At 33.6% G+C, this 72,089-nt stretch overlaps 1 protein-coding gene across 2 annotated transcripts; it reads right to left on the reverse strand.

Moving 5' to 3' along the window:
• Nucleotides 1-7,221: 7,221 nt before the first annotated feature.
• Nucleotides 7,222-11,210, reverse strand: LOC131031050 (glucan endo-1,3-beta-glucosidase 8). 2 transcript variants are annotated; one of them, XM_057962067.2, is made up of 3 exons: nucleotides 10,971-11,210; nucleotides 10,499-10,836; nucleotides 7,222-8,523 (listed from the first exon to the last, which is right to left on the reverse strand). In XM_057962067.2, exons 2-3 carry the CDS (start codon nucleotides 10,831-10,833, stop codon nucleotides 7,407-7,409), a joined length of 1,452 nt encoding a protein of 483 aa, XP_057818050.1. In that variant the 5' UTR covers nucleotides 10,834-10,836; nucleotides 10,971-11,210; the 3' UTR covers nucleotides 7,222-7,406. The 2 variants fall into 2 exon arrangements, with proteins under 2 accessions (XP_057818050.1, XP_057818056.1); XM_057962073.2 differs by having other exon boundaries at nucleotides 10,965-11,210.
• Between the last annotated feature and the right edge of the window lie 60,879 nt (nucleotides 11,211-72,089).

Raw genomic sequence — 72,089 nt, forward strand, 5'->3', positions numbered from 1 at the left:
AAGGTAAGGCCTTTTATAACTTTCCAATTACAAATGAACGACTCCTATTGATTTAGAATCAAGGACCAAGATTGGAACATTAAAACACTAATTGGGGTTAGTTATAACTAATTCCTCTTCGACCAATAAGATCATTGCAATATTTTTGGATACATGTCCTATATTGAATACAAACCAATAAGAAAATTGGAGTTGTTACATTGAAGTTTGTACCTTTCACATGTTTAGTTGTCTTCTTGGGATGGTTGTACATTGAACTTGGACACCACTTCAACTACTTGCATGCCTTGTACACTTGATACCTCATTACGAGCAATATCTCTTGATACTCAACATCATCATGTGGCCTTTGACTAATTGTGATGGTTCATATTCCCAAATATCATCGTCTTCTAGCTTTGATGAACTCTTTTAAAACTATTTGCTTGAGTGTCATATCCCTCTTTCTCTATCTTGATAAAAACTTGCTACTATTGCTATTATATTTCATATCATTTTGTGATTATTATTAGAAGTGTTTTATTTATTAGAGGTTGAAACTATTTTTAATAAAAGGAATTAAATGATGGACACACACACACTTGAAAATCATGAATTCTATGAGCAAATTAATTTTTATGCAAAATTCCAATTGAGCACATGTCGTAGGAGAAAATGAGAAGCTTCTAGAAGTAGATTTCAAAATTCCACTTTCTTTCATGTAACCCCCACTTTGTCAGTAATTAATTTTGCATGGATCAATTTTTGAAAAAGAATCTTTAAAATGCATTAATTCTCTTGATAGTGGAAAATGATGCTTCTTTCTATATGATGTATGTTAACTTTCGAAAAGGGGGCTATGGCATTTTTGATGAAAAATAATTTCTTGAGTTCTTGAAAAAAAAAAAAAAACATGTTAGAAGTAGGAAGATTTTTGTAGACAATTGTATTGTAGGAGATTGTTTTTTTTTTTCAAGTTTTGAGGAGATCTTACCAAGATAGAAGGAAGGATTGAAGAAGGATACTTGGGAAGATTTAGAGGTGATTCAACATCAATCGACTAGATCCACGTTCCTTTCTTGTCTATTTCTTGTTTTGAAAAAAAAAATAAAAAATTTATGTACTTAAAAGAAAAAGAGAAAGAATTCTACTTGAATGGATTTTTCTATAGTGGATTTGTATAAGTTTTGATAGTGAAAATTTATATACAATAAGGAGATAAAAATTTGAAAATGAGAAACATCTTTAAAACGCTCCTATTTTCTTCACTTTGGATTCTATTCTTTTCGAGAATGAGATTTATTAGGAATATATGTATATTACTTTTCTTTTAAAAAAACAAAACAATAATAATAAAATAATAAAAAGAAATATTTAAGTAGATTAATCAAATAAGAAAATCTATTATCAATAGAGAAATGCAAGAAATCATCTCTTAATTAATTAGATAGATTAATCAAATAAGAAAATCTATTATGAATAGAAAAATGCATTTGATAGAAGTTCTTTTCAATGTTGCATACATAGATTTTTATTTTAGTGGAAAAAAATGAAAAACATCTTTTTTTTTTTTAACTTTTTGCTTTTCTAGAAATTTTAAGAAAAAGGATTAAAAAAAAGAGATTTTTGGGAATAGATTTAGCATCTATATGATATTTATTTCCAATGTGTTGAATAAACATTATTCACCTCTTATGAAGTCTACGTCTGATTATTTTTCCATGTGATTATTTTTAATTCTCTTGAATAGTAGTCCTCTTGAATAGTTTTTATTTCTCCAACGATTTATTCCTTGTGATTAATTTTAATCCTCTGTGAATAGTTTCCCTGTGCAAACTTATTTCTCCAAACTTCCCTGAGAAGTAATTATCTCTGTGTAAATTTATATTTAGGTTAACTTACAAAAAATAATTAGTTAATACTTTCTAATCTAAATTTTAGTTTGGTAAAAATTATATTTAGATTAATTTATAATCAGATTTATAATTTGGAATCATTGTTATCTAATACTTTCTAATTAAACTTTTAATTGGTAAAATTATATTTGTAGATTAATAATTTGGAATTAAATTTTAGTTGGGCTAGAAATTAGATTTATTATGATTAAAATTTAATTGGGTAAAATAATATTTGTAGATTAATTTAAAAGTAAGTTTTAATTTGGTAAAGTAATAGTTGTAGTAAATTTTAGAAGGTAAATATTATTCATTGATTAATTTAGGTAAAATTTCAGTTTGGTAAATTTACGAATTGGAATTTTTATTTAATTAAATTTTGGCTTGGTAAATTTATAGATTAATTTGTAACTAAATTATAATTTGGGGATTGTTGGGTTATATTAATTGGTAATTTCAATTCATTATGAATTATTAAACTTATAGTTATAAACATCAATTTAACTTAATTTAGTTTCAAATAGTCTAAAGTTTTAAAAGAACTTCTTTCCAAATAATCATGTTTAGAGTCTCCTTATCTAATTGTTTATTTCAAAGCAAATGATTTAATATTTTATTTAAAATTGCCCTCATTTAAGATTATTTGCTAACCTTTCATAAAAGTTACGCATTTATTTTTATCGTGCAAGTTACATATTTATTTCATCATGCAAGTTACATAATTGTTGTTATCATGCGATTTATATTTCAGAAGATAGATATGATAGCCCTTCTCAAATTGAATATTAATCTTCTAGAAGTAATACTGATTCTCCATTTTCATAGAATTAGTCATTTTTTTTCAATTTATAAGTCCTTGTAAATAATGTTTTGAATTTTCAAGTTGCAACAGGATAATGATTATTTAAGCTTTCAACAAAATAATAGTTTCTTTCATAAGTTGTTTTAAGACGAGTTATACTTAAGCTTTCTGAGTTATTTAGTTAGATAACTAAACAAAGAGGAGTTGGAAACAAAAACCTTAGCAACGTTCAGTATCTATGGTGCCTCTGGGTCACACTTACAGGTAATGTCATTGTGTTGAACTACTACACTTAATGCCTAATAAAGCTACAACAATGACGTCTGTGGCATCGTCCCTAAAAATTGTCGGGGAGTAATAAGGATCATATGGAAGTTAAAATCCAAGGGGCGGGTAATCCCCCTTGGATCAATAATCTAAGAAGATAAAGTTTAAATGAATTTACATCCACTCAGTTAAACCTTAGAAAACCCCATCAGGGTTGGTTGAGTGAGACGCTTTTTGGAATTTTATTTTATCTTGATGATTTTTTTTTCACACTTGATAGTGGGTCAAGGGTGACGCTTATGATAGGAAATATGACCTAGATATTTTTAGGCCACAAGTAATAGGCCATCTTGAGCCTTTTTCTTAGAGCTACCATCGTGGGTAGCAACTACAGACACCTAACATGGGTATATCCTATTTAGGGGGGGCTATTCCTCTTATGGGGGGGCTTCTTCTTTTGGGGGGATATCTATGCACATGGGTACCTAACATGGCTTCATTTGTTGGGACCCATATTTTCACCCACCTAAGCTATGCTTAAGGGGGGGTGTTAGTGTAGGTTTTTTATTTTCCTTATGTTAGGGGTATTTTATTAATCTTGCTTAGGTTATTAGGAGTGATTAATATGAGGACACGTGGAGAAATACTTTAGCTACATGTGTAACTCTCCACCTCACATGGGTAGTTGAGTTACACACCCTCTTTTGGCTTGTTGTGCCGCCTCTCATAACCACTATTTTGTCATTTCCTAAGTGGATTATGGGGTAGCTGGGTTTCTCACCCTCTTTTGGCCTTATATGCCAACTTTCTCAACTCCTTTCTTGTCTTCATGTAAGGAGGTTATGCCACATGTTTTAGCATTTACCAAGAAGGTAAAACCTACCACTTTTTATGGGGAATAGGAGTTAATGCACCCCTTGGATGTATATGCTATTATTTTTCTATATAATAAGCACTATACTCTCACCTTCACTAGTTCAGTGATAGCTTGGTGAGAGTCTTCTCCAAATTCTCTTCTGTCTCCTTTTTCTTTCATATCAGATTTATCTTCATTCAACTATTTTGATCTTCGATCATCTGTTGCTTGGAGAGTTGCATGTGATCTATGACCAACATTAGATCCTAGTTTGGTTCTCGCTTCTCGTAGAATCTAACACATTAATTATATACTTGATATTATTAAATAAATTAATAAAATAGATAATATATGATAAATGGTAAATGAATATTAATAAATTATAATGGTGCAAAATTAATGATTGATGTATGATGTTAGGATAGATCAATATTGATTATTAGGGGAGTAATTAGGGGAACATTTTAGTTTTTTACAATTTCTAGATAGAGGTAGATGAAATAATCGCCATCGGCTTATCTTTAGCTATTTGATTATATTTCACCCTATGGGTAAGTTTTCTTATTTTTTTCATATATTTATATGTTTTTATTTATTTATTTATATTGAATTTATTATTATTATTATTTCATACCTAAGTTGACTCAAAGTAACCCATGTTATCATTGTGCCTTCAAACATAGTTGAAAATGAGTAACAAGTGTGATTGGATAGATGCCTAGGTTATGCGGGTTAGGTGTTAGTGTTTAACAAGCCTTGATAAATCTAATTTAAGATGAATAAATGCTAATTTTCATCCTGCATATTTATATTAGGTTATATGAACCTACAATAAGAAAAATATTACTAACAAGGTCCTAACATAGAAGTCAATGTTACGATTTGTCTCTTTCTGTACAAACCACCAAACCCACCTCACCTTGCACCCTTGGTTACTTGTAATCAAACCAATTCCTTGCATAATTCCACCATTCGTATCATTAGTTTAGGTTAGTCAAAAAATATAATTAATACATTAAATTTAATAGATGACATGAAGATAATAATCATAACATTCATTAATACTAGCATCAAAGGTTCATAATTATCACACAAACATATGTCCACTTAACATGGTATGATCACAAATTTCACTCTTGGTCCAAATTACAATGGGGCTACGAGTTATGCAATAATATAGTAGGGTTTCCTAGGGGGATATGATACTTCGTAATAGTGAATGACACACATCCATTGACATATGCCACTAAAAAATTCATCATAGTAGGTGCTAATCTTAAATGTAACCTAACATTGTTCCTTCACTAACACCTTATGTTCTTTTTGCAACCAACCATTATTGTATATGGTTTAGGATGCAGCGTTTCCAATTTTGGATTTTCAACTATCTCTTCAATTACTAATTTATGTATACTACCACTACAACAACCTTACAACACACACCTCCTAATTTGCATATTGTTTAGAACAAATTTTTCCTCTATATTGGTTCATACTCATAATAATGTTTCAACAATGCTCTTCTTGTGGCAAGGAACACATTTTTTTTGGTTTATTTTTAGGGTTGTATGGTCTCTCAATTTTCTCATTAGCATGTGAAACTACCATTATTCATTCCATCCTCTTAGGGATTCTTCAACCTTGGTCACATTTAAATGCCTAGTGTTCTTCTCTACACCTAAAACATGTTTTCTTAAAGGGCCTCTCATAATCTCTACCACATCTTTCTTTGCCTCTTTGATATCCATCAATTCTATCATTGTGGTAAGAATTTATGCCATCTCTATCTTTGTGGTAAGAATCGTTGCCTCACACTTCCTTGTGGCATTAGCTATCACTCTTAGGATCTTCTACATATGGCATTCTATTGTTGTAGTGTGGCTTATCCTCTTGGAACCTCTAAATCCTCTTTGTCAATTGTGCCTATCTTTAAATCTATAGTTCATTTTTCTTTGTATAATTAGGGTCCATTGATATGCTTTCTCTATTGTCTAGATGTTTAACATACTCAACTCGTTCTAAATTGATTCCTTCAACCATTCATGTATCTCACTACTTTTTATTGTCCCTCATCATGGTGTTCTAACTAGATTGTTAGTGTAATGGTAGAATATGTATCTCCTAGCGCATTGTAGATATACACGTATTATGAAATATGATAGGATTTTCAATAATTGATTGATAATTGAAATGTAAATAAAAATTTGCAAGCAAGACAAACAAATAAAATAAAATATTTTTGATTGATACAAAATCATTACATCTTTAAAAAAGAAATGAAAACTATTAAAATATTTCATCATGAAATATCTACTTTCAAGAACATTTAGATAATTGCACAAAGAGCAAGAAGGGAACTCTTAAAAGAAAACTCTTCAAGAGATAAATTTTAAAAGAGTTATCATCAAAAATCAATAAAGAAAGAATAAGACTTATAAAAAAACGATAGCACTTGTGACTTGAGTTGAATACACCATGGTTGTAGGATATCTAATATTATTGGGTTCAAGGGACAATAAAGGATATAAATTATGATTATTCTTGATTTCAAATAAAAAAAATTTCGAAAATTTGTGATATCTTTTATTACTGCGATAAATGAAATTATTTATCAATGTGTGCTTGGTGAACAATTTGGTTGGAGTAAGATTAAAACGTATATGACAAAGTGTTTATGAAAATCAGGTTTATCAATCATCTACACTCAATAGTCAATCAGTCATTTTATATTTTGATCAAGCATTTAAGAAAACTACTAATAGATTGTTTAGATAATAAAAACAGAGCAGTACAATAAATGAAATTATTTATCAATGTATGCTTGGTGAACAATTTGGTTGGAGTAAGATTAAAACGTATATGACAAAGTGTTTATGAAAATCAGGTTTATCAAGCGTCTACACTCAATAGTCAATCAGTCATTTTATATTTTGATCAAGCATTTAAGAAAACTACTAATAGATTGTTTAGATAATAAAAACAGAGCAGTACAATTTCAGAAGAAGATTGAACAAGCTAATTTGTATTCATAATATATAACCACAAAAGCTGGAAATAAAAAGGTGTTCTTAAAGGACTTAAATCACTAGACAAATGTAAAGTTAGATTCATTCCAAAGAGCACGCCATATTACAGCAGTTATTTGAGTCTCTTTAAGAAATTTCAATAAAATATGCATTTTGTTAAGAGGAAAGTTTTACAGTAGTAAAAGAAAAGCTTGTTGGACAGATGAAAAGCATTTTTGTGACGAGTCTCTTATATAATTTCCATTCCAAAATGTGAAAAAAACGAGTTTCTCAAAATTGCCTAATTTATCCTTTTAATTGCTACAAATACTTCATAATCTTGGTGTTTTAGACATATTTAAAGTTCTAAAGCACCCCCATTTGACAAGCTGAGATAATATTTCACAGCAAAATTAATTGAGATTGAAAAATAAATTAATTTATAGAAATGGTCTAGCTTCTCTTTATTAATGTCATAACTGTGAACACTGAATTCTAAAAATTTGAATTCTCTCTTATCAGAGTTGGGTATAGGGGAAGGTAAATACAGAAGTGTGAAACAAAATTACATATGAAAGAATGATGTGATAGACTACAAGCCGCTATAAAAACAACAACAAAGCAGCTACCATGATTTGAGCAAAAACTGTGACCAGATTTGTCCTGTATTTGAGAGTCCTGTCTGCATGGCCAGATGCAATCATTATCTCAAATTTACAAGTACCTTGAGAGGGGTTTTTTGTGGTTATCTTGGCCAGATTAGAGAAAACACAAGCTGAACTCTGCTGATCATGCATCTGATAGTACATGTTAAATGCATATGAAGCATTGCCTTGAAGATCCAGACTATTACATGAGGATCCATACCCCAGAGAAGTGCAATCAGAATTGGTGCAAGCATAAGTTATGCTATCTGTGAGATTAGTTGTGTCCTTGACACCTGGATTAAGAACACACCACCTCTGAGGAAGATACTCCACATTTCTTGCACCAACCAGTCCCACATTCTGACCTTGACCTGATAGATCGAGCGGGTACTTAGGTTGCCCATCATACTGGAAAATGCCCCAATGCCTTTCAAAGTTTCCAGGCGCAATGCTCTTGGCATCTTCATCGAAAAGACTAAACAGATATGCTTCAATATTTCCCCTTCTCATGGGAGTTCCTTGGCCACTCATCAAGTGTTTTAGAAGCCCCTGATTGAACCTCTGTGCATACTCAGAATTGGCATTTTTATCACCATCAGTGGGCCAACCTATTTCTCCAACAACAATGGGCATGTTAGGGAAGCCCGCTTTTTTCAGAGACCATATCAGAGTATCAAGATTTGCATCAAACACATTAGTATACTGGAATGCCCCATCAGTCAGTGGTTGCCCATTACCATCAAGGAAGGCAAAATCAACAGGAAAATGCTCATTAGCATACAAACTTAGAAATGGGTAGATATTGACAGTAAAAGGTGCACCATTGTCATTCATGAACTTAACAATCTGTATCATGAGATCACGAACTTCCGGCCTGAAATCCCCACCTGATGGGACTGGGTTTGTATCAGGAGAATTGTACACATCTGCATTGAGGGGCACTGTTGCCTTGATTTCTTCTAAACCTGCATCCTTCAGAGCTCGCTGAACATTTTGAAGTGCAGGAAGAGTGACATTCAAAAAGGAGCCATTATAGCTCTCAAGGAATGGTTCATTTCCCACTGCAACATACCTGTATATATTTGGTCCGAGTAAAACAAATTAGTAGCCAGTCCCACAAATTTGACATTTGTGAATATTATAAATATCCAACACTCCCCATCACTCAGTTCTTCTAACCAGCAAAATAATACATAATACAAGCTTTCGTATTTGTTTTGCATTATATTAAATTTATTCTGCTTGGATAAAGGACTATTCTATTATTAATTTATTTTCACTGACAAGAAGGAACATTGACAGAGAAAAATCCAGAGTAAAATACATTGAATCAATATGATGAAGAGTGTTCAACATATACAGCCTAATATTAATTTATCAGTCAGCAGATGAAGCAATACAGTTCAAAAAAGTGTTACTATTTTAAAATTGTTAGTGTTGATGAAGACTATTTATAATTGAATGAAATGTATTTTTAGATTTAAAAAGTAACAAATCATGTGATGTCACATCAGTGTACCAATAAAACATGACTTAGTGCACAAATATTGGTCTCACTTTTTTTGGGACCTCTTTCAACACCTTGACAAAAAGCATGCTGATGTGGTCTCACATTTGATGAGGTGACCTTGAAACCTTAGTTATAAACAGGTGACTTGCCAAATAAGCTGCTGTAAAAAATTGAAAGTGATTTAAAATTTTTACATAAGATTTTGAGAAACATAAAATTAAAGTGTTGAACTACTGGATCCTCTCCCCTATATCCAAATATAAAGATCTCTAATTGTCTATTTTGCTGCAAAATATTAATTATAGATACATCATTAATTATAAATTTCACATACATGGACTCTGAAGTCATAACACTGTTCCCAGCCTTTTAGGTAGGTTCATGAACTCAAACATTTATGCGCAGCAGATTTCAGTACAGATTAACTATTTGACCCAATGTTTAAACTTCACAATATCATCTAGATATTGAATGCCACTGGCATCTGTACCACATCAGAGACTATTTGTAATATAATTTCTGGTCTAACACGGTGAGCAAGTCAAGGCTCAAGCTAAACATATATCTGAAACGTCATTGGCAGTGGTATTTTGGGTATTTTCTCTTCTGGGTCACACACATGAGGTTGCTTGTTTGGCATCTACCATATGGAGAAGACTGCCAGTGATAGACAAAAGACATCATTTGGAATACATATTAGGTGGTGAGGCACTCTCTCATGTCTCATTGATAGCCTTTAATGCCTCTGATGGAATATGGTTTTGGAGTACGAATAGTTTGTTAGGGCAAATATTGCACACTAGAGTAATCCCAATTGATAAGTTTCCCTTGAGAGACCACTTTAATTGCGCAATGTTTTATGCCATGTTTCCAGGTTTGAATAGTTTTGGAATGTGAAGCGAATGCACGTGATGGCATCTCAAGAACATGCAGCTAGTACATAGCCATTTAGACCATCCAGTGGCTAAAAGGAGGTTGAAGAGAGCCTTTAGGAACTCACAAACAAGGACACAGATTTAAAACTTCAGGATGGAAAATTCAAGTTGACATTATGATTTTATAATTTCCCTGAACAGGGGCGTGGAAGCAGACTCAAAATGCCAGAATTAAAAACACTACAAAGTGGCATCCAGAATCTAGTTGATTTTATATCTCTAACGTCCATCCTAATTCAATCAAGAACCTTTAATGGAAATCTATTCCTTTCAATCCAATGGACAGTGAAAATCTCTTGTATACCAAAAATACCAAAAATATAATAAGTTGAGTGGACGAAATTAAAGATATTAAATTTCACACAGTAAATAATAAAAATGACTTCTGAATATAATTATACAAAATTTCAGATCGTACTCTATAATCTATTATAGAATAATAAAAAACTAGCTAAACAATTCTTAAACACTAGAATTGAAAAGCTACTTGAACCAAACTATAAACTTTTCTCAATACCTCTTATATGCAAAGCTGACTTGTAATAAACCCATGAAAAGAATTCATACAAGAAGAGATGAAAGGAAATAAAGAATGAACTTACTTGATGTTAACTCCACCAGGAAAGGTGTATCTGCTAATATTGGTGGCAACCCACTTTTGAGCAGCGTCAGAATCGGAGGTGAGATTTAGCAGCATATCATTGGGAATGGCGACCATAACTTCAATATTGGTATGTGCCAGAGCCCTCATTGTCTCGGCATCTGCATCGAAGAGCTTCACTTTCTTGATGCCATTGTCCCTGAGAAGCTGCACCACAGTGTCAGGGGAAAGAGGGTGTGTGGAGAGCGTGCCCCAGTTCACTCCCAGTCCTTTAGCAACATCAACATTCCAAATCAAAACCAGCAAAGCCAACCACCACAGGCACACCATTGTCATTACCTGGAAACACAGAACCACCTTCAACACTAAAACAAATATGCATGATCCAGAGACTCTCAACAATGAAATGACATGGTCCCAGATAATTGCAGGGCTTCTAACTTCTATGAAGAAATGGCGCAGATTACAAGTACACTCTCAATTGCACAATTGCCAAGGTTCCACAGATGTGGGCGCCGTTAAGCCGTTCCAGTATCGATTCCACAGTTATAACGATTCGGTTATAATGAAGGCTGGTGACTCTGTTGCCTATACCAAACACATATATAGGTCGAAATGGTTATGAAGATCTTTTTGGATTTCCTTTCCTGCAAGTTAAGAAACGCATTAACAGTCGATGTTCCCCACCATGGTCGGCATTGAAAAACAGATTCCTCGACTCACCATGGAAATAGTGAATTTGTATAAATTGTCTAAATTTTAATTAAAAAAAAGTTCATTCAAAGCTTGCCGTGCATATTAACTGACATGTTTTATTCCAAAGTAATTTACATGGTGTGGGAATAAAATCCCTTTTACATAATGGAGGGAATAATATCCTTTTACATAAATCTAGGCTCATTAAATAATGTGAATATTATGAAAGTAGAAGTAACTTTGAGTAGAGATGTGAATTGATATGTTAAAAATATTTTTTAAATTTTTAGAAAAAATGTAATGAATAATTATTGTTGTTGTATAAAATTGATTATTGATATTTGAAAATTAATGTCTTAGATCTTTAGTTATCTTAAATTTTTTTAAAATTAATATTTTGATTCTTGTACAAAATTTGTGGATGTTTCTTTCTACCACTTTTTTTTTTTTTAATATTGTATTTTTTACTTTATATTAATTCAAAATTTATTAATGTAATAGATAAAATTATGAAAGATTGAACTTCTTCTTCTTCTTTTTTGATTTATGACAAATCTTTTCTTTTTTGAATTAAAAAAAGGATCTTTTCTCTTTTGAGTTTAGTATGAGATAAAGATTTAAGACTGCATGACAATTAAGTATTCAAGGTTTATTCTTCAAGGAAAATATAAGGTTCAATTGACTACAACATATAGTGACATCCAAATAAGGACATTGTCTTTCCTTCCCAAACATGTTATTCAAGAGTGGTCAATAAGTATGAAAGTGTTTATTCTTGACTCATATAATTGACATGCAATAAAAGTGGTGAAGGCATTCAACATGCCACAACAAAAAACCAATAAATAAAACTATTTCACAAAAATAATATGTTATATTGACAATGATGAGAGTGCAATGACTAACAATTATATATAAATAATTCTTATAACATAAATACACAATTATTTGTGGGTTTTCAAATGCAAAGAGAAATAAATAAATCAAAATAGTTTATCTTAACTCACCGATGAATATATCATAATCATTTTCATTTGCATGTGAATAATGTGTCATTTCTCTTTCAATGATAGGGAATTATTAGTTCCCGCTAGGATACTTTTTTTTTTTTTTATTGGTAATTGGCCGAAGCCTGAATAGCTTTTGACTGGAGCTATGAACCAGTGGGGACACCGTAGGGGCCCCCATATGTTTGATTAGATTGACCCAAAACCTTCCCCATCCTATGGAAGGCCAAGAGTCACAACTTAGAATTCAAGTTTAGATGTCCCTATTGGGAATTGAACTTGGGTCTCCACAGTGAGAACCCAGTGTTTTAACTAGTTAAGCTCAACCCCTTGGACCCTGCTAGGATACTATTGCATCCATGCTATTCTATTATTTAACTAGTTCAACCAATCATTTTAAAGAGTTAAATTTATGGACAAATATTCTATAGTTTGTTTTTAATTTTGTTTTCAATAATTTTAAAATATCAGTTTTTTATGTTCTTATTGGTTAGAATAAGCATAAAAAATTAAATTTTTTCAAAAAATACAGAATGACATTAAATGAACTAAGTACATTTTATAATAAATTCACTGCAGACATTGCCAAGTGGCCACGAATGGACTAAAGTGCACAAACTATTGTTTTATATTTTTTCACCATGGCCATTGTTTCATTAACATGATTGAGGATCATGTTAATGGCCATTGTATTGGCAGTGTACTATTTAACTGATACTTTAATTATTGTCATAAATATTCAACCTCCTAGGGTGATATTTTATTTATTTATCTAAAGGTGAGAAAATAGATTTTATGAAATATTTTAATCTATTAATTGCTGAGTTGGATTTGAACATTTAAGGAAGGAGCTACACAATCTTTATCCTGTAGTAAAAACATATTACTTGTTTTTAATGGAGAGATCATATTTTGATGGGAATATATAATAAAATAGAATATCAAACTAACTTACATTAGATTTATTTTATAAGAATTTAATTTTTTATTTTATTTTAGACTGCAGGAATCACCATTCTATAAACTGTCAATAGGGGGACCTCATCCCCACATTTCACTTGTTCAAACCCGTGAGCACAATGACCCAATGAAGACACAAGGCCTGCGAGCACAATGACCCAACAGGGGTTTGAATGTTGGTGGCCGCTTCACCAACGAAGTGTTTTAACCGCGACACTACATGTTCGAAGACTTACTTATCATGCAATTAGAATTAATAGATTGATGAATATAAAAATTATTTTAATTTTAAATATTTACTCAAAGTAGAGGTCAATTAATAATAATTTCTAATTTATTTATGGAATGCGATATAAAAGTATTTTAACAACTATTTTACTTATGCATGCTATACAATTAGAATTAAAAATTTGATGAATATAAAATTATTTTTAAATTCAATTATATAATAATTTTTAGTATTAATGATTGGGTTATATTTTATGATTATTATTAAATTTTTTAAAAAAAATCGATAAATATAAATATTTATTCACTTTTTATAAATTTTAAATTTTAAAATAATTAAAAATTTACTTTTTTACATTTTTAATAGGTTTTATTTTATTTTTGCCTTTTTAAGTTTGGTTTTATTTATAACTTTTAATGTAAGAGTTAATATTTTAGCATTAAGATTTTTAATATAGTTTAGTTTTATGTATGTTGTCATTTTTTTCATAATAACATATTGAATATATTTTTTAAAACTTTTGTCAAATTCTTTTTTTTTTGTTTTCTTTTAAATTTATGTCATAATAATATTGTTTTAATTCTAAGAAATTTTAATATTATTTGTTATTCACATTAAATCTAGCATAATATTGAACTAAGGCAATTTAGGTGGTATTTAGATTTTAAATATTTATTTCTTCCTCTTCACTTCCTTTTATGCAAATATCTAGAATGTCATTTGCAACTAACAACTCTCTCTCTCTCTCTCTCTCTCTCTCTCTCTCTCTCTCTCTCTCTCTCTCTCACACACACACACACACACACACACACACACACACACACACACACACACACACACCTCCCCCTTTCTTATTAAATGCCTCTTTCTATCTCTATTTCTCCATATCCCTCTTACTCTCCCCTTTTGGACATCTTTCCCTCTCTCTATATATTCATATATCTCTCTCGCCTCTTCTATCTTTCCCAAGTTATATGTATGTATGTATGTATGTACGTATCTTCGCCTCTCTCAATACCTCTTTCTACTACTTGTCTTTGTCTCCTTCTCCCTCTCTCACTCTTGCCCCCTCTATCTCAAACTATTGTTTTCTACTTTCTCTTTATCTATCAATCTTCTTATCTGTATCTCTCTATTTTTATCTTTAACTCTCCCTCTACCTCTCTCTATCTCTCTATCTATTTCTCTCTCTTTCTCCCCCCCTCTATCTTCATCTCTACTTTTATCTACTCTAAACTAATGGCAGGAACATGATGCTTTGCGTCTTTTGTTTGATACTTGACAAGGACTATGAGGCCATTATTGAGGATTTGATGATATAGTATTTATTACATTTGCTAATGACATAAATTCTTGAAATTATTTCATTCATTATTTAAAATATAATAACATTATATATTATCTATGAGTATGTAATAAATATAATGTATTTATTTTTATTCAAGTGGATTGTATAAATTGTGTTAATAATATATGTGCATATATAAGAATAATGTAAAAAAATATTTTGTGTAATATTATTATGATAATATAATCTACTATGTTAAATGATATACATATAAAGAGAAATTAAGAGTTTAGTTCAATGATATGAAGTTTAAGTCTTTACAAAATAAGCTCCCTTATAGTCTATTAAATGATATGTAACAATTTATAATTGTAAGATTTATGAAATGTTTCCCCCCCATAATTTTTTCTAAAAACTTTATTAGTAGTAAGATCTACATAACATCATATATATATATATATATATATATATATATATATATATATATATATATATATATATATATATATATATATATATATATATATATATATATATATATATATATATATATATATATTACTCATATATTATCATTGCACATAGCACTTATATATATTGTTTGAATATATCTATCTATTTAATATCAAGAAACTATTTTATTTCTTAATAATTATTTTATTTTAATATAAAATTATTTCATTTATTGAATGAACCTATAAATTTTGGTTCCTTTTAAAGAATTATTTTAATTTATTTGCATTGTTTTACTTTATATATCTTTTTGTATAGAAAAGCCACCATTCATTATTTTAATAATTCTTTTGTTTCATTTTTATTTAAAAAGTATAATAAATATTATATACTTTAGTTACTTTTTGATAGTTTTATTTGTAGGGATTAATTTATATTTTAAAAATTTAATGTCTTTATATATAAATTATAAATAAATATCAGCTCTCAATATTTTATATGTACATAATGACAACATGACATTCTATGTCTTAATAGCACTGTAGAATTCCTCACAACATAGTTATATAACATTATTATCATAATGTAATATAAATTATCATAATGTAATATAAATTAATATAAATCACGTAATGTATAACGCAATTTATATTAAATCTCATTCATGTGTGTGTGTATGTATACATATATGTATATATATGTATATATTTGTGTATGTATACATATATGTATATATATGTATATATATGTATATATTTATGTATGTATGTATGTATGTAGTATGTATGTATGTATGCATATGCTATATATATGTATATGTATGTATGCATATGTATATGTGTGTGTGTATGTGTGTCCAACTAAAAGAGAAATTTTATCTTATTGCCATTCCATTTATCATTCACCAAATCTAAAATATAAGATTTATGATAAATCAAAATATATTCATAAATCATGTTCTAAAAGTCAAACCCTAAATGATTGTTTTTTAACCAAACTTATTAAAATATATTTTGTAGAGGGAACAACAATCAAATGGAAGAAGGGATGACTATATGAAGAATTATAGGGAGGAAAAACTACTGTTATGGGGCAACATTCATTGTGGGTTGTGATCAATATAATGAGATTGTGCAACCCATTGTGGTATTGCCTCTCATGGTCATGCCCCTGCCCCCCCCCCTCTCTCTCTCTCTCTCTCACACACACACACACACACACACACACACACACACACACACACACACACACACACACACACACACACACACACACACACACACACACACACACACACACACACACACACACACACACACACACACACACACACACACACACACACACACACACACACACACACACAGGAATTAAAACCTACCCAATTAAGAACTCTTCATCTATATGGTAAAATGAAAGATTTGAAAAGGGGTATAGGTTCATCTACCACGTATAATTGAATAGGATCTATTGATAAATGTTATAATTATAATAGATCTAATATGTATGCAAGAATGTAGTGGCACAAACAAGGCATGTGAATCGTATGACTAAATGCCTTGAAGAAATGTAGTTATATGGAATACCATGGTTGTGAGCTATGGATATATTGAGTTTTTTTAATTTTATATTTTATAAAATTGAGTTTCATATATACATATTTTTAATTTTTTGCCCAATTTTTCAAGGGGCATCATAATATCCTCTCGCCATTTCAGTACAACAAGGCATGACCTACAACAAAATTTTCTAATTTTCTTTGAAACAACATGCATTGTCTCAAAGAGGGGCAAAATGTAAACACTAAAAATCATCATTTCGCTTGCGAAAACACTTTTCATTAATTATTCGTTTGCACTGGTTGAATGATCTTTATTGTAACTCATTCTTCTAATTCATCATTTCTTTGATCAATTTTTCAATTCATCATCTAACTACTCTAATTAATCATTATTCTTAGATTAAAAAACTATTTAATTATTTAATCCCTCTATTAACTATTCCTCTTAGATTAAATAATTCTTTAATTATTTAATCTATCATAATTTCTAGTTTCCTATATTTAAATAAATTAATATTTATTTAGTTATTCCTAACATGTGGGTGAGATAAATAAATTTTATTTATTTATTTACACTCCATTTTCTACTCTAACTTACCTAATTTCTAACTCTTCCATTTTCTATTTCCTTTTTCTCCACTTCTCACTCCTACTTGCCTATTTATCCTACCTTTGTCTCCACTAAACTCATCCTCTCATGTGATCTAGACTGTCCATTTCCTAAAATCCCAATTGATCTTGACCCTTCATTTGGTCCTCAAATGTCTATAAATGTTCATCAATCCTCTCATTCAAGCACAACCACATCTTTGATTTTCTTCTCATCATTTAAGCTTTTGAATTTGCTTTTATGCACACATAAATTTGAGAGCATTTTGAAGAAGGATAAGAAGGACAATGGAGGTTTGGCGAATTGGATGCATCATGGGTTTGGTTTGATTTTTTTTTATTTCATTGCATTTTAATTACATTTTCTTCATTGGTTGAGTAGGTTTTTGCATTAAAACTAATCATGGTTTCTCTAATGTTTCTTTGCATCTTTCCCTATTTCCTACACGATAGAATCTAGTAGCTAGAAACATGGATCATATTCAAGATGAAAATTTTAATGCAGATGGATACCTCTTCAAAGGAAACAATTATGCATTCAAGTTATCTTTACGAGAAAAAAATTATCATAGTGTTTCATAGTAGTGTCTTGGATGAACATTTTGGAAAGGATAAGACAATAGCCTTAATAGAAGATAAATACTATTGGTCAAAGATGAAAAGAGACATAAATAGGTATGTGGAAAAGTGTAGGATTTTTCAAGTGGCTAAAGGAAACTCACAAAATACAAGGTTATATATACCATTGCTAATACCCACATAACCATGGACAAATTTGAGCATGTACATTGTGTTGGGGCTACCAAACATGCGGTGAAGTAATGATTCTATTTTTGTGGTTGTTGATAGGTTCTCTAAGATGGCTCAAATCATTTCTTACAAGAAAACTAGTAATGCAATGAGGGTGGCATAATTATTTCTTATAGAAATTGTTAGATTGCATGTTGTTTTGAAAACTATTACCTCTAATAAGGATACTAAGTTCTTGAGTAATTTTTGGAGTACTTTATGGAAGAAGATGGGGAATAGTTTATAGTTCAACGATGCCTATCACTCTCAAACAAGTGGGAAAATAGAGGTAGCTAATTAGAGTTTGGGAAACCTATTAAGATGCATTATTGAAGAGAAGCCCAAACAATGTGATTTGATATTACCCAAAGCAGAATTTGCTTAATAGTTTAGTGAATAGATCAATAGGTAAATCACCATTTCAAGTTGTTTATGGTAGGAATCCGAAGGGTGTTATATATTTGGTACATCTACCACTTGTAGATAGAATCAGTGATGATGGGGAAACATTTGCAGAACACCTTCAACAGTTGCATAAAGTATTGAGACTAAAGTTGCAGGAAAGTAATGAGAGGTACAAAACTATAATAGATGTTGGTCGACAACATCGAGTATTCAATCATATTCAATGAAATTGATTTATTAATGGTTTATTTATGAAGAGAGTTTTCCTATAGGAACATACAACAAGTTGAAGTATAAGAAAATTGATCCTTGCGAGGTTCTCAAGAAAATCAATTACAATGCTAATGAGGTAGATTTACCAACTAATCTAGATATTTCTCCTATGTTTATTATTTTTTATTGATATGCTTTTTATGGTGAAGATCATGATGATGAAAATGAGGAGGAAGTGGATTGGAAACAAACAACTTTGAGTAGGAAAAGGGAAAAGATTGCACAAATTCTAGATAAGAAGACTATTCATACTCAATAAAGAAACTACAATAGATATTTGGTATAATGGGAAGGATTAGCACCAACTAAAAAATACATGGATTAAAAAGTGAGACTTGAAGAAGTTGGATCAAGTTGAGTGGTAGCAATTTGAGGACAACAACTTGCAAGAGTTGCATTATTTTCAACCATAGGAGAATGATGCAAGGAATTTCTAGAGGTCATAACTTCTAACTCAATTGTCTGTTCGAGCTAAAATTTTACGTGGAGAAGTGCCTCAAAGAGTTCAAAAATATCCCAGTCAAATATATTTGACTAAATCTTGACACTTTTCAAGGGTCAAATTCTTTTATATGAGACCTCAAATTGGGCTTTTAGTGTTTTAAAGATTTTTCAAAATTATAATTTTTAACTATCTTTTATTTCATGCATGTAATTAGCATAACGAGAAGAAAAATAGTGTCACTATAGTTAGCAAGTTTCATAGTCATACGGATTGCATGCAATATCAAAAAAATAGAAAATTTAAAATCTTGTAAAAATATGCCAAAAAGGTTAATTTTTGGATTGTTGTTATAAGAGGTTTGTTTTTTAGTGTAGAAGTAGAATGAAAGGAGAGTAATGAAAGATAGTTAATCTCATTTCTTGTGTTGTTCGTGTTTTCTTTATTTTGACATTAATAATGAATGTATTATAGTAAATTGGATACATCAATTGAGTAGGTACCATTGATGTGTGTTAAATGGTTATAGGTATAGAGTTTTCTCCACTTGGTTACACAGGTCTGAGTTATCTCCCCAATGGTGGTTATAGAAGAGATGTCACAATAGGTCATCCCCTTTTGCCATTCCTAGTCATACTCTACTCAAGTATGATATGTGATGTATTTGACCAGTATTGACTTGGATCTAATTTAGGAGTGACTCTCGAATCCCTATATGTTGTGAAATGTCAATGTATGCATGATTTAAATGATTTCTTATATTTTTCATTTTTCATAGAAATATTCTATGAGTTGCATATTTGTTTGATTAATCATATTTTATTTATGAAATCAGATTGAAGTAGAATGCTTAAATGATTTTTGAATTTTAAATTTTTTGGATGTCATGTTCACTTTTTTAAGGGAGAACATGACTTTCCTCGTAGATTTAATTTTGTGCATTTAGAAGTAGATTTAAATTATATATATATTTTTTGAAAAATGTTGTTTTGTGCTCTCACTCTTGGAAAATAAAATAAAATCATGCAATTGTGGATTTGACTTTAAAAGTGCATTTGTGGGCATAATTAGAACCAAAGGGTTTTTTAGAAATTTGAAATTTAAATTTTCAAGCTTTTCTTCAATGGTGGAATTGAGAATTTTATGGTTTTTTCTTAATAAAATTTTCTAGAAAATTTTAATTCTCAATGTGGTTTTAGATGTTTTGGAATGTGGGAAAAAAATCTCCATAGTTATTTTTTATTTAGAGCCAAAGGGTATGTTTTTCTTTTTGAATTTAGTGTTTTTTGAAGATATTTTAATGGTGTTTTTGAAAACTTTCTAAATTTTTCTTAAAAAATAAATTGTGAAAATTTAAAATTTTATTGTGAAATTGGATTATTCAAATGGAGGATTTTTTAACTCTTCTATGAATTTTTATTTTATGCATTTTGAAATGTTATGAAAAAAAAAAATTGAACCAATTTTTTGCATTGTTTTTCATGCCACATTCAAGTTTCCAATGAATGTGATGAACCTAGGACATAGGTTGCTAGAGATAATACGAGAGTGGCTCCCCTTGTGTGCCTAGCACAAAGTGGTTCATTAGAATCATGTTGGGGATCTATGTGCCCCACTTGCATGTTTGTGGCATCCATTTGGCCCCCACTGAGGTTTCTCCACTTAAACAAATATTAGCATAATCATGCCACACCCCCTAAGAAATACCATAAGCATGTAAAGTAAAATGTATAAATAAGTCTTGTTTATAAAGGTAAGCAAGATGAGTTATTAAAGTAGGAATGAAACTCTAACTACCCCTCCAAGTATGGAAGTGTACGACTTTATAGAATAATATTGGGACACTTGGCGAGTCTACATGAGGTCAGACCAAAGTCTAGATAACCTCTAAGTGAACTTAAGTGTAGTGTAACATAAATTTACTAAGTAGGATAAAAGCTTACTAGTTTGATAATACCTCTTTTGACGCTAACATTTGTTGCATTTTTATCACATGATGATATCCTAATTTCTTAGTTTTTTTTACTTGATCACATTTCTTTCTTGTTTCATCAAATTCCTTACACCTCTTGTGTGCAACCAATTAGAGGGGGAGAATATAAGTCATTAGTATTGGGAATTAAGGTGGTGTACACCTTGCATAATAATGTTTATAATTATAATATTTTATTTATTATGCAATGTTGCACATGGACATGTAACATGTAGAGATTCCTTTAGAATATTCTTAGGGCCATTGTGATGTTGTATTGTAACATTGCAATATTATATTGTAATTATTTAATTTTGGGTAAAGATATTTAAAAAGAGAAAAATTAGTACCCAATATTGAATGTGGGGTCAAAGGGTTAGTTGTGAGCACATGATTTTGTGGCACGCGGTTTTACTTTACCACCATGGGGGCTTCACTGGCTACACAATATTATATCACGTGCATTCATATTGGGGGATTTAATATCCAAAAAATAAGGGTACAATATATTACCTATCGGTGAAAATAGAGGGATTTTTAATTCGGGCTATGAAAAAAGCAATATTTGGTGAAAATAGGGGGGCTTTTAATTCAGCCTGTGTATTGGGAGGGGGTGACAAAAAAGGAGTTTAGGGCAATATTTAAAAAAAATAGGGGGATTCTTCAATATGCCATGAATGCACGTGCTATAGACCAAGTTCACTAAGTGAAGCCCCCTTTTTTACCACTAGTTGTATTTGTGTGATCTTTTGTCTATAAAAGCAAGCACATATTTAGTGGTTAAGGTTGGCTGGTGGTTTGGGTTGTCATTGTATTGAGTCCTTCAGAGGATTGCATTTGTGGAGCATAGTATGAGATGTGTGGATTCATGCTAGGACACATGAGAATGCATTAGAGGGATTAATGGTTTGAGGGTATTCATTGTAACTCTATAAGTGTCTTATGGATGATTAATATGATGGAGTATGGATGCTTTTGGAGGTTGGCTTTTTCTCTCATAAGGGTTTTCATAGGGTATGCCTTGTATTATCTTGTAACTTCTCTATTTGATCTTTGCATTATGGTGATTTTGTAAGCCTGTATGCATGTTTTTCTCTCATGAGTTATGTAGGAAATGGATTAAATGAGTGTGGGTTTAAATAATTATTTCCTAACAAGTGGTATCAAAGCTTTCATGGTTGATTTGGAGTTTCATGTGGGTGATAGTTGAGTGCAAGTACAACGTTGGTTATGATTATGATGTCATGGTTATGTAGATACATGATTTGCATTGACACGACATAGTCATGTTTGTGATGATCTAGTGGTGATTTGGTCTAATGTTAGGAGCCTACTATTATCTCCTAGGTTCTTATTTGGTTCCTTGACTATGGTACTTGGTTGTGGACATGTAACTTGGCAAATCAGATTGGATGTTGATTTGGTGTTTTAGTCACGTGGTCTACAAGATTGTTCTCATTGATATCTTAGTTTGTAGTTTACTAATGTGATGATGAGTTTGCATGTTTCAATGTTTGACCTATGAGTTATGTAGTTATGTGGGCTAATCACCTATTCACTTGCAATGGGATTACTTGGATGTGGATTGTCTATATCTACCAGGTTTGATTCATTGTGGTGCATACTTGTTAATTGGCCTTGTTTATGGTCATTAGTGCATTGGTATATCTTCTTTGAGATGAGAGAGATGGATGATGTTTGTAGTACATGGATAGTTGGTGTTGGGAATTGTAGCATGTGGTTTATCAAGATGTCATGATAGATTATTCATTGGTTACACTTTCAGTGGGAGCTTTTGACAGTGATGTATTGTCGGTGTAGGATTGGTTCTTGATTGGTGGTTTGTTGGCAGTTGTATGCATCTCCTTGGCTTGGAGTTCATGGGTACACTTGATGTTATTGACTTTTCAATTGTATGTGTGTAGACTTGGATGCTCTTCATTTAGGAGATGGTTGTCATGATACCATGTGTGACTCGGTATCATGGTTCAGTGGAAGTTGTTGGTAGTGATGTGGATTCACCATTGGATGGTGGATGATCTTATTTAGTATGCAGATGTGGAGAAGTCCTCAAATCCTGAGGTTCTAGAAGGGTCTTTCATATTGGAAAGTTCACTGGTAGAGGATGGCGATCTTCATGATATTTGAATTTTTGGACATCTTGGAGGACTCATGGAGTCCCTGGTTGAGATGTGTTTGATGCTTTCATTTGACATGTTATCATGGTTTTCTATTATGTCATGGTTTACTCTTGATGTGCATTTAGGGTTTTGGCATGATACAATTATTTGATATGTTCATATTGAGGATGTTATCTCCTAGGAGGGGATGGTTAGATCACGTTGTCATTTTTATGTTCCTGATTCAGCTGTTGGAGCTTTGACATTGATCTTGGTTGATTCTCTTTATATTGAGTGTATGATCATTTGATTGATACTTCATGATGGTTCTATGTTGCATTTGGAATTTGGCATGGCTTGATTGGTTTCAAGAGCTCATAGATACATGAACACATAGGTGATGTTGACATTTTCTTGTGATTAGAGACATGTGTTGAGACAATTGGTTGTTTTAGTAGGAAGATCGAGGAGCATTCACCTAGTATAGACTTGAGAGGAGATTGTTCTTGGATGGGTCATGATGACTATCTTGATGAGAATTCTCATCTCCCACTCTTGGTCTACTCGATGGTTTACTAGTTGAGAAATATTGACCTTTGTTCCTTCCAAGTGCATTATTTTTATGCTTATCTTTCATAGATACAAATCTTGAGCTATGGAGTTCGTTAGTCTTGGAGGATTCATTTCAAGGATGTTTGGAATTGGTTATCTCATTGTGCATATGTTGTTATTATGATATCATTATGAGGATATTAGGAGATGGTTTAGTGGACTGATTCCTTAATTGGGAATGGTTACTTTGAGTTTGATCTTTTTGGCTATGAGAGGCTTACATCTATGTTGGCATTACATGATACTTATGTGTGTTTGATCTAAGAGATTGAACGATGGTTTTGGACCATGTTGTTTTGTCTTCTCTTTTGGGGTGGTTTGGAGGAGATCATACTTGACACAACCTTTCTTATTTGAGGTGCTGGTAGAAGGACAGTTTATGGTTTATAGGTTTTCTCTCTTAATTCTATAAGTTCTTCCATGGTTTCATGTTTATATGATTTTAGAGGATGATGACATACTGTGGGAGAGTATGCAACATTTGAGTTGTATGTGTGGATCATTGTGTTTGTTCTTGTTACTACATATTTTGATTTACTTATCTTGAAAGGAGTAGTTATTAGTAGACTCGTTATGCTTTGAGCTTCATTTCAGATTTTGGATTACCCATGCAGTAGGAGTTCCTGAATATGTATGTACTTCATTGACAAGTTTGATATAGGGAGATTGATTGTGGTTTATGGTTTGATATGATATTGGAATGAGTTTACTAATGTTCTTTATACCTTGGAGGTATGAATGGTTGGATGTATTGGCATGTGTTGTGGATGTCATTTTCGATCATGAGGATTTTTACTATATGACAACAATTTGGAGCCTTTGTTATCACGTTGTATTTAATGCTTGTGTTCATGGATTGATTCATCTTCACCTTGGCTTGTTCCTTTTCTTCCATAGGTGGCATGTTGGAGGATGAGAAGATTTCTTACTTGAGATGGTGGTCACTTGGTTTTATTACAAGTATCTAGATGGAGCACAAGAGCATGGTGGAGATTCATGCAGTTACATGTATGGCTATGATGATGTATTTCATTGATTGACCCTTATGCAATGCATACAACAAGTAGGATAATGTTGAGAAATAAGGTGTTGTACACCTTGCATAATGATGTTTATAATTGTATTATTTTATTTATTATGTGATATTTCACATGGGTGTGTAACATTTAGATATTTTTTTGGAATGTTCTTGAGGCCATTGTGATGTTGTATTGTAACATTGTAATATTATATAGTAATTATTTAATATTAAAGAAAAATATTTAAAAAAAGAAAACTCGATACCCAATATTAAATGTGGGGTCAAAGAGTTAGTTGTGAGCACATGGTTTTACTTTACCACTAGTTGTATTTGTGTGAGATTTTGTCTATAAAATCAAGCACATGTCTAGTGGTTAAGGTTGGTTGGTGGTTTGGGTTGTCATTGTATTGAGTCCTTTGGAGGATTTCATTTGTGGAGCATGGCATGGAATGTGTCGATTTATGCTTGGACACATGGAAATGCATTGGAGGGATTGATGGTTTGAGGGTATTCATTATAACTCTTAAGTGTTTTATGGTTGTTTATTATGGAGTATGATGCTTTTGAAGACTGGGTTTTTTTGTTATGATGGTTTTCCCAAGGTATATCTTGTGTTATCTTGTGTCTTGTCTATTTAATCTTTGCATTATGGTGATTTTATAAGCTTGTATGCATGCTTTTCTCTCGTGGGTTATGTAGGAAATGGATTAAATGAATGTGGATTTAAAGCATTATTTCCTAACAATTAGTGCTCCATTCATGTTCATATGGTCATAGTAACTAGTTCGTGATCATTTATAGTTGAGATGGAGTCTAATTGCTTGCTCCACCTCAAGGTAGAATCATATTGTTGGTTGTGCTAGGTAAAATTTCTTAGCCTTTATACTATTATATTTTTATTATTGACATTTTATGCAAGTTGTAGTTTGTGCCCTATCTTAAATTTTTAATTGATGCTCTTCATTGACATTTTTTACAAGTTTCAAGATGGAAGACTCATTGCAAGAAGAGAAAAAAATCAACATTCATATCTATATCTTTTTTATAAGTGTCTACATTTTTCATTCATGTTGACTACTCATTTTTGCTTGAACATTTATCTTTGTAATAGTTCACATGAATGTCAAAGTGAGGTCATATTATAATGGTGAAAAATAAATACCATATTTTCCCCTTTTGTTTCATTTTGACAAGGTTATCCTTAGTGCAATGACTAGTGTACAAGTGGCATATTCTTGATATAAAATGACAAATAACTTGAACCTACCCTAATTCCATTTACACTCATTCCTAGCAACTAGTCCCGATTCTTAATTCATTCATTTATCATTCCAAGTCAATTTTCAAAAATATGAAATTAACTTAGGTTGGTTTCATAGAATATGAAAATTATTCTTGAATATTTAAATTTCAAATTTGTAATTTGGCCCTTACCCTATCCTTCCAATAAGGCATTATATGTGGAATTGAGCACAAAATTTGTTAAAGTGTGCGCTATGGTGTTGTACTTAAAGACAATCCTAATTTATTTCAATTTTTTGACTCATCTAAACATCCATCCAAGAGCTCTTATCAACACTACATGAACACACAAAGAGCACATCGCAGAGCATCAACATTGCACCACCAACTTGCATTAACATCCTTGCCTAAGTACCATACGATTGTTTGCTATCATTGACTATTTTTAACAGACTATTGTATTGACACCATGTATTTGACCAAATGAATATACTCCTTGCCTAGAACATTACTAAATGGCTCCTACCAACACTATCCATTTTGAAGAAGCATGCAAATAACATCAAAGCATATAGATTAATGACACCAAAATTAATGAAATTTAGATCTACAGACTATGTTCAAATTTGTGTGCATAACTCATATCCACAAGTATGGCAAACAATTCTATAGCCAAAAAGGGAACCACAATTACTCATACAAAAAACATACACAATTTCTTTTAGAAATCATTGATTGTAGAAAACTCATGCCAATTTTCTTTTTTTTTTTCAAAATCATCATTTAACCATTAACAAAATGGTCTGAAAAATCTTAACACACTAAATCCACATCAAAATTTCAAATTGAATATACTTATCTATTACATTAATTTCAAAACATTTTATTTATTTATGTGCAATTATCAGTCTATATCATTAAGTTCTAGGTTAGAGTGTTTGGCCCAAATGTAGTCCTTTGCAGGTAAGGAAGGAATATTTAAGAGAATGTGTGGGTGAAAGGATGAAGCAATCTTATATCTTTCTGTACATTTGTTTTTTAGTCAAAACTTTATAAGATTAAGATACATTTTTTTACAGCAATTCATAAGCCTACGATTCTGCTTTTCGGTGGACTCCACTTTTTTCTCTTTTATTATTATTTTTGGTTTAGCTTTATCATCACTCTCATAGCGTGTTCAATACGAATGAATTGGGCCACTTTTACACATCAAAAGCATTGAAGGAATTTCCTTTTCTCTTTTCCAAAGAAATTAACTAAATTCACCTTCATTCCTCCAATATCTTTTTAAATGTATTTGTAATGAAATAACTGTTTTTTCAATATAAATATTTCAACGAATTAATTGACTAGCCATAAATAATAATTTGATTTTGAATAATAAATAATTTCATATATTCTTATCTATGATCATTTCATTATTGGAATCATTTTAGATTTAGAAATTTATTTATTTATTTATTTTTTATCATTATTTGTATTATTGACTCGATAATAAAGTTTTGATTAAAAGAGAATAATCTTAACTTAACAAAGTCTTAAATAATGTTTATCAACATCTCCCTCTTTACAAGTAGATTATAGATATTGATGTGAATAGGTTCTTCACTTTCAAAGTGATGTTCAAATCGAAAAATTAAGTTTAGATCCACATACAAGGTTCAAATTTATAGTCACAAATGTTAGTTTCATAGTTCTCAAAGTGGATTGGAGCAACAACAAATAAAATTTTCAGCCCCAAGATATTAATTTCATAATAACAAATATTTGGAATTAATAACTTCATATTTGGAATTAATTTATATAATCTATAAGGTTTTGAGATTTTTAGGATGCATACAAAAAATGAAATGATTTTCATGGGCACAAACATGTAAACTACCATTAGTAGCCAAACTACAAACCTATATTATGACCTTTTTTTATTAAAGAAATACTTAAAGTGAATCACTTCGAGATGTTACCGTTCTACCTTTTATTTCTTATTTTTTCCAAAATGAAGACCTTTAAACAAATGAGATAAAACAAAAAAAAACCTAAAACAAAAACAATCAATAAAATAAGGAAATACCTATACTATTTATATACAAGATAATTTCTAGATAAACAAACTTTATGACTATAAGGATCAACACTGTTACAAGTGTGGTTGCCGTTGCACCAAAAGATCGACATGTTAATGCCTGATACAACCACTAGACTTATAGAATCCACAGGAGGCAGTTAAGTCATGTCACAAACTTGAGCGTTGCGTTGCACAACACAAGGAGACTAAGAGCGCACACCTTGCAACAATCCCCCCCCTAGCGCAAGCGAGGGGTTTGAACTTGTGACCAAGCTCTGATACCACTTGTTACAAGTGTGGTTGCCGTTGCACCAAAAGATCGACTTGTTAATGCCTGATACAACCACTATACTTATAGAATCCACAGGAGGCGGTTAAGCCATGTCACAAACCCGAGCGTTGTGCTGCACAACACAAGGAGACCAAGGGCGCACACCTTGCAACAAACACTTCCTTTGAAATTATTCTTTAACATTTGTAAGAGTACTAAGATATTATTCATGGTCCTATGATTATAAAATTTATCTTTGTATTTAGAAAAGTAGAGTTTAAGTATGTTAATCTCATATTCAAGACACTAGTTGTAAAAATTAATAACTAAGGCAATTTCCAATGTCTACGATTAATCTATACACATTTTCTTCCCTACATTCTAATAATCAATTTGGTGAGTATAATTATTTAATGTTAAAAGAGGAGATACAACCTATTTGAAGTTTATTTGACTAAGAATGTGTGCTTTCCACCTATTGGTCCATCATTTGATACTTTCTCTTCTAAAGGTCTTAATTTGTGATGTATTATTCCTTGTGCATTAGGCACATATCAATCACATTTATATCCATTAATTAATAACCAATTATGATATTTAAATTTGATACTTTTAGATTTAAAACATGGAACATATCACCTTTTTTCCAAATTATCATGTGGTTGGCATGGTAAACCAACATGTGTCTTCTCAAGTAAGTCCACACAACTAATTTTACATTCATCATTCAACACAAAAATTTAATGGAATCATCAATTGACACTTCTTTATGTCCATTTAAAAAAAACCTTTATGATCATTATTTGTATTATAATTTGACCTTCATCTTCAAAGGATAAACTGATGCCTTCATTATTTACCTTCATATCAACGTTATTTAAGTAAAAATAATTATTATTTGAAACATCAAAAAAACTAGAGTAATCAAAACCTGATATGCATAACTCTATCTTTTTCAATAAAGTCAAATATAATGAATAAATACCAATGAAAAGCTGAACAAACTTCATTCCTTGGTTTAGGTTATAATTAATATTGATATGATTCTTGATCATGCACATTAGCTATAATATATCATCTATACCCTCTTTCATTTGTGTATCTTGTTCTATATTACTGATCTCTCTACTATCACTATTTTGTCATCAATTGACTTGCTCAAATAAACTTGCAATGCATCCCCAAAAGCGGTACAATTATAATATGATTAATTATCATGACATAATGGGAGGTAAAAACCATATATTTTATCATCTACCATTAGAAAAATTATACTATACTTTATTTTATTAACTTGTAGTGACTTCATTTTTTGCTATTTGTAAAAAAAATATATTTGATCTACCTTTAGAAAATCATAGTGTACTTTTTTGTTTCATTTGTTAGTTTGATGACTTCTTGTTCCATCATAAAATTGGGTTGATATCGCTAATTTTCGCACTTTATTTTGTAATATTTTCTCTCTATTTAATGATTGAGACTAAGGGAAATATTTTTGTAATAGCCCTCAAGTGAATTATACATGCATTCAACTTTATCTTCATGTGCGTTTTGACCTAAAATATTCTATTATTCATATCTACATCAGCTTTGCAATATTTATGAGAAAGATTAAGATAAAATGGTTGCCTTGGTACTTCATCATAACTATCCTTAGAAGATGGTCCAACTAATGTCTCTTCTTGATAATGTTTCTCTTCTTGTGATGCATCTTCTTACACTATAATTTCTTCATTTTCTTGACTAACTTCAAGCCCTATGTATTTTTAGTATGGAATTAATACTTTTAAACCCAATTACAACATCATAAGAAAGGTTAAACAATTAAAATTCACTATGTTTAGTAGTAACATGCACCATGCATTCTCTTTATGAGACAAATAAGAAAAAAATTATGGATATAACTATTCATTCAATTTTTTTTGAAAAAGAGAGAAATCTATCTTTAAAATATGATTCGTTATGAAATTCAAACCATTCATTATCCATTGTAAAATGTGTAACTTATCTCAAATTAGTAACTTGAAATCTCATACCATTAATGTAACTCTAGCCTATCCATCCCTTCGTATAGTGTTGATTATATCAATATGTATGTTTGTCACTATTAGATTAGATAAAATTCACTCACAAACTTATCTCTTTTCAAACAAAATTAAACTCTAGAATATAGTTTAGTCACCCTAAAGCCTCAAATGCCAATTGTTGACTTGTAGACAACACAATGCTTGGTGTCTATCGTGTTTCCTCAAATGGACTCGCATGCTTGGAGTTTATAAATGTGGATTGAATTTGAGGAAAAATATAGAAAGAAAGAAGAAAAAGAGATATAGATAAAAAAAATAGCTAATAGGAGACAAAAGAATCTACAATCATCCTCTAGAAAAATTTGAAAATGAGAATATTTTCCTAGAAAATTTGACTTAATAGTCATCACAAGAAGTTTCTAGTCAAATTTTATATAATAGAAAATAAGCTCAACATTATCCTTCTTCAAAAGGTGAAAAATGACTAAAGAAACATTTAGAGTTATTTCCAATAGAATCTATCCCAATGTTTACTTTTGCTTCATTAAATCTAAGGGAGCATTCAGGGGAATCATTACTATGTGGAAGCAAACTCACCTCAATGGTTGTTGCATTAACAAGTCTAGAAATAAAGAACTATGAAGTTCTTATCTTCATAATAAAAATGGATTCGCTCCAACATTTACACTCCTAATTATAGACCCATAAAAAAGAAACTTTAGGATTTTAAAACTTCCCTTATTAGCCAATATAGTAAGGACCCTCAGATGGTGGCTGGAGATTTCAATACACCATTGTACCCCTCTAAAAATTTGGGAGGTATCATGAATTATTCAAATAGTATGACTAAGATCTATTGGGGATTTTTGAAGGATAACAAGGAGAAATATTTCACAATAGCTAATAGGGTAATGACCACTCTACCCTCCTCTCCTAATATTCCTAAAGGGTTAATTATCTAGAACAATATGCTTAAATTCATGTGTCTAATCCAAAAAAAGATAGTTTGGAAAGTTGGTGATGGAAGTAAAATTGAATTTTGGGATGATAAAATATTGGATCACCAACCTCTTGCATCCAATAAGTCCTTTAGAGGTATACATAATATTTCCACCATTATTTTGGTAATTATGTCAAGGATATTTTTTAGATAATTGGACTTATATTCAAATAGAAAAACCTTCTTGAATGCTACCCCAATGAGGTTCATTTGAGATACATTGTGATGTGAATTCAATTTAGATTTTCTCAGATCAACATTCTTGTTTTCCCTATTGGTGATGAAATTAATTGGTCTCTAAATAGAAAAGGTTCATTCACTATTAAGTCTACTAACAATTTGTCATTGGATCCCCTATTAGCGAATATTTCTAGAGAAAGGTTTGGATTCAAAACCTCATCCCTAATGTTAACTTATTTTGGTGGACAAGCACCCATAACAAAGTTCTCACCTAGGATAATTCAAAAAAGAGAGGCTTTTAACCATTTAATAGATGTGCGCTCTATCTAAAAAGTGAAGAAACTATCCCCCACCTTTTCTTCCATTGTAACCTATCAAGAGTTATCTAGGACTTTTTTTGGTTAAGTTCAACATATGTTAGATAATTAATGGTTTTGTAATCTAGAGAGCTTTAACAAGGGATGACAACCTAACTTTTATCTGCTTATCCTTAAATAACTCTAGAAATGGGTCCTCCCTCACCTTGTTTGGATATCTAGAAGGAATGAAACAACTGAATTTTCAAGGATAAATAGGTTAATGAGGAGTTTTTTTTCTTCACCTTCGCTAATAATATTATGGAATATTTTGTTAAATTCTCACATAAAGAAGGTAAAGTTATTCCTAGTTGTAACTGAAATTCACATTGTTGACAACTAGGGATCAAAAATTGACAAGACTAATATTGTTATGTCTAAGAAGTTGAGGCATGTTAATGCCTATTGGAAACCTCCACTCCTATGGTAGGTCAAGTGGATATTTGATGGGACTTGTAAGAGTAACCCTAGGCTTTCTAGTCATGGTGGTGTGTTGAGGATATGGGAATGTTGCCTGTGTCAAAAAATAGGTCTCAAATTCAATAAAAAAAATGAAGCTCTTGAAAAAAAATTGGGGAATTATGTTGGATCTTGAACTTAGCATCCAATTCCTATATATTAAAGGAGACTCTAAACTAATTATTGATGTCTTAACTAGGATTTACAACCCAAATTGGAATATAATGGACACCATAAGGGACTGTAAAGGCCTCATCAATAACCTTTGCAATTATGAGACTCTACCTATACAACATGAAGTGGACTTGGTTTTCGATACTCTTGCTAATTTGGATAAACATTCCCCCCTTATTATCACCTACCCTGAAACATGATCTTTCTAAGTTACATTTTTTTACATAAGGTAAGCTCTTATGTCGGAAGATCTAAAATTATAATATTGAGAATATTTTAAAATGTCTCCTCAAATTATGAATAGGATGAGAAGTGAAGGGATTTTCCTTAGGGATAGAAAGCTTACTAAGTTGGAAATTTCATTGTGGTAGTATGGAACATTCTACCTCCTACCTCTTCGTGGTTTTATTTTTTATAAGACCCTCACTTTGTTGACTTGGTAACTTTTTTGGTGATTTTCCTTATGAGTTTCCCCATGAGCTTTCTCCCCTATGTGGTTTTCATTAGACTTCATTTATATTATAGACTTAGATTGGCTGGTGACATGGGAGCTGAGACCCATAACCAAAATCATATGTATCCTCTGTATGATTTTGAAGAAAGGTATTGTTTAATTATATTTGTGGAGATCATGGCCTAGGATGTTATGTGTAGGATATTTTCCTTTGACAAGGTCACAATTATTTCTCCTTGGAAAACTCTAGAAAATTATATAGTTAGTCTTGGAGCCATATAACTAGTGCTATTTTTCTCTCATCATTTTCTTTGGCAGTGTTGGAATTTGAAATTTTGAGTGGCAATAGGATCCAAACTAAGCCCAAGTCTTGCAAATAACTCAAGAAAGACAATAATTTGTGGTATATTTATAAAGGATAAATTTCCCTTACATGGAATTTCTCAATGGGTTTGATCAAACTCTCTCCATCCAATTTATTGAATTACATAATAAGAGGAGCATGCAGGTGCATAGTGTTGTCTTTGAGATTGGTGAAGAGCTCATGAGATTTGTGATAGGCTCAAAATGTCATAGTTTAAAAGTACACAAGCAAATAAATTTTTAGGAGGCCAAGATCATGAGGATGAGTTTTAATGAATGAGAGGCTTTGGTCAGGCATCAAAATAGGTTTAATAGGGAAGTGTTGCCTCCTCCCTAGGACTAGGCGTGTTGAGCTCCAAACAAGTATTTTACTCTCAAAGATCAATTTAAATGCTACTATACTTACCACTTTCATCTTTTAAATCATCTAAGACACAAAATTTCATTGATTCTATTTGTTTTTCTCAAATCCCTAGAAGATTCCATCAAAGAGGCTAAAGATAGGTTTTGTAAACACCCTAACTTGTTACCCATCCTACTCCTCCAAGGCCTCATTTTTTCCTCTACCACTTTCACCTAGCCCTCTACATTGCCAAAACTATTAAGTCTTTCTCAGTTGACACCTCTCTAACCACCCCCTAAGTAAATATAAACTTCACTCGTGGACAATGAGGACAATGATGATTTATCATCTCTTAATGAACTTTATTGTGAGGCTATTATACCATAGAATAAATGTGGTTCTGATGGTAGGAAGTTGGGTAATACACCAAAGGGAAAGTGGGAAGATAAAAGAAAAACTAGCAACTTTAAGAGGAAACCTAAAAAATATGACCTAGCCAAGAGTTTAGAGAGGATGTCAACCAAACTATTGAATTAAAGGAGATGAGTAGGGTCATTCTCGATAAGAGGTCTAGGGTTTGTGGATCTAACCATCTAGTCGGGGCCCAACTTGGTGACTATAAGGATATGGATTTCTCTAGTGAGCTGGTATATAAATAATAGTACAAAATAAGGCTAAAGGACACCCTAGAGAGAAAGCCTATGGAATATCTTACGCCTTAACACATACTACCCATGAAATATGAGGGAAAAAACCTCTTAAACTAGGTGAGCATGTCAAATTCTAAGGATGAGTCTTTTGGACCCCTAATAGTGAATGTCAATAATGATGTAATCCAAGTCAACCTTGAGGCTTTGAGCACTAGGTCATGGGGCCTAAAGATGAAAATAAGGAAAATAAAAAATAAAATCAAGAAAAATATGACAAAATTGGTTAATTTCATTTTTTGGTTTGCAAGACAAAGCACAAAAAAGGCTATAGTTTGATGCTTATAAAATAGAGCTATTTGAATAGCTAATCAAAGCTATTTCAATAGAGGTGGAAATTTTCCCTCTTAATTTTCTCATTGGTTTGGTTTATTCATTTTTTGTTTTCATCACTATTTTGTTTGGTTGCTCATGTGTTGTTTAAGTACTATTAGTAGCCTATATTGGCCTCCTTTTTCTATTAAAATATTGTATTAAAGATTGAAACCCTAGTTACGTAAATTTTAATGTAAAAAAAAATATATTTTACACCATAAATAAGTGTTCCTTGATCTCAAATGTGATTATATTTATTTATATTGGAACACTTCATAACATTTTTTTAAAAATATTATTAATGCTTTACTTAAAAGTTTAAATTTCATTTAGAAATGTCAAAAGATAGGTTAAGAAAGAGATTTTAGAATTCGTAAAATAGAAATTTATGAGAACTATCATGTAAATCAATAATAGAATGTCAAATAAGATTTTAATTTTAATATTATATAAAGAAGAAATGACTCACTAGCAAAAAGAATTGAACACTTGAAGAAATGAGAGAAGAGAGCAGTATCATGGTGCATGGAATTTTTGATTGTAGGTAGGAGCGGCAAGTTGAAAGACCTCCAAGATCGGTAGTGAGGGAAATATGGGTATGGTGCAAAGCAATTGACTGCTAGAAGTTGACTAGAAGGTCACATACCGTTTAAGGATGAAGAGCATGACAATAATATTGGAGGCATAATCAAAACCATAGGGACTAGTGGCCTTCTCCAAGTGCACGAATCAATTCCCAAAGAGAAACAAGTGGCAACAAGTGTGAATAATGTTCCCATTTTTTCTAAACCACCATTCTTTATGCCTATAAAATGAAAATATAGATAGAACTATTGCCAAGTTGAGAGAGATAACCTTCTTTGTGAAATAGGGTGGTGACTAACCTATCATAAGTAGGTTAAGGAAGTGGTACAACCTGAATTGAGGCATAGGAGTGACTTTGAATACACTCCCTAATGGCTTCCTGGTTGAATGTCCTTCAAGGATCATCAAAAGAAAAATCTTTAATTTGGACCATATATTATGGGGGATCTTGATTGTATATGAAGGATTAGGAATCAAAATTTAATCTCCTAAAACAAGAGGTCATAGGGATTCTTGTGTGGAATAGGTTATATAAGTTTTCGTCGATGTATTAGGATTTGGAGACCCCGAAGCTTATTGGGAATCAAATAGGGACCTTTATAAAGACTATGGTATATATATATAAACCAAACCTTTGCCACCATTGCGTATAAAAGAATAGATAATAATAGGCAGATAATTATGGAAGAAAAAGATTGAGAGAGAAGATGATATCCAGTGATATGTACCATATGTCAATCAAAAGGTCATGCCCATGAAGAATGCAAAAGGAAGGAGAATGACCCAATTCCTAATGAGGGGCTAAAGGAAAATAGAAGTGAACTAGAGGAAACAGGTGCAACACATTCACAAAGGGAAGAAAACAAAAATGAAAGAGGAATTCATAATTATTGACCTTGTATTTAAGAGGAAAGTTTTGTTGAGGGAGACTAGGGGAACTTAAGGATTGTGTAGTGTCACAAAGAGCATATAACATTCCAAAGGGTGGAGGTGGAAGGAACCAATAGATGTATCGAGCATATAATTTAATCAATGCATTAGTCACTAATTGTTGAACATAAGGAGAGAACTAAGCAAGTATACTTGATATAGAGTTTAAACTCTTTGATAGTGCTTGAACAAGAAATAACATAGATGCCCTTCCACAAGGAAGATTGGAGATGGAGGATAAACAAGACATAGATTTGGAGGATGGTAATTTCAAGGAAGAAGAAGAAGAAATTTTGAAGGAAAGATCCATAGAATAATTTCAATCCAATCTAAAGAAGCTAGAATTGGGCAAGAAGGGGCGAAGATGCAGGAAGTCCAATGGGGAAAAGATAGAAATTGTAGGAAATGTTAAGGGGCAAATGAAATTAAGATTAATGGAATTGCACTTTTCAAGTTATTGTGAGGTCCATAACATGGAATGTTTTTATTAAGGATAAAATAGGTTTTGAAGGGACTTGAAACCCTATTTACATAATGTTGTCATCAACATAACAATAGTAAAAAGGTAGCCATCCAACAATAGAAAACATAGAAAGGGAAAGCCAATAAAAAAGAACTAATTAAGATTCTTTAAGGCCTCGGTAGCCTCAACTTTTAGTTGGGTCATATTCATAGCAATTTTGTTCCATAACATGGAATTTTAGGGGCCTAAACACCTCTACAAAGGGTTCCTAATCAAGTGCTGAAATTATCAAGAAAGGGTGAATTTGATTCTGCTACAAGAAATGAAACTAGATTAGGAGGAAGCAAAGAAACTAATTGCAAAGTGGAGACAATGGAATGTTCTATTTAAGGATGCTCATGGAGTCTCTAGGGGTTTAGGCAAACTATGGAACCCCAACTAGATATTGGTAATTACGATTGTGTAACCCAATATAAGGCATTTGTTGTGGAAGTGTTTGACCCTCCACGTACCTTAAAATAGAAAATATCTTAAACCATTAGTTGAAGAGTAGGAATTAGTTTGCATGCACTTCATGATGCAATATTTTAGCCGAGGAAGTATTAGAAAATCTCAGAGATTTTACCTTAAGAGAATCATGTACTAAATACCCACATCTTGTAGTTACACAATTATGTCTTTATCAACTTAATAGAGGTTTTATGTGAAATAGGTTATCCTTTATATTTTTATCTTTGGTAGTGATTAAATATTGTTGAAGATTACCTTTGTGAATACTCTCATAGGTCTATTTGATCCCAAAGTGAAAGAGAGATTATCCACTCTCTAGAAACTAGATGTTCGTCACTCACTCTTTATTGATGAGTTAATCCATCTACCTTTATAAAAAAAATATCCCTCTACTTGAAGTTGATTGATCCATCTAAAAGTGTGATAAATAATTTTAGTATCCAAATAAATGTCATTGTTTCTTAGGATGCTTTGATATTGGTTCATATGTTAAAGTTCCATCAACTTGCATCAACAAAAAAATAATAGGGTAAGTTATTGGCTAACATTTGAAGACCTTTATTGAAGATAAAAAACTTAATCTCTTTCAAGGTGAAGATGGTAAAATATATCCAAGTTAAAATGTAGGAACCCTCCCTCAATCAGACTTTTTAGATACTTATTTTGACCATGGTTAACTTTTTCAGTGGATATTTGTGGATACATTATGTGGTGATGTTTTATTCAAATATTATGCTTTGATTTGAGATTCAGTGAATGCTATTTATGCATTATTTCCTTATTGATGATTAGATGTTAATTTTATTGGGTTACTGACCATGGACTAACACATTTACTTTATGCATGAGATGTGTTATGTATATGTCATTATGTATGTGTGTAAAGTGTATGGGGTGCGAGGAGATGATTTTCCTTCACTCACTTCAGTGAGACATGGAACGTCACAATTCTCCTTCGCCGGTGTGACTACCATGTTTCAATGTGTGTGGTTTTATGATGCAGGAATTACAGGTACAAGGTATTGACTTCACCTGGTTCCACAGGTCTGAGTGTACCTAATTAATCTAATGAAAGTGGAGGAGATAGTCTTAAGGCCCTAAATTTCATCCCTAGCCTTGCTCGATAGTGAGCATTGCCAGTCGTTGATCAACCTTCCCTATGTTGGTATGTGGTTCGTGTCTCTGCTTTGTTTTGTCAAATTGCGTGTTATGCGCTCGTGAATTTAAATTATTTGTTTCTTATGATTTTTAATGAGAAATTAATTATTAATACCTTATGGATATTAATAATTAATGGATATTGCATTTATAAAATTAAATTAGAAATAAATGATTAAGAGCATTTTTGTGGTTAAATAGATTAATCAATTATGCTAATTGGTTAGTTAAAATTGATTGTTGATTTATTAATGAAATTTTTATTATGTTATTTCATTTGTTTTAAAAAAAATGATAAATTTAATTTTTACCTTTATGTAATTTTAATGTTTAAATTGTTTTTTTGTAGTATGTGAGGAGAAATGTATTCATATTAAAAAAATAGGAAAATGCAAATGTTTTGTTTGAAAGAGAAATAGATTTTTTCAACTTTCTCTAAAAAAATAAATTTGACCTAAAAAAAAGAAATTTTGTGGGAAAAAAAATCTTTATAATGGAATTTTTTTTCCAGAATATGCATCTGGGCATTTTGGAAAACAAAGTTTTTCTTTTCTCTATTTTTTTTAGTGGTTTTGTCAGAGGCTTTGTGGTTGGAGAATATGGTTTCCTGTGTTGAAGGGTATTGTGTTTGGGAGGATTGGTGTGTTCTCCACCAAAATTTCTTCCAAGAAAGCTTACCAGGTTGGTTGTTTTGATCTTTCAGTTTTAAAATTGTAGTTGAAATTCTACCCTATGTGACTATTTATTTTTAGTGTTTGGAGAAAAAAGAAATTGATTTAGTATTTTGTTTTTCCCTATTTGTTGAAAAATAATTTTCTCCATTGTTTTTATGGGGGGTTATGCTACCCAAATTTCCATGGTTTGGGCAAGCCTAGGAAGTTGTTGTTGTTTAAAATTGTATGGTGTTGGGCATTTTCATTTTAAAATCTTTTGTTTGTAAAAAAAATAAAGAATTTGAAGAGGGAAAATTTTATACTCTATTTTCTGGGTTTTATATTTTTTTTGTTGTTTAAAAAAAAAAGAAAAGAAAAAAATAATATATAAAAAAAAGGGGGCGGGGGGGCGGGGGTTGTGCCCCCGTGGACACCACGACCCCCATGGCCATGGGGAGTCGTGACTCTCCCACATGTCATGGGAGCCCATGGCTGTGGACAACCACAACTATGGCTACCCACAGTCGTGGGGAGCCCACGACATGGTCCCACAACCACCACCCTCTTTGGGTGTTGCATGGCAACAAAAAAAAAATACATTTTTATTATTATTATTATTAAATTAAATGTATTTTTATTTATTAAAAAAAATTGCAAAGATATGTGGGAAAATAAGAAAATTAGAAAGTCTTGGTTACACAAATTATCAGATTTATAATATATATATAATGTATGTTTGTATGTATGTATGTGTGTGTGTGTGTGTGTGTGTGTGTGTGTGTGTGTGTGTGTGTGTGTGTGTGTGTGTGTGTGTGTGTGTGTGTGTGTGTGTGTGTGTGTGTGTGTGTGCGCGCGCATATATATACACACACACATACATGTGTGTGTGTGTGTGTGTGTGTGTGTGTGTGTGTGTGTGTGTGTGTGTGCGTGTGCGCGCGCGCGCATATATATACACACACACATACATGTGTGTGTGTGTGTGTGTGTGTGTGTGTGTGTGTATGCATATATATACACACACACATACATACATATATGTATATATATACACACATATATAAATACATGTATATATATACATACATACATGTATATATATATATATATATATATATATATATATATATATATATATACACACACACACACACACACACTAGTGTTTATGGTTAAAATGTGATTAAGATGGTTTTGGAATTCTAAATGGATATAACAAATATTGATTTGAATATTTTAACTGTATTTGTGAGAATATTGTTAATAAATGATTTATTTTGGAAACTTAGAAATTTAGAAAACTTGGTCAATTGTGAATTAGAAGGAGAGAAAATAAATATTTATTTTGTAATAAACAATGGTGTTGTTTCATTTCTGATTGTTTTTGTATCTAAGTTTTATTGCAAGTCCTTTAGTTATAAATGGATTTAGACTTTTTTGTATTGTCTTTTCCTTTGGTCATGTCTCGTGAGTAGACTGTACTTTGCCAGTTGATTTAACCTATATGCAAGGGCTTGTAAGACCAAGTGTTTCTCAGTTGTCTTGAACTCCTTTTAGTAAATTGGTTTTGGTACTTTTGCCTTGGAGTTCTTTTGGGAATTTTTGTGTAGTGTCATAATGAAGAGTGGCTTTCGAGTGGGGGTTGCGCCCAAAGAGGTTAGCATGATAACCCCTTGAAAGTTGGATAAGTAAGTGATAACCTAACAATATATTAGGGGTTTGGGTAGCTAAAACATTAATTAAGATAATTGTATCCCGCTCATGGTTGAGTGCTAGTACAGACTCAGGATGCAGTGGGAAGGCCTGGAATGACAAACCAACGACCTTGTCATCACGAAAGGATTGTTTGGGTCTGCATGAGACTTGGATGGGGTCAGGGGTTCGGGAGAGGCTACCAAGATAACCCAAGATGGGGGTCGGGGCCTATGGAGGCCTCCCATGATAACAATTCCAAGCTATGTGATGACACTCTTCCCTTAAGGTCACTAGTTGTAGCCTTGTTGATATCACCTGGAGTTTACTGTGGAGTCATGCCTCTGAGTGTATGCTTTATATGAGTTTACCCGATGTCATGTTGAGACCATGTGTGCATACCTTGTAATTTTCTAGTGGGTCTTATTTCTATCTCTTAGCACGGTGGGGTGCTTCTTTTTGAGCCACATGGTCGGGTGGTAGTGCCACTTTCCATCGGGTATGTTTGGTCCTTCTTGCGGGAGTTGACTTCACAGGTGTTCTAGTTTCTCTTTTGGATTCGAGCATCTCGTATTTATAGTTGATCCTATTTTTCTTTTTGGATCATCTTTGTAATCTTGGACCTTATATGGTCAGTTGTATTATTTGTTATGTATGCCTTCATGGAAAGATGTAATTTTAATGTAAACATTATGTGTTCTTATGAGACTTAATGGTTAAGTGCAATGTAATATTTTTTTATTTATTTTTGGCAAGGTGGCAATGCCACTTGATATATTTTTTAATAATATATAATTTTTACAATATATTTAAAAACTAGTTCAAACTGAGCTCCTAGAGAAAATAGCCAGCAAGAAAAACTCCAGTCATTGATCATCAACATGACTATAGAAGAGAAGTAGTGAACAATCCTCTAGCCGAAGCTAGTTACAAAATAGAGATCAACAAAGGAGCATGCAGGCTCATTTACAAATAGGAGCATGCAAGCACATTTTACAGATTAGGAACATGCAAGCTTATTTAGAAAATAAGGACATGAAAAAGAAATAACATAGGCTGCCCAATGAATGAAGAAGAGAGCTCCAAAAAGCAAGAGGACTAAACCAACATCGAAGGACAGATCCATCTTCCTGGGATATCTTGAAGGCCCTGCAACAAAGAACTCCTGAAAAAAAAATTGACATGCCCCTGCACCAAAAAACACCTGCAACCAATATATATATATATATATATATATATATATATATATATATATATATATATATATATATATATATATATATACACACTACAGAATGCAGACAATTTACAAGAAACACAAGGGTCCAAAAAATGACTGACACCAACGACATGAGATCTGCGGTCCGCCATTATAGACAAATACCAAAGGAGAAGATGTGAATGCGGAAATGCTAGAGAGAAATGAGGCCCAAAATTTTTATTCCGTAAATGAAAAGAAAGAGGAGATACATCATAAAAAATATGACAAACCAAAAGAAGCAACATACAGAGATAATCATGAAAACAACGCCATGCCAAACTTTAAATGGCATATGAAGGATGGATTCCCAATGTGAAAATAAATATCTCCATATTTTGCACCAGAAGAGAGTACCAAACACACGAACAACATCAATAACAACCAACTCATCATTAGTGAATGCCAAGTGATGATCGAGCAAAGCAAAGTACCTCAAATCAAAACCAAATGGAATTATGAAAAGGAATACCTCACCAAGAGAAGAGAATATCAACTCGTATAAATGAGCAATCATATAATAATAAAGATTAAATACTCAACTCTCTACAAGCTATACTTAATAGGTTTGGGAAGCTCATCAAATCACACCCCAATCGAGAGGAATCAATAACAGTTTTGTCACAACCCATATTAGCGAGGCAATCAGCCAATGCATTACCTTCATGATAAACAGGTGAGATGATGAGGTGTCGTATCAAGAAGAGTCCATATTTGTTCAAGAATATACCAAAAATTCCAATTATCATCTTTTCTTGCCTTGCAAGCATTAATGACAATAACCGAATCACCTTCAATATGAAGGTATTTGAAATTCAAATCCTTAGCCATAACAAGACCTTCTAAAAGAGCACAAGCCTCGGTCATATTATTTGTGCTAGAAGAAATTGGCATAAATTTTAATGCTAATAAAGAACCCAAATGATCACGAAAAACTATCCCTATTCCCGAATCACCAGGATTTCCATGGGAGGATCCATCAAAATTCAATTTACAAAAAGGGGCATTATGAGGCTGCCATTTTATGAAATTTCTGTCTACAGGTGTTTTCCAAATCCTTAGAAAGGCGGGTGATATAGGAATAATAATACTTTTCCAAGAAGAAATCATAAAATTATCCCAGGAAGAGAACTCTGAATTCATATTAGAATATTTCTGAACATGAGCATTAACTTACTCAATAATACTTCTTTCCAAAATCCCAAGAACAACCGATAAATCCGATGAGTCACATCTAAAAATGCGCTTGTTTCTTTCCCACCAAATGGCCCATATGACTGAAGAGGGAATTATAAACCACAAACAAGCAAATAGAGAAGATGAATACAAAACTAGCCAAGACTGAAACATGTCCCATAAAGATAAAGGTAAAGGGAATGAAAGAGATAACTTTTGGAGGACAAAATGCCAACAACTACTTGCAAACTCATAATGAAGAAAAAGATGATTGACATCTTCAAGAGCTTTACCACATAAGATGCAAGAAAAGAAGTCTGCAATATTAAATTTGACTAAATGAGCACTAGTCAAAATTCTATTTTGTAGCGCGAGCCAGGAAAAAACACCAGCTTTAGGTAATACTGAATTATTCCAACATAACAAAAAGGCATGATGAGGAGCATTTTGATTGGCCATTTGTTGAACAGCAAAATATCCTTCCATGAGACCTTGTCAGAAAAAAGATCAACACTATCTACATAATCAACCAATCTAACTCCCCATGATTGAGAAAGAGCAACTGAAACAGAAGCAATAGAATCATGATGCGAAAGAGGGGGAAAGCCATTCCAGGAGTCTTTCCAAAAAAGAATATCCTCCCCTGAATGGACATGCTAGGAGAGAAAATTAGAGACCACTTCCCTACATGAGATCATAAAGTTCCAAATAGTAGACCCCTGTGGAGGATTAGAAATTGTGAAGATCCTAGCAGGATTCTGGGGATCCAAATACTTAGCCTGCATAATTTTGCACCACAAAGATTGGGGCTTAGTATACATAGACCAAACTAGTTTGCCCCCAAAAGCCCTATTTATTTTAGATAAGTCTTGAATCCCAGTACCACCAACTTGCTTGGAAAGAGACATCTTGGTCAAAGAAATCAGTGAAATCTTTTTATCTTCTGTCATGTTATTTTTCCAAAGGAAAGATCGAATAATCTTTTCAATTTGGGAGATGACTGATTTGGGAGCTTGAAGAACTGAGATATAGTAATTAGGAATGCTAGATAGGACCGTTTAAATGAGAAGTATCCTACCTGAAAGAGACAACCACCTAGCCTTCCAAGCAGAAGTACGAGATTTAAGTCTATTAGCCACCAACTGAGGAGTATTAAAAATGAAGATCTTGGATTTATGGGGGCTAATCTGTTGGCCAGATCCAACAATATAAGTATCCAGAATAAATTTAATATGAGTAGCCTCTTGAATAGAAGAAGACCCAAATAAAAGTGTATCATCAACAAAAAGGTTATGAGTGACTAAAATATCAGAATTAGGAATTAACACCCCTTGCCAAAAGCCCAGATCCCTTTGCTTAATAACCAATCGACTAAAAGCTTTTGCCCTAATGATAAATAAGAAAGGAGATAAAGGATCTCCTTGTCTAACACCCTGGGTTGAAGAAAAGTATCCACAGAGAGCTCCATTAATGATGACATAAAATGAAGCAGTAGAAATACAACTCTTGATCCATTTACACCAACTTTCAAAGAAACCAAATTTTCTCAAAACTTTGAGCAAAAAAGGCCAACAAACTTTATCATAAGCCTTCATCATATCAAGTTTGACCACAAAAGCTGGGATATTGGATGAATTTATGGAATTTAAAGTTTTATGAGCAACAATTGCTATAATATTATTTTGATCTTGTAATGTAAAAGAAATGTATTGATGAGAATTAGATGGTTAAATGTATGTATTTATATTAGAATCACTGATGTAATGTAATGGATAGTATCATCATGAATGAAACATAGGAATGATAATGATATCACATGCAATTGAATGAAATAATCATTGTATAGTGTAATTGTGTCTTTATGATTAAATTATCTTAAGTGGATTAATTAACGGTAAGTAATGTTTAGTTTATTTATGTAAACCATGTTGGGAAACCCTTTAGGAGTTTAAGTTAAGTCTTCTGTTTGTGCAAATTAAATGTAATGTTTATCTTAATGCATCATTTAGTTTATTAAAGTTTTAAAAAAAAAATTATTTACACTCTTTTCAAGTGTTTTAGTTTAATCCCTTTAGGGTTTCCCAAAGGGGCGTTACAATTGGTATCAGAGCCCAAGTTTTCAACAATGGGTACTCTGGTTTTAATTTAGCTCATCTAACTAGACCTATTGTTATGTCTTAGTATTTGTGTATTCCTTGTTAGTATCCTTGTTGTAGATCTAAACTTGTGTTCTTGTGTTGTTGTTAGGATTATGGTTGGGAAAGGTAAAGGTCGTGGTCGCGGTCGTGATCGTGGTAGAGGTAGGGGTCATGGTTGTAGCGTAAGTCATCAGAGTCCTTCACCTCAGCCTACACATGAGAGTGTTGAGCAGATTAAGATCATTCACCAGAGTGAGCACAAGGATTCTAGTCAGCATAGTGAGAAGCATACTATTCAACAGGTCCCTAAAAGGGAGGAGCTGCGATAGATGTTCCAAGAGGTTTTGGCTCGACTAGGTCCTAGACCCGAGGCCAAGAAACATGGCAATATGCAATTTGGGGAATCACACCTTCAGGATCATGCACAGAGAGAGAGAGAGAGAGAGAGAGAGAGAGAGAGAGAGAGAGAGAGAGAGAGAGAGAGAGAGAGAGAGAGAGAGAGAGAGAGAGAGAGAGAGAGAGGTCTCCTAGGAGGAAAGAGTATGTAGTTGACCAAGAGGAAGTAGTCGTTGGTCATATGAGGGATTTGTTGAGATCCCATCCTCCTATTTTTGATGCTTCGGGTAACAAACTTGATGCTGAGACCTGGCTCATAGATTTGGATAAGTGTTTTGCCATGCATCTGTATGGCAGTAACACCAAGGTGAGATGCGCCATTATGCATCTCAGAGCTTTTGCTTCTACTTGGTGGATACTAGAGGAGAAAAGGATCGGTGTGGATATTGGTACAGTGTCATGGGAGTTGTTTTTAGAGAGGTTCGGGGCTCGATTCCTTTCAGTGCAGTGGAGACAGCCTCACACATATGAGTTTCATGAGTAGCGCTAGTTGGATATGAGTGTAGACCAGTATGAGCACGAATTTTATGAGCTCAAACCGTATGTCGGTATAGGGAATGATGAGGCGATGTTGGTACAACATTTCATGAGAGGTCTGAATGACCGCATTAGTGGGGGAGTACGAGTATTTGATTCGATATCTGTCAAGTTAGCCATAGTAAAAGCTCAACTAGTAGAACAAAATCTTTCTCATGCACATGGTTGTTAGCCAAGGGTTCACATTGGTAGTGCACCTTTTAGTGGATCTAGGACTAGAGGTAGTTAGTCTTAGGCTATTGCACCATATAGGAGTTTTCAAACACCCGTCAAGGGTGGTCAATAGTAGCAGAAGTTCCAATCTAGGCCAAAACAATTTTAAGGTCAGCGTGGGGGTAATCCTTAGTTCAGGAAGGATAGGAACTGGCAGCAGGCTAGACAATTTTTTTAGGACAGTCCTCAGAGAGTGTTTCTCAGGCCCCTAGTAGGGGTAGTTTCCAGTAGTCCAGTGGGCCGGCTGGAGGTAGAGGACCTGATAGAGGAGCTTGTTTCTCTTGTGGTCAGTATGGCCACATAGCTGCACATTGTCCACAAAGATCACAACAAACTGCTAGCCAGAGAGCATCAGCTTCAGAGCCTACTTGTGGAGATGCCAGCCGATCTCACAAAGTTTTTGCGGTGGTTGATAACCAACAGGCTAAGCATTAGGACACTGTGATTGATACTGCAAGTGTGTTGGGTGGTATATCTATCTTAGTACTATTTGATTCGGGCGCTTCTGATTCCTTTATGTCTTCCTCTATTGTGGAGTGGTGTGGGCTCGCGTCTGCTAGATAGCCGTATAAGTGGCAAGTAGAGTTGGCTACTGGTTTTCCTGTGGTTGTAGATTCCTTCATTCCTAGGTGTGAGTTGGAACTAGGACCCTTTGCTACTATACTTGACCTTCGAGTCATTCGTTTGGATTCTTATGGAGTTGTGTTGGGGATGGATTGGTTACCATCACACAGTGCTAGTGTGGACTATTGTCAGAAGATAGTAGAGTGTTTAGATGACCATGGCAGGAAAGTTGAGATAGCTGGGATTCTTAGACCAATATCATTCTGTATGATCTCCGCTATGCAGCTTAAGAGGTGTCTGCATCAGGGGTGCCAAATTTTTGTAGTTTCTCTTGAGGACATGGATGAGGAGAGAAGTCGGAAAGTCTCTCTTGATAGTCATCCTCTTCTTTGAGAGTATGCTGATGTGTTCCCTAGTGACATTCCCGATATGCCTCTGAAGTGAGGTATAGACTTTCGCATTGACTTAGTTCCTGGAGAAAAACCTATTTCGAGAGCACTGTATCAGATGACCACTCGATAGTTGAGTGAGCTGAAGTTGCAGATTGAGGAATTGTTGGCCAAGGGGTTCATTCGTCCTAGTGTTTCTCCTTGGGGTGCGCCAGTTATCTTCGTGAAGAAGAAGGATGGTTCCCTTCGGTTATGCATTGACTACTGACACTTGAATAAGGTGATCATCAGGAATTGATATCCATTGCCTCGTATAGATGGTCTCTTCGATTAGGTAAATGGATCCAAGGTGTTCTCTAAGATCAATCTGAAACCCGGGTATCATCAGCTACATATCCATGATGCAGACATTCATAGGGCAACTTTTTGTACTCGTAATGGGCACTATGAGTTCACAGTGGTGCCATTTGGGTTGATGAATGCACCTTCAGTATTCATGAGCCCCATGAATAGGGTTTTTTGCACCTACCTTGATCGGTTCATCCTTGTGTTATTGGATGATATTTTGATTTACTCTAAAACTATGGAAGAGCATGAGGGCCACTTGCGACAGGTATTATAGTGCTTGAGGGAGAATTAACTTTATGCCAACTTGACTAAGTGTGATTTATTCCAATCTGAGGTGAACTATCTTGGTCATGTGGTTTTGGGAGAAGGTGTATTCGTGAATCCTTGTAAGATCCAAGCCATTGTAGATTGGCCAACACTGACTAATGTTTCTGAGGTTTGGAGTTTTATGGGCTTGGCCGGATACTACCACCATTTTGTTCACAATTTTTCTCTGATAGGTCACCCAATCACTTCTCTTCAGAGGAAAAGGATGAAGTATGTTTGGTTGGAATAGTTTGAGGCAACCTTTTGTACTTTGAAGTAACACCTTGTTAGTGCACCGATTTTGGCAGTTCTTGATCCATCCAGAGATTTCATGGTTTGTACTGATGCCTCTCTAGAAGGCATAGGAGCAGTGCTTATGTAGGATGGTCGTGTGGTAGCTTATGAGTCTCGCAAAGTCAAGGACCACGACTTGAACTATCTAGTTCCTGACTTAGAGTTGGCAGTTATAGTTCATGCTTTATTTAGGTGGTGAAATTTTCTGTTAGGGCATCAATTTGAGCTACACAATGATCATCGTAGATTGCAGTACATTTTCATGCAGCCGAACTTGAATGCTCGACAACGAAGGTGGATGGAATTCCTCTGTGAGTATGATTTTGAGGTTAGATATATTTAAGGGAAAGAGAATGTAGTGGCAGATGCTTTGAGTCGTAGATGACATGAGGTTGTAGCATTGTCTCTTGGGGTGGATTTGAGAGAGAGAATCCTTTGGATTCTTCCTCAAGACACCTAGTATCAGGAGGTTAGAGTCATGACTGAGACTGGAAGACCATTAGAGGGCAAATATTCTGGATATAACCTGGAGGCATATGGTCTTGTTCAACATCTTGGGCATATCTATGTACCTACATTGGATGGACTTCGTACTTTAATCATGACTAATGCCCATCATGCACCTTACTTGGCACATCCTGGTGTCAAGAAGATGCACGTAGATCGGACATAGATATATCATTAGGTTGGTTTGAACGTGACATTGTTGATTTTGTGTCAAAGTGTTTGGAATGTCAGTAGGTTAAGGCAGAGCATCACCACCCTACAAGGCTTTTACAACATAATTTGGTATCGGATTGGAAATAGGACATCATTTCCATGGATTTCATAGTTGGGTTGCTGGTTTCTTCGCATCGTCACGATGCCATCATAGTCATTGTTGACAGATTTACCAAAGTTGCTCATTTTGTTCCTATTCGATCTTCTTATATAGTAGCAGTGGTGGCACGAGTTTTCTTGGAAGATGTGGTGAGGCTACATGAGATTCCTAGGCGGATCATTTCAGATAGAGATCGTGTCTTACTTCAGCATTATGGACCTCACTTCAACATGCTTTAGGGACCCAGTTGAACTTTAGTTCATCTTATCACCCAAAGGCCAATGGTCAGACCGAGCGCATGAATTAGGTTTTGGAGGACATGCTTCGCATGTATGTTATGGACCAACAGTCAGATTGGGAGGACTATCTTTATCTTGTGGATTTTACTTATAACAATGGATATCATAGCTCCATAGTATGTCTCCCTTCTAGGCATTGTATGTTCATCCTTGTCGTACACCTTTGAGCTAGGATCGGTTAGAGGACAAGGTGCGTATAGGATCGGATATGCTTCGAGAGATGGAGCAGTAGGTTGAACAGATTCATGACAATTTAGTAGCAGCGCAGGATAAGCAGAAGAAGTATGTTGATCCTCACAGAGTGGATTGTCAGTTTTCTATTGATGATCAAGTATTCTTGAGAGTTTGTCCGCGAAAGAGTCTGATCTATTATGGAAAGGGTTCTAAGTTGGCGCCTCTCTTTGTTGGCCCTTTTGAGATCCTTGAGAGGATAGGACTTGTTGCCTACCGTCTTGCCTTGCCACTAATCCTATCCCGCATCCACAATGTCTTTCATGTTTCTGTTCTTAGACCTTATCATCATGATGTGACCCATGTTCTTGATTGGAACACATTGCAGGTTGAGGATGGGCAGCTTTCCATGGAGCCCGTTCACGTTCTGCAGCGTTGAGGTTTGACCCTCAGGGGTTGTACCATCGACTAGCTAAGGGTCCTATGGGACCCAAATGATGAGACCTCAACTACATGGGAGGATGCAACGAAGATGAGATCTTTACCCATATCTATTTTAGGCTTCTAGGAGTAAGCCTAGTTTTGGGGGGAGGATGTAGTACCCCTCCCTCGATCAGACTTTTTAGATACTTATTTTGACCATGGTTGACTTTTTCAGTAGATATTTGTGGATTCATTATTTGGTGATGTTTTATTAAGATATTATGCTATGTTGGTTTATGCTTTGATTTGAGATTCATCGAATGTTGTTTACGCATTATTTCCTTATTGATGATTAGATGTTAATTTAATTGGGTTACTGACCATGGACTAACACATTTACTATATGCATGAGATGTATTATGTATATGTCATCATGTATGTGTGTAAAGTGTATGGGGTGCGAGGAGATGATTTTCCTTCACTCACTTCAGTGAGACATGGAATGTCACGATTTTCCTTCGTCGATGTGTCTACCGTGTTTGAATATATATATATATATATATATATATATATATATATATATATATATATATCTGTGTGTGTGTGTGTGTGTGGTTTGGTGATGCAAGAATTACAGTTACAAGGTACTGACTTCACATGGTTCCACATGTCTAAGCATACCTAATTAATTCGATGGAAGTGGACGAGATAGTCTTAAGGCCCTAAATTTTATCCCCAACCTTGCTCGATAGTGATCATTGTTAGTCATCGATCAACCTTCCCTGTGTTGGTATGCGGGTCGTGTCTTAGCTTTATTTTTTTGAATTACGTGTTATACGTTTGTGAATTTAAATTATTCTTTTCTTATGATTTTTAATGAGAAATTAATTATTAATACCTTATGGATATTAATAATTAATGGATATTACGTTTATAAAATTAAATTAGAAATAAATAATTAAGAGCATTTTTGTGGTTATTAATCAATTATGTTAATTGGTTAGTTAAAATTGATTGTTGATTTATTAATGAAATTTATATTATGTTTTTTCATTTGTTTTAAAAAAAGGATAAAGTTAATTTTTACCTTTATGTAATTTTAATGTTTAAATTGTATTTTTTTAGTATGTGAGGAAAAATGTATTCATACTAAAAAAATAGGAAAATGCAAATGTTTTGTTTGAAAAAGAAATAGATTTTTCAATTTTCTTTAAAAAAATAAATTTGACCTTAAAAAAAGATATTTTTTGGAAAAAAAATTCTTTATAATGGAATTTTTTTTCCAGATTAAGCATCTGGGCATTTTGGAAAACAAATTTTTTCTTTTCTCTATTTTTTTGAGTGTTTTTTGCTGAAGGCTTTGTGGTTGGAAAATCTGGTTTCCTGTGTTGAAGGGTATTGTGTTTGGGAGAATTGGTGTGCTCTTCATCAAAGTTTCTTCCATGAAAGTTTACCAGGTTGGTTGTTTTAATCTTTCATTTTTTAAATTGTCGTTGAAATTTGTGTCTATTTATGTTTGGAGAAAAAAGAAATTGATTTAGTATTTTGCTTTTTCTTGTCTGTTGAAAAATAAATTTCTCCATTGTTTTTATAGGGGGGTTACATTGCCCAAATTTCCATGGTTTTGGCAAGCCTAGGAAGATGTTGTTGTTTAAAATTGTTGGGTGTTGGACATTTTCATTTTAAAATCTTTTGTTTGTAAAAAAAAAATAAAAAATTGGGGAGTGAAAATTTTATACTCTGTTTTTTTAATTAAACCCTCTTAAAATTTTTTACTGTTAAAAAAAAAAATTACTGGGTTTTATATTTTTTTTGTTGTTTAAAAAAGAAAAAAATAATATATAAAAAAAGGTGGGGACTGGGGGTTGTGCCCTCGTGGACACCATGGCCCCCATGGTTGTGGGGAGTCATGGCTCTCCCACATGCCATGGGAGCCCATGGCTGTGGGCATCCACAACAATCGTGGGGAGCCCACGACTGTGGGGGACCACGGCGTGGACCCACAACCACTGCCCCCTCTGGATGCTGCGTGGCAGCAGAAAAAAAATAAAACGTTTTTTTTTTAAATTTTAATTATTTTATTTAATTATATATATATATAATTTATAAAAAAAAATTACTTTGGAAAGATATGTTGGAAAATACGAAAATTAGAAAGTCTTAGTTACAAAAATTATCAGATTTATAATATAAATAATTTTTTTTATATTTATATATGTGTGCTGGTGTTTATGGTTCAAATGTGATTAAGATTTTTTTGGAATTCTAAATGGATATAACAAATATTGATTTGAATATTTTAACTGTATTTGTGAGATTATTGTTAATAAATGATTTATTTTGGAAACTTGGAAATTTAGAAAACTTGGTCAATTGTGAATTAGAAGGAAAGAAAATAAATATTTATTTTGTAATAAACGATGGTGTTGTTTCATTTTTTATTGTTTTTGTATTTAAGTTATATTGCAAGTCCCTTAGTTATAATTAGATTTAGACTTTTTTCATATTGTCTTTTCCTTTGGTCATGTCTCGTGAGTAGACTGTATTTTGCCAGTTGATTTAACCTATATGCAAGGGCTTGTATGACCAAGTGTTTTTTAGTTGTCTTGAACTCCTTTTTGTAAATTGGTTTTGGTACTTTTACCTTGGAGTTCTTTTGGGAATTTTTGTGTAGTGTCATAAAGAAGAGTGACTTTCGAGTGGGGGTCGTGCCCAAAGAGGTTAGCATGATAACCCCTTGAAAGTTGGATAAGTAAGTGATAACCTAACAATATATTAGGGGTTTGGGTAGCTAAAACATTAACTAAGATAATTATACCTCACCTGTGGTTGAGTGCTAGTACAGACTCAGGATGCAGTGGGAAGGCCTAGAATGACAAACCAACAACCTTGTCATCACGAAAGGATTGTTTGCATGAGACTTGGATGGGGTCGGGGGTTCGGGAGAGGCTACCAGGATAACCCAAGATGGGTATTGGGGCCTATGGAGGCCTGCCAGGATAACAATTCCAAGCTATGTGATGACACTCTTCCCTTATGGTCACTAGTTGTAGCCTTGTTGATATCACCTGGAGTTTACTGTGGAGTCATGTTTATGAGTGTATGCTTTATATGAGTTTACCCGATGTCATGTTGAGACCATGTGTGCATACCTTGTAGTTTTCTAGTGGGTCTTATTTCTATCTCCTAGCATAGTGGGGTGGTTCTTTTTGAGCCACATGGTCAGGTGGCAGTTCCACTTTCCATCGGGTGTGTTTGTTCCTTCTTGTGGGAGTTGGCTTCACAGGTGTTCTAGTTTCTCTTTTGGATTCGAGCATCTTGTATTTCCAATTGATCCTATTTGTCTTTTTGGATCATCTTTGTAATCTTGGACCTTATATGATGAGTTGTATTAATTTTTTATGTATGCCTTCATGGCAAGATGTAATTTTAATGTAAACATTATGTGTTCTTATGAGACTTAGTGGTTAAGTGCAATGTAATATTATTTCAATCTTGTAATGTTAAAGAAATGTATTGATGAGAATTAGATGGTTAAATGTATATATTTTATTAGAATCACTGATGTAATGTAATGGATAGTATCATCATGAATGAAACATAGGAATGCTAATGATATCACATGCAATTGAATGAAATAATCATTATATAGTGTAATTGTGTCTTTATGATTAAATTATCTTAAGTGGATTAATTAACGTTAAGCAATGTTTAGTTTATTTGTGTAAACCATGTTGGGAAACCCTTTAGGAGTTTAAGTTAAGTCTTTTGTTTGTGCAAATTAAATGTAATGTTTATCTTAATTCATCATTTAGTTTATTATTTTAATAAAAAAATATTTATACTCTTTTCAAGTGTTTTAGTTTAATCCCTTCGGGGTTTCCCGGCGGGGCGTTACATAAAATCTAGATCCACTAGTAAGTAGATCAAAGAAAATAGAAATGGAAAGAAGTCATTCAAGGGATCCCCAATAATTTTTGGATATGACAATGCAAGAAAGAAGGTAGTGTGCTATATGAAAGGTCATAAATAAAGGTATGTACATTAGATATCTTTCTCAAAATAATGAAGTAGAGAAAGCATGCCTAATTTGAAAGATCAATTTCCACATGCCTCATTTGATTCGAGTGATGAACTACTAATAAATAATATAAGAGAAGTAGTATATTTAATCTAGTATGCCTATAGATTAAATAAATATGGGTGAAGGAAATAGAAATGAATCTCATGATGTAAATGTTGAAAATATAAAATTACTATACCCCCACATATATATTAGCAAGAGTGGGTTTACACCCTAACTCCCCTACATTCTCTCATAGAACTTATTATGAATAAGATTGTATGTTCCATGATGTTGATACAATCATACAATGTAAAAAAGTGTAGAGATAATATATTGATAGAATTGATTTAAGTAATCACCTCAAGAAAGAGAACATGAAATTTAATCTCAAGTTAAACTATAATGAGCACAACATGAACCCAAAATGCCTACTATTTTTATCATAATTATTGTGTTCACAGTGTCCAATAATCAAATTAAAATTATTACTCACTTATGTATAATCAATAGTATAATTAGTAGGAAAATATTCAATTGAATATAAAACTTTTGTTTGAAAGGCATGGTCAAAAATGATCTCCTAGTAGATAGGCTTTGGGAGCTAATATATATGAGCAATTAGATTTATTTTGTATTGTTGATTTTCCAAAAGAAATAAGAGGAAAGATACCAAGATTTCATGAAGAACCAAAAAAGGAATGAAAATGCCAAAGACTCCTTTTAAGCATTTTCATTCCTTTTTTGGTTCTAAAAAACCTAGGAAGCATAGGTATGTTTCACCTCAACCGCCATTCGACATCTGTGATGGTTCCCCGCGTCTTGATGGTTTTTCCCCATTAGCTTCTTCTGGATCTCCCTCCCAGGATTGTAATCCTTCCCTCCCATCTTATGTCACCTGGCCAAATAACACTTTGGTTTCGAACCCTCACTTCCTTTCTTCCCCAAATGACATTCATGTTGCTAAACGAGCTCCCTTCCATCCAAATCCACTTCCCCATAACTCTCCCTTTGCATTTTCCAATTCAATAAGGGGTAATCCGCATTCTTTTGTGCAGTATAAGGTTATATTCCCCGATTACATGATTCAGGACTCTGTGAAGTTATTGCGTTCTACTGCCCTCATTGGTAAGCTTCTTTCTCTGGTTTCTTTTGGTAAACTGTTAACATGGGCAAAGTCTAATTGGGATGGTATGAAGGATTTATTTATGTTTGATAGAGATTCTCTATATTTCACTATGATTTTCGATTGTGAAAAGTATAGGGATTGTGTGCATAAATTTAAAGGGTGGTTTTGTTTTGGGATAGGAATTTTTACCTATGCTTGGTCTCCTCATTTTGATATTCAATCGGCGAAGCCACAGTTTATGCCTTTCTGGGTAACTTTCCTGGGTCTTCCTTTGGAGTATCATGATATGTATATGGTTGAAATCTTGGCAAACAAATTGGGAATTTTTATTAAGCATGATTTAGTTCCTTTCGAACAACCTCATCTTCCAGTTAGGGTTGGCTTGTTATTAAATCTGTCTAAACCCATTCCCTCTAAGATTACTATTTGCTCCAAATATGGTGCATGGCTTCAGCCTGTGGTGATTCAAGATTCGATCGCTATTCATTCTTGTGCTCCGTTACTTGGCCATTTCACCTCTCAATGTTGTGGTGATTTCGATGTACCTTTACAAGTTTGTTCAGATTTTTCTTCTGATTTTCACCAATGTTCCCTTTTTAAAATTAAGGATCGTCAGTCTTTAAAGGATCATAATGTTAAGGATTCTTCTCCTTTACCTCTTTCTGTTACATCTCTCGTTCCTTTTCCTAGATATACAGTATGTGATGTGCCTCTGATGGATTTTACTTTTCTCTGCTCTCTGGCCGTGTTCTTCTCTATTCTGTCTGCCATTCATCGGCTTTGTTCTGTTAAGTCTTCCTAGTCCTTTCAAGGATTATTGGTCTTCTGAATTTCATTTTGAACCTTTTATGTTCTCCTCTGCAAGTTTTTTTCAAATTTCTCTTCCTTTGGTTCCGTTTCCAAAATTGTTGTTACCTTCAAATGGTTGCACAAACCATTGTTCTGTTAATTATTCTCCTCATTCTTCATTTGTGGGTCTGGCGGATGATACCAAAATTGTTCATAGTTTGATTTTTGATAGTGATTCTTTTTTGCCCATTCCAAGGTCTCCTTCTTCTCTTTCCATTCTGAAGAGAAGATTCAGCTTATTGCTTCAGATATTTTATTTTCAGTTTCTTCTAATCTATTTGATGAGATTGTTGCAAAGGAATTTCCTGAATTTTCTTTTTCTTCTACTTTTGCCTCTTCGGGCCCTGTCCATGATGGTTGTCATGTTTCCTCTTCTCAGCCAAGTTCAGTTGAAGGTGTGGATGCGAATCTTATTGATAGTCCTTCTTCAACTATTTCTAATGTGTATGGATTTGATTTCTCTTAGAAGCTAGCCTTGGAGCAATCTCCTTCTGTTTCCCCCCTTATTGTTAAAACTCCTAAGAAGAGGGGTCGAAAGCCAAAATTGGCTAAAATAAAGGAGGAGATTGCGGCTGGTATTCAATCCACTATTGTAGAGAAATTTTCTTCCCATGTCAAAACAAGGAGGGCATGTTGCTCTCCTTGTGATAAATGAGGATTTTATCTTGGAATGTCAGGGGCTTAAATGCCCGCGACAAAAGGGGAAGGATCAAGAAATTTCTTGATTCTTCAAAAGTGGACATCATATTATTGCAAGAGTCTAAACTTTGTCAGGATTCTTTTGATAACATAATTTCCAAATGGTCACTTTGGAAAGCTGTTCATGTTCCTTCTTTGGATGCTTCTGGTGGTCTTATAACTTTATGGAATCCTAAATCAGTCAAAGTTGAGATGTTATCTTTTGCTTCTCATTGGCAGTTGTTAAAGGTTGACTGGTTTGAAGTCTCTTTTGTTTTGTTTAATATTTATGGTCCGACTTCTCCTTCAGATAAAACTGACTTATGGGATTCCTTATCTGAATTGTTTTTACGATATGATGATTTTTTTATTGTGCTTGGGGGTGATTTTAATGCTCTCCTTTCCTCGAATGAAAAAAGATGGGGTAATCCTACAACTCAGAAGGTTATTAATGACTTTTCTTCCTTTGTACAAAACAATGCGTTATTTGATATTTTCCCTTCTAATGGTTCTTTCACTTGGACTAATAGGAGATCTAAATGCCAGATTTCCTCTTGCCTTGACAGATTTCTTAGTTCCCTAAACCTACGTTTGAGCAACTTTTCCTTTTCTTCTAAGATTCTTACCTACTCAAATTCTGACCATTTCCCAATTTTGCTCAATTTTGATAAATTGGATCATGTTCCCTCTGTTAGACCTTCTTTTAAGTTTGAGAAAATTTGGTTCACTCATCCTCATTTTCTTTCTTTATTGAAGCAATGGTGATAAGTGCTCTGTTTTGCAAAGGGACTAAGATGTTCCAGTTTTATTCCAAACTGAAATTCGTGAAATCTCAAATTTTGGCTTGGAATAAATTGGTCTTTAAGAATATTTTTCATGAAAAAGAGGAAGTTGCCAATGAGTTGAAGGTTGTTAATGAGGAGATTATTATACATGGCACTAATTCCTCCACTAATGACGCTCAAAAGAAATTGCAAGCTTACTGGGAGATCCTTTGCTCCCTGGTTGAAATATATTGGCAGCAAAAGTCTCGTGAGGTTTGGCTTAAAGAAGGAGACAGGAATACTGCTTTCTTTCAAGCTGAAGCCAAGCTTAAAAGAGATGCTTGTACAATTTTTAGTATTAAGGATTCTAAGTCTGGTTATGTCCTTAATTTAGATCAACAGATTAGAGAGGAGGGGGTGTCTTTTTTTAAGGAATTGTTATCTCCTTCTTTTTCTTCTTCCTCCATGGATAATCATGTGGATTTGCTTTTAGATTATATCCCCTCCCTTGTTTCCCATTAGGATAATGAATTTATTATGAGGCCTTTTTCTTTAGATGAGCTTCATTTTGTTGTTTTTTCCATGGCCCCTGACAAAGCTCCAGGTCCTGATGGGTTTACTATCTTGTTCTTTCAGAAATGTTTGGATTTTATTGGTTTTGACTTATTAATGGCTTTGGAAGAGTCTAGGAGGGTTGGGTATATCCTAAAAAAATTTAACATCACTTATATTGCCCTTATCCCGAAATCTAAGAATCCCCAAACTTTTGCTGAATTTAGACCCATTTCTTTATGCAACTCTAATTACAAAATCTTCTCCAAGGCTATTTATTTAAGACTTAAAATTCCCCTTCTTCATATCATCTCTCCTCAACAAGGAGGTTTTATTTTGGGTCAGGAAACTCATGAGGGAGCAATTGTTACTCATGAAACTTTACATTCCATAAATACGTCCAATATCCCAACTTTTGTGGTCAAACTTGATATAATGAAGGCTTATGATAAAGTTTGCTGGTCTTTTTTGCTCAAAGTTTTGAGAAAATTTGGTTTCTTTGAAAGCTAGTGTAAATGGATCAAGAGTTGTATTTCTACTGCTTCATTTTCTGTCATCACTAATGGAGCTCCCGCAGGATACTTTTCTTCAACCCAGGGTGTTAGACAAGGAGATCCTTTATCTCCTTTCTTATTTATCATTATGGCAGAAGCTTTTAGTCGATTGGTTATTAAGCAAAGGGATCTGGGCTTTTGGCAAGGGGTATTAATTCCTAACTCTGATATGTCAATCACTCGTAACCTTTTTGCGGATGGTACACTTTTATTTGGGTCTTCTTCTATCCAAGAGGCTACTCATATTAAATTTATTTTGGATACTTATACTACTAGATCTGGCCAACAGATTAGCCCCAATAAATCCAAGATCTTCATTTTTAATACTCCTCAGTTGGTGGCTAATAAAATTTTGAATATCTTAGGTTTCCCAGTAGACTCTCTTCCTTCTACCTATTTGGGGATTCCTTTCTTTATGGGATCTGCTAAGTCTTCTTTTTGGAATTCAATTATTGAGAGACTTAAATCTCGTATTTCTTCTTGGAAGGCTAGGTGGTTGTCTCTTTCAGGTAGGATACTTCTCATTAAAATAGTCCTATCTGTCATTCCCAATTACTATATCTCAATTCTTCAAGCTCCTAGATCAGTCATCTCCCAAATTGAAAAGATTATTTGATCTTTTCTTTGGAAAAATAACATGACAGAAGATTAAAAAATTCCACTAATTTCTTTGACCAAGATGTCTCTTTCCAAACAAGTTGCTGGTGCTAGGATTCATGACTTATCTAAAAGAAATAGGGCTTTTGGGGGCAAACTAGTTTGGTCTATGTATACTAAGCCCCAATCTTTGTGGTACCAAATTATGCAGGCTAAGTATTTGGATTCCCAGAACCCTGCTAGGTTCTTCACAATTTCTAATCCTCCATAGGGGTCTGCTATTTGGAACTTTATGATCTCATGTAGGGAAGTGGTCTCTAATTTTCTCTCCTAGCAGGTCCATTCAGGAGAGAATATTCTTTTTTGGAAAGACTCCTGGAGTGGCTTTCCTCCTCTTTCGCAGCATGATTCTCTTGCTTCTGTTTTAGTTGTTCTTTCTCAATCATGGGGACTTAGATTGGTTGATTATGTAGATAGTGTTGATCTATTTTCTCACAAGGTCTCATGGAAGGATCCCTCTACTCTGCCATTGTCCTTGCAGGAAATTCAAAATTTTAAATCTATTTTGCAAGACCGAGTGGCTTTCCTTTCTAACATCAAAGATCAACTTATTTGGTGCCCTTCTAAATCAGGAAACTACTCTGTTAAAGAAGGATATTTTGCTGTTCAACAAATGGCCAATCAAAATGCTCCTCATTGTGCCTTTTTGTTCTGTTGGAATAACTTAGTATTACCTAAAGCTGGTTTTTTTCCTGGCTCGCGCTGCAAAATAGAATTTTGACTAGTGATCTTTTAGTCAAATTTAATATTGTAGCCTCCTTTTCTCGTGTCTTATGTGGTAAAGCTCTTGAAGATGTCAATCATCTTTTTCTTCATTGTGAGTTTGCAAGTAGTTGTTGGCATTTTGTCCTACAAAAGTTATCTCTTTCATTCCCTTTACCTTTATCTTTATGGGACATGTTTCAGTCTTGGCCAGTTTTGTATTCATCTTCTCTATTTGCTTGTTTTTGGTTTATAATTCCCTCTTCAGTCATATGGGCCATTTGGTGGGAAAGAAACAAGCACATTTTTAGATGCGACTCATCGGATTTATCGGTTGTTCTTGGGATTTTGGAAAGAAGTATTATCGAGCAAGTTAACGCTCATGTCCAGAAATATTTTAATATGAATTCAGAGTTCTCTTCTTGGGACAATTTTATGATCTCTTCTTGGAAAAGTATCATTAATCCTGTATCACCCGCCTTTCCAAGGATTTGGAAAACACCTGTAGACAAAAAATCCATAAAATGGCATCCTCCTAATGCCCCTTTTTGTAAATTAAATTTTGATGGATCCTCCCGTGGAAACCCTGGTGATTCAGGAAGAGGGATAGTTTTTCGTGATCATTTGGGTTCTTTATTAGCATTAAAAGCTATGCCAATTTCTCCTGGCACAAATAATATGGCTAAGGCTTGTGCTATTTTAGAAGGTCTTGCTATGGCTAAGGATTTGAATTTTAAATACCTTCATATTGAAGGTGATTCAGCTATTGTCATTAATGCTTGTGAGGCAAGAAAAGCTAATAATTGGCAGTTCCGGTATATTTTTTAACAAATATGGACTCTTCTTGATACATTTGAGCACCTCGTCATCTTGCATGTTTATCGTGAAGGTAATGCATTGGCTGATTGCCTCGCTAATATGGGTTGTGACAAAATTGTTATTGATTCCTCTCGATTGGGGGGTGATTTGATGAGCTTCCCAAACCTATTAATTATAGCCTATAGAGAGTTGAGGATTTAATCTTTCTTATTATATGATTGCTTGTTTATACGAGTTGATATTCTCTTCTCTTGGTGAGGTATTTCTTTTCATAATTCCATTTGGTTATGATTTGAGGTACTTTGCTTTACTTGATCATCACTTGACATTTATTAATGATGAGTTGGTTGTTATTGATGTTGTTCGTGTGTTTGGTACTCTCTTCTGGTGCGAAATATGGAGATATTTATTTTCACATTGGGAATCCGTCCTTCATATGTCATTTAAAGTTTGACGTAGTGTTGTTTTCATGCTTATCTCTGTACGCTGCTTCGTTTGGTTTGTCAGTTTTGTATGATAGATCTCCTCTTTTTATTTACGACATAAAAATTCTGGGCTTCATTTCTCTCTAGTATTTCCACATTCACCTTTTCTCCTTTGGCATTTGTCTATAATGGCGGACCGCAGATGTCATGTCATTGGTGTCAGTCATGTTTTGGAACCTTGCGTTTCTTGTAAATTCTCTGCGTTCTATAGTATATATATTTTTTGGTTGCAGTTGTTTTTTGGTGCAGGGGCATGTTAATTTTGATTGCACGAGTTCTTTGTTGCAGGGCATTCAAGATATCCCAGGAACTTGTTTTGTAAATAAGCTTGCATGCTCCTATTCTTTAAAACGAGCTTGCATGCTCCTATGTTGTAAAGAGCCTGCATGCTCCTTTGTTGATCTCTATTTTGTAACTAGCTTCGGCTAGAGGATTGTTCACTACTTCTCTTCTATAATCGTGTTGATGAGAAATGACCAGAGTTTTTCTTGTTGGTTCTTTTCTCTGGGAGCTCAGTTTGAACCAGTTTTTAAATATATTGTAAAAAATATTTATTTTTAATAAAATATATCAAGTGGCATTGCCACCTTGCCAAAAAAAATAAAAAATAATTATTTACAGAAGAAGAGTATTTAAGACATTTAATCATTATCATTTAATGAGTATGAGATTGAAGATAAAGATATGATGATGGTTGTTTTTGTTTAATCTTTAGAGGAAAGTGTATAATAGTGATATAGGGGCTTCCTTATCAAAAATATTAGTTGTGAGAAGAGTTCATGAGAGTTTTCAAATTATAGTATGGGGATAAGATAAATGCAAAATTTTAATACATGAACTCATGGTCATCAAGGGTATAAATAAAATGGTGCTTGACTTCAACAATATGTACATTATGATAATAAGGAACGTGCCAACAAATCTCAGACTTGATGATTCTATGTGGCTTATCATGTATTATGAAGATTTTAATGCCAAAATTAGATAATGTCTTAGGGGAATAATCCAATAAATTTAAGGGATGCATATGCTATAGCCATAAATATTAAGAAAAACATGAGATTATTCAAGACACATATCAAAAGGAAAGATGCCAAGATATCACAATCAAGTAGAGGAAATGCTATGAGTAACTTAGAACTAAATAAAAGTTAGATTGATTGATGGTTGTAGTGAAGTACTTGACACATAAGGTGGAAATGAATGTGAAAGGGAATTATCACTTCTCAATCTCGTAACTCATTTCGATAAAGGTATAAGTATGCATACTAGACATTACATTATCAACTAGTCAAAGGGACCACAATACAATGATAGACAAATTATTCGTAGATAAGGGAATTTAAAACTCAAGACAAAGAAACTCCTAACCCTTTATGAATGAATAATGTACATTTTAAAGACACATAATAATGATGTGAAAGTTATTGTATACCACAAGATCAATTCAATTGTGAAATTATAGTATCACCAAGCAAAGATTGAGAATTCCCTAATAAGGAAGGTGTTATAGAATGTTATTAAGATTAGCTTGAGCAGTTGTATGATTTTAAGTATATGGATCAAGATATTTATTATATTGAGTATGAGACAACTAACCAAATCCTCTAGTATGCTTGTGGTGCAAATCCAAGTCAATATGATCTTATTTCATGATTTTGAGTACCTAGATAGGAACTCAAAAGGTAAAAATTGTAAGGAAGTTAAGGTAGAAAAACAACTTCCTACAGTAACCTTGAAGGAGTGTTATGCACAATAGTTACAAAAACTTAACATAAATAAACATAAATACCATACATACCAAAACATAGTGACTTACATTAGGAAAATCTTTCAAGAGAAAGACCCCACTCCAAAAGTTGCCCAATATATTATTCATAATTCAACAATAGAATACAATATACTTGTAGAGAAATATTCTCACATGAGTATCACCAACTAGAGATCTAGAGGTAACTCAATAGCTATAAGACTCTTACACACCACCTCCATCTTATGCACATAATATATAGGTCATACAGTACATGAAACCATCAAATGGTTTTGCAAAACCATGAGCTAAAACCACACAAAAAAGTGGCGCCCATCTAATCTCTAATCCAAGATGCCCTATGATGTATCAAAGTGCACACCAACATGTGTAACTCCCTTTTACAACTCATTTATGTGTTCAACACAATTTTTATATTTGTCATTTCAAGAGACCCAACTTTCAGAGGTCATAACTTTTGATCTAGGAGTTTGATTGTTGAACTGTTTGAAGCATAAAAAATCTTGTGAATTTATCTATCAATTTATAACCTTCTACGTTGGTTATGACCACCTTCAAGCCCAAAAAATGACTCTAAGGTATTCAAAATTGACTTTGAAACTTTCAAATAAAACTTTAATATATTTAAATCTAGACATGGTCTTGCAACAAAAATTTACCGGCATGCTTATTCACCTAATTTGTAGCTTTCGAGAAATTTTAGGACTAATTCATAACCTTAAATATAAATGCAAGGTTGAGACACCATTTTCCTAATAAAAATACAAAGTAAATACACCACAAACTGAATAAATAAGAGCCTTCATAGATGCAATAATAAGTCATATCTAGAATGGATTTTAATTGAGACTTAGGCAAGTAATCACAAGAGATAAGGTTGTCCAAATCCCAAGTAGGGAAAATATAGACATTGGCAAAGGAAAACAAAAGGGGAAAAATTAGATAGAATGACACCACTACAAAGAAGATGATGGAAACAAGAAAAAGTGTAAAACAAAAACAAGTGTTCAAGAAAATGTATGTGCCTAATCCTCATAACCATTCAATACCCTTATAATTATAGCTACTCAAAATAGGATGGACCAAAAAATATAACCCAATAGACTTTACCTCAATAAATGAAAGGACATTATGAAGACAAAGAAAAGAACAGAAAGTTAAAAGGTAAAAAATTACATTTTGTGGTGTATTAATGACTTATGTTCTTAATGCTATTGATTTAACTATTTTCTGTGTTGCACGCTTACTTGGCTATAAACCTATTGATATGAACCAATCCATGAGTCTTATTTGAGTTTTAGTGTAAATGGGAAACTTCTTATAATTCTCAATCATAGAGAAAGGGTTTTGTCATACTTTATTATTGTAAAAGAGGTAGACTAGCTTACTATTGCTACAAATATTGTAACAAATAACATAGATAAAGAAGAAACTATAGGTTTACCAAGGAAATTGTATAGTTAAAGTTGATCCTAAAATTTGCACTCTAGGGAACAACCTTATGGGAAGTTCAGTGAATGGGGAACTGTTGGTGATTGACACTCATCTGGTGACTTTTGGTAATTGCTTATTGGTCTAGGGTTGTCATTGATGGAAACTCTTCTTGGAGATTCGATTCGGCAGTTGTGATTCCTCCTATCCGAAAGTAGGAGTTAACCGATTAAACAGGGATATCTCGGTGATGTTTTTGTTCGGAAAGATTTCTAATGATTGCAGTGTTTTTGGTGATTGATTTTGTGATCTCGGTGTATGGGAAGATCCTTAGGAAGGGTGTGATTATACTCCGTTGGTCCAGTGCTATGTTTTTTTTGAGATTGAAGTAGACATATGACTACATGTAACACTTCTTGAAACCGACTTGAAGGAGATTATTTTTATGTTAAGACCGGATATATAAGATTGATTTGTCGGTTGGTTTTAGTAGTGTTACTAGTGTGGTGATCTCTTTTGGTGCGGTTTAGCGTAGTTTCAAGCTCGCATTTGGTTTACAAATAATTGGGTAGCTGACTGAGACAGAAATAGAGTATTTGCAGAGCGAGGACAATTAGAGATCTAGTGCTTAACCATAACTCATTCATGCATATTATATGATATTTCAGAGTTCATTTCATTGTATTTTATTATTGTAATCAAATTGTAAGTCAGTGAGACTTCCCTGATGGTTGTAGCCTTCCAGGTCATTGTAATTGAGCAGTGAGCTCTAGGCGGTGAGCTTGAATGCAAGTGCATTCCCCATCTATGTAATATTTATGTACTCCTGGCCATAGTATATGAATATTGTGGGTCCCAACCCCACCGTGGTTTTTTCCTTTCCGGGTTTCCACATAAAAATTCTAGTGTTGTGGATCTGTGGTTTATTTGTTGCTTGTTTATGTTCTTTTCTGTTATGCATTGCTAACTGGTGGATAAAGAATAAGTTTGTGGATTTGATTTCTAACAAATCATAGATTCACCCCCCCTCTTAGTGATCTATGATTCTAACAATTGGTATCAAAGCCTAGTTCCTCTAAGGAAGCTTAACCACTTGAGGAAGATCTGGGAGATTGATTTAGGTTTTCAAAGACAAATCAATGTGGCACTTTAGGATCTTGATGTAGCTAGAAATGAGATCTGTACCCTAAAGAATACCCTGGATGTTGTTGATGAATTCATTAGTGAGTTGAAGGATCAAGTAAGTGTCTACAAAGAGAAGAGGAAGGAATTGATGGATGGGTTGAAGGAGAAATAAGATCAGATCATGGAATATAAGGTTAAAGTTGATGACATTAGCAAGCTTGAGAGATAAAATGTTGCTTTGAAGAATGAGATGAAATCCATTGTGATGAGGTTGACCAATTAAATTGAGGACCGGAAGAAGAATGAAAAGAATCTAGCACAATCATTGAAGGAGAGAGTTGATGAATGCTTCAGGCTTACCTGTGAGAATGATCAATTGAAGCTTGAGTTGAAACAATCAAGGAATAATGGTCATAAAAATTGAAAGATAGATTTCTGCCTTGAGGGATGAACTTGCTACTACCAATGAATACAAGGACAAATTCAAAGCTAGTTTAGCAAGGCTTGATGAGATGCTGGAAAGTCAGAGACATGGAAATGATATGCAAGGCCTAGGATTTGAGAAAGGTCAATCCTCTGTATCTGGACAAGGCAATGCAAAACCTGATTAGAAGAAGAGAAAGAATCCTTTGGTAAGACAACCCAATGCTCATAAATTCAATGGTAGATGCTTTGCTTGCAATAAGTTTGATCATATGGCAAGTAAGTGCAGAAGTAAGATGAATAATGGAATGATGAACAATATGAATAATGTTCCTACCTTTACCGGTCAGTATTTCATATGCAATAACTTTGGACACAAGTCAAATATGTGTAGAGAAGTAATGGATAAATTTCAGAACAAAAGATGATATGCTTGTGGAATGTTTGGACATATCTCTAATCGGTGCAGGATAAGACCAAATCAGATGAACTTCAAACCTATGCAGAATAATGTTGTTTGCAAAGGATGCAATGAAACCGACCACATTGCAAAGTACTGGAGAAGCAAAAATAGTGCTCCAATATTCAAGAACAAATCAGATGAAAAGGGAAAGGAAAAGGTAGGTGAGATCAGAGATCATCATAAGAAGATGTGGGTAAAGAAGGATGAATCTAAGGCAGATGGTGGATCTGTACTGGAATCCGATGCAGAACCTTCATCCGGTAACTAGGGATTTTGGCCTTAGGGGGAGGAAAACTCATGCAAATCTTGCAGTACCCCTTGATGAGATCTATAGTCAATGGATTACAGATGGTAGGAATTGAATTTCAGTTGATATTTGGAATTCAAATGGCTGATTTTGGCATCTGGTAGTTGCATAGGGCATCTGATTGGATATCTGAGGTGCATTTATTTCAAAGTGAAATTAGGGTTTGCAAAGATAAAAGGGAAAATACAAGAGTTATTCTTCACTTTGCGAATAGTGTTCTCGAGCTGCAAAACAAGGCGATCAAGGCTTCTAGGCAATCAGAGAGCTAAAAGCGATCCGATGAGTGATCTAGTGCATTTGACAGCCAGTTGAGGTATTTTTTGAAGAGCATTTCTGAGTTTGGTTTTTTGAAAATTTCAAATGGCATCTTCTTTTTCCATTGCTACTCCATAATTTGTTGAGGTCAAGAATAAAACTCATCTTGTGTTTAAGAAGCACCCTTACAAATCCATGGAGGTTGACCTAGTTAGAGCCTTCTCCTCCATTCCACACAGATTTTTGCATGTAGATGATGTACGGGCCTATATTCATTGTGAGATCGAATAAATCGACACTGAGGATATCTTGGACCTATATACTAAGAACATCATGGATGAAATTGGCAACCCCAATCCAGAATTTGTGCAGTTGCAGAGAAAGGGTTTCACTCATTTTGTGAAATTTTCGTTATTCAATAAAAATGAATGGGTAAGATATGTGTTGAGTTTATATGGCTTGAACAAACCTACAAGATTACTTCAGAAGCAATTAGGGCGGTAACTTGTTTGAATCAAACCAAGGACAAGCTAGGGCTATGCAAATTCATAAACCCTACCGTCAACAAGTTAACCGATGCAAAGTTTGATGGGCGTTCAATGAAGATCAACACAATCAAGGAAGATGATGTTAAGTTTTCTGCAATGGTTATAGGTTATAAGGTTTATCAATCTAACCGACTGAATTTCATATCCGACACTACCATCCATGCAGCCTACCAGATGGTTAAGGAAGATGCTCATTATGATTTGTGTAGTGTTTTGTTGGAAGAATTGGTGATAAATTTGAAGAAAATTAAGCAAGATAAAGAGCATGTCTTCAAATTTGGCTCCTTGGTTATTTGTCCGGCACTTTACTTTTTGAATCAAATCCCCAAAACTGATAGAGTACAGTGGGATTTTTACAAACTGGTGGCCCAACAGATAAAGCAGGTTCTTGACAGACTTGGCAACAGAGACAATCAAAATGTTGCATTATGGGCATTCTTCAAGACTTTTCAGGACAAGATGAAGCAGAGGGTCAGAATCCCCAAGGAAATTGTCAAGAAATATGAGGGGACAATTTGTTTCATGGTAAATAAAGATGAATGTCTCATGGAGGTGGTTGAGCCTTGGATGGTGTGGATCATTCCTATGGGCTATGAGATTGATGCACCGACTTTGGATGCCTACGCACAACACCTGCTAAATGCTCTGGTAGACTCCAATGAAGAAAGGTTCGGAACTTGCAAGGAAAAATCAATGGAACTGCACACCAAGTTCACTGAACCGGCTAGGAAAAGAAAAGTTGCTAAGATAGTGGAGGAAATCCTGGTTGAGGAAGGTCACCCTCGAGAAAAAGTCAGAGATGCAAGGGATGCAGTTGAAATAAGGAGAGAAACATGGTTATCTCGTTGATGTTTTGGTCTGGAAAGATTTTCGATGATTGTGGCATTTTTGGTGATTGATTTTGTGATCTCGATGTATGGGAAGATCCTTAGGAAGCATGTGATTATACTCCGCTGGTCCAGTGCTATGCTTTCTTCGAGATTGAAGTAGACATATGACTACATGTAACACTTCTTGAAACCAACTTGAAGGAGATTATTTTTATGTTAAGACCAGATATATAAGATTGATTTGCCGATTGGTTTTAGTAGTAATACTAGTGTGGTGATCCATTTTGGTGTGGTTTAGCGCAGTTTCAAGTTCGCATTTGGTTTACAAATAATTGGGTAGCTGACTGAGACAGAAATAGAGTATTTGCAGAGCGAGGACAGTTAGAGATCTAGTGCTTAACCATAACTCATTCATGCATTATCAGATGCTATTTCAAAGTTCATTACATTGTATTTTCTTACTGTAATCAAATTGTAAGTGAGTGAGACTTCCCTGAAGGTTGTAGCCTTTCGGGTCATTGTAATTGAGCAGTGAGCTCTAGGTAGTGAGCCTGAATGCAAGTGCATTCCCCATCTATGTAATATTTATGTACTCCTGGCCATAGTATATGAATATTGTGGGTCCTAGCCCCACCATGGTTTTTCCCTTTCCGGGTTTTCACATAAAAATTCTGGTGTTGTGGATCTGTGGTTTATTTATTGCTTATTTATGTTGTTTTCTATTATTCATTTCTAACCAATGGATAAAGAATAAGTTTGTGGATTTGATTTTTGGCAAATCACTGATTCACCCCCCCCCCCCCCTCTCAGTGATCTCTGATTCTAACTTGAACTAATGCATTTCATGGAATAACCTTCGGTATTTTAGAATTTGGCTCTTCAAAAAATTCGGTGGAAAAGAGAGAAGGATAGAACCTTTAGAAGTAAACTAAATCTAAGGTGATGCACCAGAACTTAAATTACTCAAACCAAAATCAAAGGATATGTTATTTCATAACAAGAGAACATAAAGCCATAATCTCTTCACTCTTAGGGAGAGAACATAGTACATAAGATCATTCGAACACATGACACAATATTTAGATCTCCCTGTGAGATACACCTATTACGGCTAAGGATAATAACATATGCTCCACTATTTTTTAGTACTTTTACTAATATTTCTATATTAACATGATATAACATCCACTTAACTAATATAGGTGCATGAAAAAGTGAAACAACACATGATTAAGGAACCATACAATTAAACGGAAACCATAAGAGCTATTCAATATCTTAGAAATATGTCATACTCACTTCCACATAGACTTCTAAAGCATTCATTGAGATTGAAACACACAACAAAGGCAACTGATAGCATAGTCTTATATGTCTCCTTCCTTCATTTATGAATTAAAATCAAAGTCTAGGTAATGACCATGTCTTTACTATATTGCTAAGAAAATAAGTTCTCCACAAAACTCCCCCTAATAGAAAGTAGGCAGGCTTTTATAAGATCAAAAACTTTAAACCATAAGAGCCCCAAAATGAAAAAGACTGTTGCATATCTGTCGAGGGGCAAGTCATCATGATAGTTGTTGAAATCACTTTGAAAATGATTCGACCTCCATCATTAGCTCACAACCTCTTCTAATAGAAAATCTCTCCAGCACACCCATCACCTTTCAATTGCAATAGAAAAGATGCAAGGAGGACAAAACCCAAAGATAGACAACTTCTTGACAAATGGTGTTATCCAATTTCTTCAAGAAAATTTATTTAGCTTATTACAAAATGAACATTTGTGCCAGTCCAAACACTTGCTATTGGGACCAAGGACCCACTCTGGACATGTGCCAGGACAGCGGGGTTTCCCTTATTCTCTTCCCTTTCAGAAACTTAAAATTCACGTGAGGGCAACACGTGGCAGTACCAGAAGACTTTTAGAAATTGTGCCTTTGTAGAAACATGACATGCCACTTTGACAAGTGGTTTCTTCATGTGTCACTGAGGAAACCTTAGGCTGAGGGCTTTTCAAAAATTCCGCCCGATCAACACCTGGCATCAGCATGTGAGCATACAAAGATAGCCATTTTGCAAGAAAACAAAGGAAAATAAATTGTTAAATAAAAAGGTGAAGAAAAAGAGAAGCCCAAGGACCTGTTGAACACTATATTTAAAAAAATATATACTTCCATAGGCGTAACGACTAAAGGATTTTTCGGCCAGCAAATTGTGTCGGGCATTTCGAAAGAAGTTTCATCGAAAGGGTATTTTCATCGAAATAAAGTGTGTAAAGTACCAAGTAGAAGAATTTCGGCAAAAAGTCACCTTCGATGAATATAAAAAATCACTCATCGATACTCCAAGTTTCATCGAAAAGGTAAAAAACAAAAGGCAAAAAGTAATTTCGAAGGAATATCATTACCGAAGAAACTCATAAAGCATTCATCGAAATGCAAGTTTTCATCGATGACATAATGTCGAGCAAAAGCAAAGGTGTTTCATCGATAAAGGAGGATATCAATGAAAAAGGAATGTCGATGAACATACATGAGCCTTCACCGAAGAAAGGAACTCATCGAAAGAATGATTTCGATGAAACGTGCGAGTGACTTATCGAAAAAGAGGTCTATCGATGAGAGAATGATTTCGATGAGTCTTGAAAGTGGCTTCTCGACATGGGCTACTCATCGAAAGAATAGTATCGAAGAGAATGGGCTTTCGATGAAAGATTTAAACACTCGGCCGAAGACAAGGGTTTCATCGATAACTTGAAATATGATCACTTTGATCGAACTGTACTTCCCGCGAAAGAGTTAAAGGCCCAAGTGAGGAATGTCACATCTGCAATTAAGTTTAAACACTTGAGTAGCCGTTGTAGACGCAGAACATTAACTGTGCACAAGTTGCCCATACGATTACAGTTGAACTGATTGAATTTTCATAAGAACCAGATCAGTGCTAAAAGACTGAAAATTGCGAAGAACTTGCAGAAACTTGCGAACGACAATCAGAAGAGCTGGGCATTTCTCCAAGTAAGTGTTGTCTCTCGTATTTGCTGTAATCATGGAACCTTCGTCTTCTTCTTCTAAAAAGAGTAGGAAAGGAAAAAAGCTAAACCCTGAAGAGAAGCCCAAAAGACAAAAGAAGGAAGGGAGAGCTCTGACTCAGGATTTGTTAGACCAGTGTCCCTCGTCTAGTGTAAGGTCCAAAAAGATCAAAAGTGAAGAAGAAGGATTGGAGGATAGATTTGAAAATCTAGGAGACATTTGGACTGAAATCAGAGGACATGAGTTATTCTTATTTAGTTACAAAAGAAGGGATGCTCCTGAACCCATAAGTAATCTATGGAAGAAGAACTTAGGCAAATTGGTAGTCCCGAACATGTTTGTAGATGTAGAATTAATGAAAGCTCTGGTAGATTGTTATAACCCGAGGACCAAAACCATATGTGATTACAGAGGGAATCCATTAGTAGTGATTAATA

This window comes from Cryptomeria japonica, chromosome 4 (genome assembly GCF_030272615.1).
Source record: "Cryptomeria japonica chromosome 4, Sugi_1.0, whole genome shotgun sequence".
Lineage (NCBI taxonomy): Eukaryota > Viridiplantae > Streptophyta > Pinopsida > Cupressales > Cupressaceae > Cryptomeria > Cryptomeria japonica.

Bases quoted from the DNA above. Each gene is read 5' to 3' on its own strand.
- LOC131031050 (XM_057962067.2), bottom strand. From the start codon at position 10,833: ATGACAATGGTGTGCCTGTGGTGGTTGGCTTTGCTGGTTTTGATTTGG. The intron at 8,524-10,498 runs GTAAGTTCATTC...AAATATATACAG, and splicing joins CCTGGTGGAGTTAACATCAA to GTATGTTGCAGTGGGAAATG.